General features: G+C 39.6%; 3 protein-coding genes across 4 annotated transcripts; 1 reads left to right on the top strand and 2 right to left on the bottom strand.

The window, feature by feature from the left end:
* Positions 1–370: 370 nt before the first annotated feature.
* On the bottom strand, positions 371–34,707 carry pvalb6 (parvalbumin 6). Of its 2 annotated transcripts, none has more exons than XM_079366188.1 (5): positions 34,437–34,707; positions 2,840–2,905; positions 1,793–1,925; positions 1,580–1,689; positions 371–672 (listed from the first exon to the last, which is right to left on the bottom strand). In XM_079366188.1, exons 2-5 carry the CDS (start codon positions 2,898–2,900, stop codon positions 647–649), a joined length of 330 nt encoding a protein of 109 aa, XP_079222314.1. In that variant the 5' UTR covers positions 2,901–2,905; positions 34,437–34,707; the 3' UTR covers positions 371–646. The 2 variants fall into 2 exon arrangements, with proteins under 2 accessions (XP_079222314.1, XP_079222313.1); XM_079366187.1 differs by lacking the exon at positions 34,437–34,707 and adding an exon at positions 7,525–7,611.
* Positions 34,708–42,807: 8,100 nt separating this feature from the next.
* Positions 42,808–53,825, top strand: csf2rb (colony stimulating factor 2 receptor subunit beta). Its single transcript, XM_079366141.1, has 15 exons — positions 42,808–42,887; positions 46,430–46,600; positions 47,473–47,590; positions 47,692–47,864; positions 47,975–48,129; positions 48,842–48,986; positions 49,250–49,376; positions 49,465–49,619; positions 49,998–50,131; positions 50,217–50,400; positions 50,516–50,612; positions 50,735–50,801; positions 50,867–50,946; positions 51,028–51,190; positions 51,958–53,825. Exons 2-15 carry the CDS (start codon positions 46,498–46,500, stop codon positions 52,369–52,371), a joined length of 2,115 nt encoding a protein of 704 aa, XP_079222267.1. The 5' UTR covers positions 42,808–42,887; positions 46,430–46,497; the 3' UTR covers positions 52,372–53,825.
* Positions 53,826–57,536: 3,711 nt separating this feature from the next.
* Positions 57,537–71,210, bottom strand: pdgfbb (platelet-derived growth factor beta polypeptide b). The gene is made up of 8 exons (XM_079366173.1): positions 70,345–71,210; positions 64,752–64,848; positions 63,603–63,659; positions 61,800–61,993; positions 61,468–61,650; positions 60,042–60,864; positions 59,754–59,892; positions 57,537–59,451 (listed from the first exon to the last, which is right to left on the bottom strand). Exons 1-7 carry the CDS (start codon positions 70,408–70,410, stop codon positions 59,759–59,761), a joined length of 1,554 nt encoding a protein of 517 aa, XP_079222299.1. The 5' UTR covers positions 70,411–71,210; the 3' UTR covers positions 57,537–59,451; positions 59,754–59,758.
* Positions 71,211–71,645: the final 435 nt, after the last annotated feature.

Raw genomic sequence — 71,645 nt, 5'->3', positions numbered from 1 at the left:
CAGTGAGTCACAGTTCTCAAGGCTTTTTTTTTTGGTTTTACTTTCATTTTATTTTTTCACAGCTTGACCTCTTTCTTCTTTTGGTATGTTTTACAACATCTCGTTACCAGAGGAGAAAGGGATGGAAGATAGTTCAATGGATACATGAGAAGGATGACGGGGGGGGGGGGGCAAATGCAAGAAGGGAACAGTGCCAGAGGTGAGATTGAAGCAGAAAAAAAAGGAGAAGGAAAGTGAGAAGAAGTGTTGGCTTAAATAAAGAGAGCAATAGTCGAAACACGGGGGAAAAATTGGGTCTTTCTCTTATAATCTGTTTCCTTAAAATATCTACTTCATGTCTTAAAATGTGAGGTTTATTTCTGCAGGCATGTTTATCTATACATGAAAGGAAAAATCACAGCTTGTATAAAAAGGGAAAAATAAATAGTATGAATATAGCTTCGGGGGTATTGTATTGCACCGCACTCAGTGAAAACAGCAGTGTGAGAGAAGGTGAGGAAGAAGAGTGCATGTGGCAGTCAGGGTGTCGGGGTGTTGACTGGTGAGGTGTGGGTGCTCGGGTGGAGAGGGGAACTAGCAGGTGTCGGGATGTAGCGGCGGTTAGGGGGTGAACTTGGTGTGCTAGTCAGTCACACCAGGTAGCTTTTCATTCTTTCACCAGGGTGGCAAATTCTGTGAGAAAAGGAACAGAAAGAAACATGTCTTTAGTTGGATTCAATGGTAAAAAAATATGTCACGACATAAGTATGAATAGGAAGCCTAAATGTTGCGCTTTGTAAAATGCTTCATATTAATTCATTGTGTGCAGAATTTGTAGTAAGGGACTGTATGACAATTCTAATGTTGGGTAAGAGAGAAAGTGCAGTCAAATCGACAAACACCATAACCCATAAACTGAATTTAGCATTCAACCACTTCTTAGCTTTCAATACAGTTGGTCCATAATATGAGACTGAAACCCTGTTTAATGGTTCTGTTAAGCAGGTTTTAAGTTTTTTTTATTATCAAAGCTCATCGTGTTCATGAGCTAATGCACTAACACTGCTGTAACTAACGTAATGTTAGCTAGTAAATGGTTTTCTTTTGTATTGAGGATAACTATCAAACATCCTTTTTAACAAATAAGTAGTTTATGCTAAAAGAGGTTATGTCACTCTGTCATTAATATTTATGGTCTATGGTTTCAACTAGAATAACGGCCTTCGACGTTCAATAATATTAAAATCTGTCGTCAGTTGATCACATTTGAATGAGTAAAACGAGAAGGATTTTATTATCTCCTAGCTTTTGATAGCTTAACACAACGGCAGACATTTAAACCGTATTTAAACCACCCACTTGGAGCATGATGACATCAAAGGAAAACAGCCGCCATGTGTATGTAAAATTATGACCAAGAGCAAAGGACTACATTTATTTATGTATTGACATGATAATTTCTTACTTCTTTTGTCCAATGTCCAACTACACAAAATGTGCGAAACACTAAAACCTGCTGTTCTTCTGTGTGACTTTCATCCGCATTTCTCCTTTTTTGTGTGAAAATGCAACACCCAAACTGATAGAATTTGACGTTTACCATCGACTCCAATCTTGCCGTCTCCATCCTTGTCGGCTGCTCTTAGAAATTCTTTGGTTTCTTTGTCTGTCAGGTCCCTGCCATCTTTGGCAAAACCCTTCAAGACGTATCTATTTGAGGGCAGAAAAGCAAAAGGGACGCCCGTCAAAGAACACTAATGTTTTCTGTGAAACAAGATCTATGCGTTCATGTGCGTGTGTATCTTTTGCTCACTTGAGTTCCTCCTCCTCTATGAAGCCACTGTTGTCAGCGTCCAGCACCGTGAAGACCTTTTTAACATCGTCAGAAGACTTGGCCTTCAGACCGACCATCTCGAAAAACTTCTTATGGTCGAAGGTTTCAGGAGCTGGAAACAAAAACACGTACCAACACACACACAATGAGTAAACAAACCCAACAATGCAATACGTAAGAAGTTTACAGTCACTTCTGAACTCCTCACACCCATTCCCATAAGCCATTTGTGGAAGGAAGTTATAAAACTTCCAAAAGTTACTTCCAATGACTCGTCCTATGTGGAGCCAATGATGACGCCCAAAGGCAAAGATCTATCTGTAATGAGGCAGCCTTCTAACTCTGTGGCAGTTGAATATTGAGAACATGTGTTTGCCAGAGGCCCCATCAGTTCTGGGTCACGGAGCTCTTATTATCTCTTCTGTCTGTCTTTGCAAAAAAAAAAAAAAAAAAAACTGCAAATACATTAGGTTAAGCCATGCATGTATGGAAAAAGAATTAATGACTGTCTCAGTCAACGTCTTCAAAAAACACTGAAAAAAAGTGTTGATGTTTGAGGTAATAACCTGGAGCCTTCTCTAGCAGTTATTTATAGTTAATTAATTTTAACCTCTTAATTTTAAGGTTCCTAGTCAAACAACAAAAGTGCACCAATCCTGCAGGGGGCGCCACATAGGTTGTTCTTTGGCCCTGAGATACCAGTAGCCAAACCCTAAAAAAATGCTCATTTAATGTCCCCAGATTAGCTCTGTCAGGGCTTATTTTATCTGTATAAAACAAGTTAAAGCAGAATGAAGTTCCACTTAGTGCCCCCTGCAGGCCTGGAGCACTTTTGTAATGAAGCAGCGAGATATTGTTTTCTTTGCTTTTTTGTTCTCTGTGTTTTCATTTTTAACTTTGCATGTATGTTTGACTGTCTGTTTTTGAAGTGGATGTGCCGTGTGTATGTGTTGTGGTTGTTCCAGCTTCCAGAAGCTTCTCTAAACCCCTCCCCCACTTTTTCTTGATCTAAGGTAAGTTCTGTACCTGCGAATGCCCCCAGAGCTTTCTTGATGTCATCAGCGTTGAGGATGCTGCTCATTGCCATCGTGGCTGTTGGAGAACAGAAAACAAAAAGAAAGGGGAGAGGGAGAAAGAGATGGTAGTGAAGGGCAGAGTGAAGGCAAGGTTAGCAACAAGGTCGCTAGAGAGCAAAGAAAGAACACAGAGACATTCTCGTATTACACTGGTGACACTCTGGAAATGGAGCAGGAAACCGGGACATGTGAGCAGGTGATGACTGACAGAATGTATTAGTGACAGACAGGGAGCAGTGCGAAAGAAAGGAAGGGGAACGAGATGTGACAGAGATGGAGAAAGATAAGGTAGCAGGAGGGTGTTAAGTGGTAGGAGGGAAGGGAAGTTTAGTTGTGGTGTTGGGACGTAGAACGAGACTCAACCAACTTCAAATAAATTAAAAATATTGCACAACAAAGCGGAAGGGAAGTAAAGAGGGACACGACAGCCAGCATAGTGTTTATACCAGTGTTTTCCATTTTATCTGAGTTATATCCTTGAGCTGTTATGGATGAAAGAAGGCGCAGGACAGGTCATATGAGTCTAAGCTGTGTCTGAAGAATTTAGTTTGTCAGCCGAGGCCAGATCAGAGCATCATCTTCTTCCTCACACTATGAAAGCTGAGCTCAGCACTTCACAGCGCTTTGGCTTTTTGTGTTCCTGAAACTGATAGCTGCTTCAAAAGTCAACCCCACTTTGACCTTGACAGCTTCCCTTTAAAAAATTTTTTTTTGCAAACACACGTCAGTATTTCCATGAATTTGCAGGGCTCTTGTGGATTGCTGCGACCTAAAAGGCATACGTTCTTGGCAGCAGATCATGTAAAAAAAATAAAATAAAATGCGATGCAATACAAGCTTACATTTTTAGAATAAAGTTCTCTAATGTCTTTGCAGCTACCAAAAATGCATGTCCTTAGGAGCCAAGACATGATATCGTTGAAGACATGGAAAGGTAATTGGATGTATTCACAAAATAAATATGAAGCATAAAGCTTTAAGAACAAAGTCTGGACACAGCCAGGGTGAAAAAATGGCTGTTTGCATTCACACATGCATATCACCCTGAAATTTCTGGAATTATTTTTGGACATTTGTACCTGTGTGAAAGCAACTTCAGTAGTCTTCTAAATAATGTTGATGCAATGCAGGAAAAAGAAAAATGTCTCGTAGAAGGTACAAACACTTAAATGTGTCCGTGTAGCAAACAGTCAGAGTGTACATTTAGCCCTGTTACAAACCACAACAACAATCTGTTGTGTTAAGCCTCAAGCAGTTGAATATTGCTAATTTAACAGTCCACCGTAACGTAGCTTTGAGACAGCATTAAAGGCCAATAAAAACTCACACATAAAAAAGTAATTATCTTGGTTCCATTTGAAATCAAAGTGAGATATTAAACACAGTGTAGGGAAATCATCTCTTAATGACTTGAGAGGGCTCTGTGCATAAACATGAACATCATTTCAGTGACTACAAACCCAATTAATAGAAATGAAGACATATCTCAGAAGACGTGAACACAATAATATCATTTATTTATCCTTGTCTATTTTTATTTTATTTTATTTGAATTACTTCCAGCAGCATCATCACACACTGTCTGTGATGTATGAGCTTTGTTTCTGGTATGGTGTTATCTACTTTAGGAACATAATGCTGCACACACACACACACACACACAGAGAGAGAGAGAGATCAATACTGAACACAGCTGAAGGTGTGTGGCCACACAGCCAATCTTTTATCATTATAAACACACAACCTCCCTCTCTGACCTTTATCTCAAAGGGGTCTGTGGGGAGAAGAAACAATTTAGGGTGAAATGAGGAGGATAAGATTGATTTACTGAGATATCTCTGTCCGTGTGCTGCCAGTAGTACTGTATTAAGAACACCACATTGATTTATTTAAAGGTGTAAAGACTAAGTGTTGTGTTTATTTTCTTCCCCTCCCTGCAGAACGATGATCTCAGTGGATTATTATCACTGTAAGAAAATGAAACCTGCACTTTTATAGTTGTGCAATTTATCATTGTTGATCTGTGCGTCCCCGTGAGTATGCTCCCTGTTGGGTTGTTTGCCTAAGTCACACAACAAGCACTGCAACAGCCAATCCTAAGGTACACAAACATTCACTCACTGAACTTTGTGTATATGTCACATGTTCAACATTGTCAAAATTCATGTTTTTTTGTGAAATGCAGCAAAGTAATGTTTAGGTTGTTAAATGTTGTTGTTTTTGATAATTTAATACAACGAAAAACAATCATTTGGTTGCCTCCTTCTACTTAAAATTGACAGGCTTATTTTAAACTGAGGACGACGTAATCCACACATTCAGAAGAGGAATTATTGGTATAGAAAAAGAGATGTACGGTTTCTGCAGGAGAACGGCTGCATCTCTGCCCCATGAGATCACCCAGCTCTTTGAAGTAATGTATGTGAGACCAGGGTATCCTTAGTGGGAAGTCCCCATCACCCTAATGTTCTCTTTATGTGTGGGGAAACCTAACCTAATGAATGCTGCAGGGCTGCCACTTCTCCAGTGTCCTGTAACAGCTGCACGAACGTGTGAATGTGTGTTCTTTTCTATGAGTTACAGAGACTGTGCCAAGCAGGCGAGGGTAAGAAGGTGGCGGGCTTAAAGAAGTATGTACTTTGATTTCAAGAAACACGAGCCTTCCCAGTTCCAACGCAATGTGTCTGTTTATAGAGGCGTCTGTGTTGTGATGTCGTAGCTATAGAGTGTGTGTGTGTGTGTGTGTGTGTGTGTGTGGGGGGGGGGGGGGGGGGGGGGGGGTGCTGCTGCAGAAAAATAGTCCTTTTGGGTGCCAGATCATGCAGTGTGTGTGTGAACTGGAGGTGAACTCTTATCCTCTGCAGAAACAGCATTTGAGGGTGTTGTGTATTGACTCTCCCCTTCATCCTGTTGGGTTACTGTATTATTTATTTCTATTTAACAATGTGCATTGTTTTTGTAAGACTCATACATACTTCAAGCTGTGAGGCTGTGTGTCTTTAACTGTTCTAAACTTTTTTAGGAGCTCTACCATGCATGTATGTGTCTTGATAACGATTATTCACATTTCTGTCCAGTTTCTTTAAAGAGTCAGTAATAGCCTCTGTATAAGCTCTTAATCTAAACTGCTGATCGGTAGAGTTGATCTTCAATTACTCTTGATGGGTAGAATGTAGCAATTTAGTGTGTTTTATAGTCTGTATTGATTTTACTGAGCTGCTTATAGAGAAGGTACAATTGAGTTTAATCAAAAAACATGCTAGCAGCCATGTTACACACACACACACACACACACACACACACACACACACACACACACACACACACACAAACACGCACACAAACACGCACACACACAGTAGTGGGGGAATGGATTTGATAAGAGTAGTGTAGAGGCCTAGGGATCAGCTCACTGTTATCACCAATGTCCACTGTCTAATCCTTTCAGGTACAGCACAGGCTTAACCACACAGTAATAGCTTGGCAACAACAAGACTTCTGAGTGTGTGTGTTTCATAACGGAACAGTTTTATAGGGAAAACTGCTTTCAGCTTTATTCTCCTTCCAGCATGCTGCTTTGTTCTAAATGACAAAAAACATGCATGGTCATTTAAATTTCATTTTTTTTTATTTGTTAAGATCCCCATTAGCTTCAGGTAGCTACTCTTCCTGAGGTTTCAATTTCTTCATTGACAATATTTTATTAAATGACATAAAGCACATCCATTACATTCATAGACAGTACAACACAACAACTGACACATTGGTTCAAGATTAGCATGTAGGCATGCTAACATGTCCTCATTGTTACAAGATACAAAAACTGCATCTAAATCAATGTCTAAAAAACAAAGACTGGTAATGCAATAAGATCATCAAGTGTAATGAAGGAACTCTTTAGACACGTGAGATGTCTTGAGCACGTAGACAAAAAAATATTACGAAACCAACTAAAAATGTCCTTTGAAAGGAACCGCATGAAGAGTGGTGGAAAGTAGCCCTTTTTTCATTTTGCCGCACTAACAAAATATCACGTCCTTTTCATGAATTAACTGAGACAGCCTCTCCCTCAATGATGCTCTGTCTATGAATATTCATTGCTATTATGCATTTACTTTACAAGCACGTGCAACATAAAAAAAAAAAAAAAAGAACTGTGATCAGCTATTGAATCAGAGGAAATTAATTCTCAAGAGGAACTTCACGCCTTTCACTGTATCAGCATTTTGACAAAGTTACGCTTCCCTGGAGCTCGTAGGGAGACTGTATTTTATCTCAGAGGTGTAATTAAAATATGACCTTGAACGATACCACAACTAAGCACTGCAATCAAATTACACCTGTGCCCTGTTTTTTGGCAGCAAACCATTGCTGTCAGAAGGTAATTGTCTTGTTGATATACAGTCTGCGTATCTTAATCCAATCAGAGGAGCCACTAAAATACGGTAAATTGCACTTCTTCAAGCGTTCCGTTATTTATAACTCCCTTCTATTGGTTTTATCAATCACGCATTGGATTACAAAGAAACATCAAGGAGTGGAGAAGAACGCATCGTCAGGTGTTTTCTGTAGCAAGCAATAACTGGGGGAAAAAGGCTTTTCAAATACATTTCATCGTGTTATATAATATCTTACCTGATTATTTGCTGATGGATGTTACAGTCTAAGAAGGGTCAGGTGAGTTCAAGAAGGAAGCCCAGTAAAAGAGCAGAACCTCTGCTCTTTGTGTTTTATACATGCTCCCCTCGACTATTTTTGGATCCAAAAAAAAGAGTGTCCAGTTCAGGATGGGGTCAGTGATGTTTCGCTGCTAAACTCATCTGTATCATTTTCCAGTCTGTGCTCATTTATTCATCTATTAATAATCATCTGTTCCCACCTCTCCAACCAGCTGGACTTCTTTTCTTATACTCGTCTTTTCTTTGCCCCCCCCCCCCCCCCCCCTTCCCTCTTTCAATCCCTCCTCTCTTTTTGTATCGTATTGATTTCACCTCTCTATTTCTCACACTTCAAACCCCAACTGGCCTCCTCAGTCCTTTAATGCCCATCTGATCCAAACTCTCTTCTTCACCTTCATATTGCCTCACACTGTCTCTCTTTTCCTTAACTCTTCATTTCATGTCAAGTCTTGTTTACTATCGTATAAACAAGTTGTACCTCGTAAAACAAGTCTTTCTCTAATCCCCTGAGGCAGTGGTTCCCAACCTTTTTCCCCACCCCGACTTGGACCCACAATAAGAAAGGGGCAGATTGCTCTAAATAATGAACACAATTTATTGATTTCATTACAACCTGAATAACAAACGTGGCTGATGAAGGGGCCTACTGTTTTTGAGGGGGGGGAAATGTATTTGTAACACAGTTTACCCTTCAGACCATTGGATAAACCGTTGTTATCATATTGATTTAGTACAACATTACGGTTACATTGAGGTGCCCTTTGGCAATAACTAGCTTACTATGACAGACATGCTTGCCCTTATGTTTTAAGGCGTAACACACTGATGTATTTTTCCAGTTTTTTTTTTTTTTGGTTTGTTTTTTGTTTGAGTATCACACTTTGATGACTAATAAGGGCGACTGAGATGATTGGACTGTTACTGTTCAGTTTTGTTTACTGACTTGTGTAATGAAGTCCACACTCTGGAAGCTTATGTTCGAGTTACACCAGGAAATAGACTTAAACAAAAGCTGGCCGTTGCCTCATGATATCAGAGTAATAGTTCGACTACGTTGTGCAGAGATCAAGAAAAAGAATCAGCAAGTTGCCCGATTACTCTTCATCGCTAACCCCAACAATAAAGTACTGTACATCAGACAGTGCAGCACTTCCTGAACAGGAGTCATCCCTCTGGGGAACGTGATTATATATCACAGCAAACATCAGCTGTTTCCAATACTGAAGGAGGTCTCGCATTGACCTTTAGGAAGAGTCGGATGGTAGAGGTCGATGAGTGTAAGTCAAAGTAAATGTGTGTGCTATTGACTTAAAAGACAGCAATAGCGTTCTGTGCTGTGGGACTGACAACAAAAGCTGGTATGATCTCGCTTACTGTCAAGGGACTGTGTTTACAAGACAGCTTTGAAACTGATGATCAATGCTTTATCGATGTTGAGTTTCTATCCAGCCACAACCATTTTGAAAGTGGCAGAGATTTATTAGGTTTCACTATACTGTAAAATACACATCATTTATGTTATGGTGAAATAAAAAACAAAAAGTCAGGTTAAGATGGTTACATTACATTACAACTTCTGCCATCATGAAAGCTCACACCTTGGTCCATCATGCTATCAACAATTAAGGGGCGAATCGTGGAAATATAGCATTCAAGGTACAAGCGGGGGATCAAAACCCCCGACCTTCTGTTAGAGAGACAACCATATCTACCACGGATCCACAGCCGCCCTGAACGATGCTCTGACTGATAGCCTTTAAGAAACCAAACTGCTTCTTCTCCAACAAAGGAGTTGCAGACCAGAAATGCTATTTTTACTTTTCTTGGGATGATATTGATCGTTTCATTGCAGTGACCCGTTTATCCACCCAGCATTATAAAATCTTACTTTTCGTCATCCGCTGTGGCCTCGGTTCTGTATTTCTTTCAAGAAAACTGTTTCCTCATCTTATCCAGACCAATTCACAAACCCGACACTCCAAAAGTCTAAATCTTTGGAACCTGTCCTACCGTTTTTCTCTTTCACCTTCCACTCCACCATCTTTATCTTATTTTGGTGTAACCTGGTGACAACTCATTTTCTCCCCTCTACAACCCACTTGCTGGTGCAATCCTCTACATTTATCAGCTTCCACCAACCCACCTTACAGATAGGCTTAGAGGTTTATGCCGTGATCCTGTGGTGTGCCATGTGCTTCTAACAGTTTTCCTTAGGCCGACAAAAGGCTCAGCAGAGGGACAGTGGAAAAGAGGGAAAGAGAGTAGAATGTGATCGAGTAGTGACAAGCTAAGCTGGGAGGGAGATAGAGGAGGATGATGAAAGAAGCTAAATTAAAAAGAGGAATGGCAGGAGAGGAATTCTGACAGAGCAGAAGAGAAAAGTTGAAAGGAAAGAGTGATGCTAGTGAGGCGATAGAGGGCTCGAGGTCAATGAATCCCAGGAGGGTTTGTGGAATTTCGATAGATGGACAGAGCGAAGGGTAGTGCTGAGAAAGCAAGGTAATGGAAATTAAGAAAAGGAAAAACTCAAACCGAGGGTAAAGTTTAACCAACCCAAGGCCAACGTTGAGCCATATCCATAACAAGAAAACCATCCGGGGTCGTGACAGAGCTTGCATGATTAAAATGTGCATTTATGAGGTCCTGTCTGAAGCGAAATCTTTGAATTATCCTTGTCAACCTTGAAGACGTTTGACTTTCCACATAGCTTCTGACACATTGTCAAATTTCTTTAAGGACTGACATCTTCGTTTTAAAAGCTGAAACAACACTTCACCAAATAAACCTACAAAACAGAGTCATCTGTTAACACAAGGTCAAGGTATGAATATCAACAGTTATTTGATGATATTACAAGAAACTCTTTTGTATGCAGGTGTTGTTCTGGAAAATATCACGCCTCATTGTTTTCACATTAGGGCTGGGTAGTGTAGTAATGTCGTTTTTAAGACAAACAGATCTATTTTAGAGCAGCACAATATTGATTTTGTCAATGTAGTTCTTGTTGGGCTCATATAACGTTCCATTTCTTTCATAGCGCTACCAGTTTGTCTTTGTCTGACACTGTCTGATTTGTACTTTTTATTTTTTTATTTTGTTTTATCTGTGACTATAAGTAAAATGAAAATAAATTTAACAAAAACAAACTGAGCCAGAGGATAGGAGAAAAGATGGATCTATAAATGAATAAAAACATGGATAAAGTTTGTGTGTGTGTGTGTGTGTGTGTGGGGGGGGGTGGGGGGGGGGGGGGTGGGGGGGTTCTTGACAGCAAAACAAATGAGAAGAAGACAGGAGGGAAGAGTCATGATTTACCTGTTAATTGGAAGTCCAGTGCAATCTCATCAGCAGTCTGTTTTTGTGTCCATGTGCTGTGTGTGTGTGTGTGTGTTTTGTTTTTTTTGCCTTGTGCCTGTGAAGCACACAAATGTAATAATTGTTCTGTGTAAACATGAAGGCATCTACAAAAATCTCTCCTCTTTTGACTACATAGTCAAGTCTTTTCGATGCAAGCGGGACACACCTCGCTGCAGGGGCTGCAGATATTGACAACTCACCCTCCATCAAAATTACACAGATACCGAGAGACTGAAAGAGTAATTGACCTGTCTATATACACAAAAAGGAAGCCTTGGCAATGTAGAGGAGAGGATGATGGAGAGCAAAAGGACCAGGCCAATGGCTGCGGAGAAAAAATTCATTTGTTGGATGTGATTTAGGGAGGAAGATGTATTACTCTTAAGACTGAAGATTGTCAGGGGGGTTTTTTTCTGCGTCTCCGTCCGTGGCCCAAGCAAGTCTGCTAAATTAGATTTCTCAGGGCAGTGTTGGGACTATCAAAAGCATTCAGTGTCAAGGTTATTGTCATCAACGTCTTAATCACCTTCGCCAATATCTCTCCACTCCTGTCATCAGTCAGCATCAATAAGGTTGTCATACTGCTCGCTCAGTAGACCTCTGCTGATTCTGAAAACACACTTGAGCACAAATATAATGAGATATATTCTAAAGCTGCTAATGCCACTACAGTAGCTTCACGTTCAAAGGAATTGTCTCTCAATCCATTATGTGTCTCCTTCTTTACAGCCATATGAATAAGACGGAGGGAGGTGGTTACATCGATGTGCACAATACAGCAGACTGAGCTGCACATTATAGCAATGAAACAACTTTTTGTCTTCATTTAAAAAATTCTTATTGTTGCCTATAACAAGCTCAAACTGACAAGTAGGATTCCTCTTCAAAGTTAATCTTAAAACCTCAGCATAAATATAGATTTAGTAAGATTAGTCCAATATAAGCATAATGGAAATATCAGCTTTTGAGACACAGAGCCCAAAATGAGTTCCCAAATTACTGAAAGTTTGCTTTGGTTTAAATTGGCTGCCAGAAAAGTGTGAACTCTGACAATAGCTGTCAAGGAGTAGTAGAAGATATATGAGTTCAAGCACTGTAATGTGAGAACAAGTTAATGTTCAGAGACAGCGAATCAGAGGGGAGGGAAAGAAAACTTTAAACTGAGAGAAGTTAGAATAGAGGGGTTAATAGGCGTAATGAAATACAGGATCAGAGTGGAGTTTTGGAGACCAAACGTCAAAGACATGTTTTGGGAAGACTTATTTAAAGAGGTTAAAAATGAGTGTGATATGTAACCTCTCATGTCTGAGTTACGACAGATACAGCTATATGATATTGTTACACACACGAGGCAGCCGACGGGGCTTTAGTGTTTCAAACACACCAACAACTGTCCAGTGAATTAATTCACATCAATTAAAGAATAACGACAGATGGGGGGGAACAAATTAATGAGGCAGTTACTTAACCTACATGCACAGTATATGTATTGACACACACACACACAAACACACACCCACACCCACCCTGTGGCATATATGCTATATGTTACTTCTACACTAATTTCCATATACTATACATGTAAATTGGGAGTATGTAAACAGGCACGTGTGCAGTGAATGTAAACACATGCTTCACATGCTGCAAGCCTTTGACCTTGAATTAATTGTGTGCAGAGAAATGTGTTTGCTATAGCATGTGGTGTGTGTGTGTGAGCTCTTGAGGATATCGAATTCTGACCAATCACAAGTGTCAAGCCATAAAAAAGAGAGAATCTCTGAAGATGATTCGACTCTTAAATCCTCTCAGGCTTAAATTACACAAGCAGCATATGGACACATCTGCACGCTATTAAAATAACCAACAACGACTGTCTATCACAGACGGCTTGATCCGGCCGTCTGGCATTCATGTGTTTCTTTTGTTAATCCAAGGGCAACTTGGTATTCTCACACAACTAAATGCTGCACTTTATGAAAAAAACATGAGAATAAAAAAGCTGGTATTCATGGACGAATCAGCGCCTCTTCTGCCCTCTCATCCTGCAGATGTCTAACTCTATTTTGTCTTTATGGACAGTAAAAGTTTAAGAGTCATCCTAAGTGGATGGTCCATTAACACACATTATTCCAAGTGGCTAGTAGTGTGCGGTGCACTGCAAGCCAGCCGCATTGCAGTTAAAATCTAATTTCAGTCAAGGACTAATGCGGATGAAGGAGTCTCTGGACATGACTCTGCAAGGAAGGAGGAACCTACATCACTTTAGCCATCAATCAATTAACGATTAAATCGGTGCTATTAGTAAAGCTCACATTAAATAAGAATAATTCATGATTGCAACTGTGTCTTAAAGGTAAGTATGCACAGGCAAGAGTAGAAAGTAGACAGGAAGGAGCCCACCAACCAGACAGATATTTTACAGCCTTACAGCAGCTACACAATAAGGAAAAAATATTTCCTTTTTTGTTAGAACATGGTATTAATTGTAACATGTTGTTGAGAATTTTATAACGAAAATCTATTGTAATAGTTTAACAGCCAGTTAGCCTTCACGGAGTTAGCCACAACAAACTGCTCCTGCAGCTTTAATAAGAAAAAAACACATCTCTTTTATTTAACTTAACAAGGCTACGTGCTTAGATACGACCAAATCGAAGCTAGCTAACTCTGTATTTTTATTTTTCTATTTCATTTCCCGGCTACCATGTTTATCCAGTTAGCCCTCTGTTTGTTAAAACCACAACTATAGTTATCAAGCTGTTACATCTGCTACCTAATCCGAGCTAGCCAACAAGTCAGGTATGAAGATTTTAAAAAAACTATAAAAAAAAACAGTCATTCTTTCTTCGGGGAAATTCACAACCCTTTGGTTTCTCTAGCTTGCTAACACTGCCATGTTCAACAAGTTAGCCCCCTGTTAGCATAAGCCACATCAGTTACAAATAACCCACAAGTTGCAAAAAAGAACTATATTAGAGTACCAAAAAAGAAGGGCATAAACTACTAAACTAAACTACTAAAAATAAATTACTTAAAAGCCTAGAGGTTGTTTTTAGCCTGTAGGCCTATAGGTCATTTTGCCAAGAGGACTAAAGATACAGTATATAGCTGCTTTTTTGTATTAGGCCACTAAATTTGCTTCAGTGAGACAAACCTGAGTGTTCAGTATGTTTCACATATGTCACGGAGAGAGGAAGTGTGGTTCGATATAGAGAGACCCACTATAATTAAGTCAAGATAATGCACTGATGTCACATGTGCATTGATCCAATGCCTGCTAACGTCCCACGGCGACATGACTTGTTAGACTTATTAAGTGCACACCTGCAACCATAGCATGAGCTGATTAGATAAGAGAGCATCCATTCAACATGCACACTGAGCTACTGCTGCTGTCATTGAACGCACCAGACAGTAAAAATGGTTTAATGAAGTCTGGAAGCTTCTTCTATTTTTTTTTTTTTTTTTTTTTTGCAGGAGTCCTCTTGTCGGATTAAAATGAGAAAATGTCAACCTGTGTTTCATTTTATGTCTTACAAAAAAAGAGAAATTAGTTTAATTTAAATTTTTTGATTGAAAAGCATTTGCCCTAAAGTAGCCTTACAGTGTTTTTTATTTTATTTGAGTAGATAATAGCAGAGTGCAGTTATAATCACAGTTATGGAAAGGCTGCACCAAGGTTTCATAGATTCCATTCAAAGACAAATCTGTAGAATTATATAAACCGTTAAAATACGATTACACTTCATAGGCCATGATTATCTCCTGTATTTAGCCGTTGGCCTTGTGCATTTGTGACCAAATTCCAGCTGTGCTGATATTTAGTAGAACTGCCTCTTCTATGATAATGCTTACATGACCACAAGTGTAGGTAGTAGTGCTGAGTGGTATTGCTGGGAATCTTTGGGTGTCTCATGTTTGGATTCAGTTTCGATTCTTGGGGGTCACGATTCGATTCAGAGTCTATTTCTGATTGAAAACCATTCTGGATTCATGAGTCAAAGTCTGTTTTTGAATGAGTACATAATTCAGGATGTACTCCAGTCATCTGTGAGACTGGCTGAATTTCTGGCTGCTCAATTTGGCATTCTACTGATTTGAAGAGCTAGCCTTAGCATTTACATTCAGATTATTTGGTATAGGTAGCCAAAATTTGTTGGGTTTCATTTCACTGGCATTTTTTTTAATCATTATTCAGAGAACAATTTGGCAAAAGAAAATGGTATAAAACAAGATGTGTTTTGATTGCACAAGTTATGTGATTGTATTTAATGAAAGAGAAGAGGAGTACAGAGGAAGGGGTTAAAACATGAAGAGAAGAGAGAAAAGGGAGGATAGTTGTAAAAGAAAACTGTTTTGTCAGAGCTCCTGTGTGGAAAAGAAAGAGCACTCAGCTGCCCCAGGAGTCAATTTCATCTTCAGTTTCTATTCTCACGCTTTCATGCAAAGCTAGCTTTGGATCAAACAGACTCTGACTCTGCAGCCCTTAGCTTACCCTTTAGCCTGTTCATCCTTCTTCACACACACACACACACAAAACACACACTCTTCACTCCCATCCTCTGACGCTTGTCACAAACAGTTCATGACTCAGTTATCATACCAGTCCTTAAACCACTCGGCTCTTTTTACCTGCCACTCGACACAACACGCAGATATAATGAGCACAAGCCGAGTGAGCATCCAGTGAGTGTTAGTTTTCATGAAATGTGGTTTCAGTTGGCGAAGCAGCACATACAAGTACATTACATAAGCAAAGTGTGGGTGCAAATAAATGTCCATGCATGTCAGTATGTGTCTATAAACATGTGAGTTTATGCATGTGTGTGGGATTCGTTGGTTCTTTCGTTCAACAACCATGTTCTGCCTGTGCGTGTGTTCAATCTTTTTGTATGTAGGCTGAAGATTGAACATAATCAGTGTCAGATTCCTCGACTGTATAGCCTGAAACAATGATGTAGGAGTGTGTGTAACTCAGAAGCCACATTGCAGTCCTTCCCCTGACCATCATCAGTGTATGTGTGTGTGTGTGTGTTTCTTTTTTTATGTAGGAGGAGGTTGACCATTATCAGTAAGGGATTCCTTGATTGTATAACCTCAAACGATAATGTAGGAGTGAGTGTTATTTGAACGCCACATTAAAGTCCTTCCCCTGACAACCTCACTCTGAAGGAGGAATGTGTGCGAGTGAGAAAACACACTGCGTTCACTAACTCACACAGCCGATGAGAGTAAATAGTGATCAATACTTTGACCTTTGTTGATGCCACTGGAAGGGCAGCCGGTACACCCAAGGGAGTCAGCGCTCACTAGTCAGCATCAGAATTTGAACAGTGTCCGTGTTTGTGTAAATGCTGGCTGCTTGGCAAACTCTGCAGTACTCCAAAGGTTTTTCTCTTCTGTAGACGTGCACAACAAAAAGAGCAGAAGGGAACGTAACCCAAAAACACGAGAGGGGGTGGGTGATAAATCCAATTGCTGAAAACCCATCTCATACTACAAGAGAAAACACCAGGCATCGTATGTTAAATAGAATTTCTTTCTTTGGTAAACAAGGACCCCATCTGACGTGTTTGCATGTTCCTCCTGGACCCTAAAGAACTATAAATCAGTTTTTATTGCCATTAAAGAGGAAACAATTAACCGGAGGGGAGCTGAAAACGAGCTGCTTCACTTCAATTCATCAACGGTGAAGGCGGGATGGTCATTATATCCAGTCCAACAGGTAAAATGTAAGAATGCTGAGGGAGTCGTATTTCTTTCTTCATGTAATTCTTTTTCTCTCACGCCATAAATTAAGACTTTTGTGATGTGTTCCCTGCCAATGCTCACGTTATTGTTTTTGCAGCCCTCGTTTGGAGATCATATTTTTCGACGGAGGAACAAACGGTAAGAATGAAGCCACTTTTTGTCTCTTTTTCAAGGTCAGAAATAGAAAAAAGCAGAACAAAAAACTGTTGCATAAAACTCAGAAACACTGACGTGATGTGTTTTTTTGTGTGTTTTTTTTTCAGTTATGACCCCTGATATAAAGTCTCTTAAAGCGGGTTCTTTATCTTTTCCTCGGGCTTGGGGTTAAGGAAAAACAAAAGGACTTATATCACAATACCTACTGTAAGACTTCATATTAAATCTACACCCAAGGATCGTGATGGTGTCAAATGTATCACGAGAGAGCAGCAAACACGAGTGAACTGCAAACAGAGGAGAAGCAGAGGGAGTGTTTAAGTAAGACTGATTCCCTCTGTAGTTTGTCATTCAGGAGTCGTTTCTGTCGTCTCTGCCTGCACTGATAGCGGTTTGCTTGAGTTTCGACAAACACTCATCAGGTCACACACGTTTTCACTTCTTGCTCAAATCACAAAACGCACAGAGACTGACACAAAGCCTGCACACACAAGGATTTTGGTTGTAGTAGCTATTGAACTTGGCCTGGCAATAAAACCTCCTGATGCAGAATCCGAGGTGACGGATGAAGCAGGTGAGGAGGGGACTGAGAGGAGGGGAGACAAGGAGACGGACTGGAGGAGTAATCAGGAGAGGCAAGTGATGCTGGAGAGGAGGGATAAGGGAAGGAGAAGGTAGAGGGTGGAAAGATGTGGTGAAAGAAAATACAGCAGGACTGATTAACCTTTGTGGTGATTCAACTGCTGTGATGACCCCCCCTTTTAAATTATTATTATTTATATTTGACATGTTTAATTCTATCTTATATATTGGTAATTGCTTCTTGTATTCTATTTTATTTAATTAAAGTACATGTTATTTTATAGCCTTATTTCCCATGTTAATTGTTTCTGCATCAATACATGAAGACAAATTCCTTGTATGTGTAAATGTACTTGGTAATAAAAACATGATTCTGATTCTGATGATGAGTTCATTTCAAAGAATCTGTTTTGTTTTTTTATATCTTCTTAAAGCCACTGTGGCAACTTGGCTCTGTGGCAGCACTGATGTTTTGGTCTGTCTCTTTCGTCCAGACTAAAATATCTCACAAACTATTGTTCAAAATAGAGGTGTTTATATGCATGATCAAATACAGGACTGGAGTGGATTTTTCGCAAGAAACTTCACAGACATGTTCAGGGGACCGTTGAGACTTATTTACTCTTTGGTTGAAAAAGAGTTCACAGTAATAAGTGACCTTTAACTGTAACTCTATCACACAGTCATTTGCTCCAGTAAAGGAAAAAGAATCAATCTAAAGACAAACTTTCTACTGAGACTGTTCATGGCCTCCAGATTACAAAGTGATTACACACTGCGTCAGTCTGTCTCTGCCAGCTACACAATTTGAAAGATGCTTTCTAGGCTGAGCGAGTTTGTGAAGAAGGGGGAGGTAGGTGTGTCCTTGGATATAACTTTCATCCATTTAATGCCACAATGATTTTAGAACACCTCCTAAGTAGAGTGCTTATATCATAGTTTAGGACTAGAGCCAGACTGGGCAACTCACAATGAGGCTTTCCTAGGTTTTATTTTTTTGTGTGTACAAATGTTTAGTTTTTTAATATAATTACAGCTTAGCCTCGTCCTCTTCTCGATTCTTAGCTTCTGATTAGCCTCTCTGTTTTCTTTTTTATTTAATTTAATTTCCCTCATTTGTCTCTGTGTATTCTCTTCATCCTCGAGAAGCTGCAGAGACAATGTGTCCCTGCAACCCAAATTAACATCCCCATCTATCTGGCTGCCTCTCCATCTATCCACTCCCTCTCATTTGGCTCTCTTTCCCAGAGCCTCTTTCCATTTTTTTTCTCCATTCTCCCTATCTTCCACACTAGCTTAATCAAATTTCACCCTTTTATTTTTGCATAGCAACACACACCCATGTGGTTCCACCGACCTACTCTCCTGGCACCTTTTTAAACCACCATTCTCTCATCCTCTCATCCCTTAATTCCCCCCCCCCCCCCCCCCCCCCAACACACACAACTTTTCTGTCCCTTCTTTCATTCATGAATCCTTCCCCCCCTCTGACAGGATCATTTGGCCTGAGCAGAGCTCTCATACATCATAGTGTGATGCATCAAGTTATGACCCCAAGTGGACCAAAATGTGGCTCACACACACAGACTGACACACACTCATTCACATTGCCAGCTCTTCGTCTCTTACAATGCCTGATTCCTTTCACAGTGTCTTCATACTGGGGCTCAAATAATTTGTGACAATACATTGGAAGAATGAATTTGATTAAAACACACAAATACAAACCCACAGTCTTTGTGAAGAGACATGACTAATGTGTATTTTATGCCATCTTTTCCCCCCCCCATCTTTCTCCTGCGTAGCCATTGTTGCCTCCTCCCCTCCCCTCCCCTCTTCTCTCTCCTCTTTCCAAACAGATTCATTCATCTATCCGATTAAATAGACAGCAGCATCAATAGTTTTCAAGCCTGTCCTATCATAATTTTGCTTCAAGGCTCAATGAGGTGTAAAAATGGCTATTATAACTTCTCTGGAAAGACAGATGAATCACTGCGTCTGACTGGGAGTTTCTAAATGGAAATCATCTTTTATGATAAAATCAGTGTGACCGCCGAGGAGAATTTCTGAATTCATTACTTTGTGTCCATGTTTATGTGAGTCGGACCTCAGATTTAGATTTAGGTTATTTCTGGTTTTATTGAGACATGAAATTGCTCCACTGTTAATCATTTTAATCACACACAGTAGATACGGGTTTTGTAATCCCAACACATTAATGATTAATCAAATGTGTACTTCATGCTGTTTTCACCTAAACAACTCTTTTTTTAAGTATTGAAGGTGTCCATAAATAATAAATAAAAAATGTTCTTCTGCCAAGATCACAAGTGTAAGAAACAACATTTGACTAAAAAGATGTTACACTTCACCAGGCAACAAACTGTATAAGGGAGTTATTATTGAAACTCATCAGGATACAGAAACAGGTATTATCATGGTAACGAATTACATGAATATATTCCTCTGACAACCTCTCAATGGAAATAACATGAAGTGTAAAGTATCTACTCTAAACAGATTAAATCTTGCACCGGATGTCTTCTTAGCATTCCATGTACATGTGTTCAAAGAAAGTCCTCAGTTGGCCTGCTAAGAATGTTTTTAAACCATTGGTTATCTTTCTTGCTTAGTTGATAGAAAAATAACAGAAATAATCAATAGAAAAAGTTGGAAGAATGTCTGGTTGATGATTGAAACTCATCGTAGGTCTTTCACAGTCTTCTTTGGGTTGGACGAAACTGTAGCGTTTTGATTTTCAAAACCGTGGTCGCCAGGGTCAAACTCTGGCATTATTTGACTAATCATTGCTCATCTACCTCAAACCCAAATGCACAACTCACTTTTTCAACAAGGCTTCTTCTTTGAGTGTCTTTCTCTGGCTGTATTACCCCTGAAGTCTGGTCTGTCTTGTGTCCGTACAGTGCTAAAGAAAATCTTGTGTGTCAGTATGAAAAGCACGAGGTGACACAATGGTGGTTTGATTCGGGGTGCAGGAAGACCCACAAGTGAAGAGTTGCAGGATTTGCATGCAAGCATTCCAGAAAGCTCTGACCGGTCAGCTAGGTTCCAGGCATACTTTGCTGAATCTTGATTTGTGGTTGCACAAATCTCCGTCTGGGATGACAAGCTGCTCACTCTTTGATAGACTGAGTTCAAGGTGGCATTCATTCATCCATTTGGCGATGTCAGCAGGGCATGAGGAAATTCTTCCTGAGACTTTAAGGATGTTAAGATCAGAATACATTACTCTGCATAATATGTATTTTACGACATCAGATACTAGTGATAGTTACTTGACTGTGTGAAGACTTTTTGAGGGTTGTGATCCGTGTCACCATGCCACAGGCTACATGACAAGCAGAGTGATCTTCTCTCCTGTTTCTTAACCACATTGCCTAATCCTGTTTACTGTCGTGTTCTCTCGTTTTATTGTGCAGCATTGCAAGACAGAGTGCCCGCAGGACGAGATGCCACCGAAACACAAACACTGGTGAGTGGGTTTTTGAGTGGAAACACATACACCAAAAAAGCTGCATGATCATAATGCAGGTTGGGAAAAATATACAGTAACAGCTGGATAAGGCTGTGAGCAGAGCTGCACAGCCCTGTCACATAAAACAAAGTTCATTACAAGAAGAAGCATGTCCTCTTGAAACAATGCCACACTTTGAAGCAGCTACAACAGTATACATAACCATTAACCCAATATCAATTATTGCAAATGTGTAATTCTTTGATCGAAATCTATTGCTACAGCGCTCCCTGGGCGGGTAGTGGTGGGAGGCTTTGCATCACATGGTCTGCTTGTTATAACGTCTTTTAACCCATGGAGGGTCAGATGGCTGTCCACCATTAAGAACAGTTGTGCTAAAAAAAGTTCCACCAATGCTTGTCCAGATGGCTGTCCACCAATGGGTCTAAGTCTGTCCAAAATTTCTGCCCGTCTAAACAGAGTTTAACCAATGGCTGGCCAGATGGCTGCTCATTAAGTTCAGCGTTGGAAGTCCAGCATTGAATTAAATTGTTCAGATGCATGACCGCCAATGAGCCTGGTTCTGCAAAGCTTTCCGATTTTCACCAAAGTATGTGACCAGATGGCTTTCCACCAATAAGTCTGGTTCTGTTGAGGTTTCTGCCTGACAAATCAAGTTCCACCAGTGGCCGGCAGGTGGCTACCCAGCAATTAATGGTTTCAGCACAAGCAAATTCAAAAATAGTTGTGAACCTATGAGTCTGGGTTTGCTCAAGGTTTCTGTTTTCAAAGGTAGTTTTTCACTGTCAATAGGTCCTAATTGGAAGTTTGATGTTGGGTCTCTGTAGAACATAATAAAAAGAGTACAGTCCAAAACTGTTCAATGTGTCAGGCGTGATAAAAAAAACAACAACACTTTGTTCATTTATTGCGCAATGCTTATATCAATCGATTGTTTGATGAGTTATAAATCCAATAGTGAACCTGTGACTGCGCTAGGAAAACATTCATGCTGTGTTACAAGCTCACAATGCAACTTTCTTGCTATACCAGTGCTGTATAGTGTCTTCAAAGAGCAATAGGGTCATTGTGTGTATGTGTGTGAATGAGGTTGTGTGTCCCAAGCAGAAAATACTGCAGTCTTCGTCACGCTCGGCTGGTTCACAGCAGTGTGATGTAAGGGGTTTGCCCTCGACTGCTTTTCAGAGTTCAGTTTGGCTGGGCATTGTTTAAGCAAAACACTTAATCACTGAGACAGACGTCGATCGAACACCTTATATGTGTGTGTGTGTATATCTGTGTGAGTTTGTGTGTGTGCATGGTAGCTGCTGTGGCACTTGGGGCAATGCAAAGCAGCAAACATTTTGAGCTGCAAGTAAAAGGGGTGAAAGAGAATCATTAGTTTTCTTTGCTCGTACAAACACCTCCTCGGCCCAGTGGTCTACACACATAAAAATAAAGTGTGAAAAGAAGGCCCTCCAACACAAACACCAATGGATTGTTGGTCCTCCCTCTTATTCTGTCCTCCTGCACTGCCTTGTTTCTTACAATCCTGACACTCTGTCCTGCCCTTTGACAGCCAACAATCGGACTTGACCCGTTTGAGTGTTGACAGAGTTTATCCTTCCATCCAGTGGACAAAGCGATGGATCCATTGGGGGTAATTGGCGGACAGGTCTGTTTGAGCTGATTGTAATAAGGGCTTATGGACTATGTGTTCTGACTCATTGTGTCCTGTCTGTAAGGGGAGCACAAGTTTGAGGGAAACTGCTTTCTTTGTCAGTGCCACATGTTAGTTACACCCTAAGGTCTACTTCTTATCAGGAACTCCTAATCAAGGGCAAAAACCACAACACTGTATGCTCTAAAAGCATCATTTGTCAGGTCAGTCAGTCAGTTTCAAGATCTGTTGCTGGAGTAAAAACTAGATTAAAGCCAGATAATCTGGCCTCGATGGATTCAATTCCAACAAATCAAATCAAAATGTGTGTTAGTGTAGTAACCCATAAGGAAAAGCTGAAACCAAAAGTTATTTAAATGTTGATTTAGCTACTTTTACAAGTGTTTTATAAAGCACAATACAGCCCAATCCCACACACAAAAAAAACTATAAACATGTTCATAACAGTTGGGTTCCTGGCGAACGCCTTGCATCAAATACACTGTAAATTTGACCTAACCAATGCACACTACATGACAAAGAGCAGTCACTGAGGTCTGGCAAATCAAGAACAGACGTTTTTTCATATCTCATCTGTTCCTTCCTTTCTAAAATCTACCAAAGGGAAAAGTTTAGTTTGGATTTCTCACCAAAGAATACTTCCTGTTACCCGTCCTGTCAAAGTAAAAAGAGGTTCAGATGTTCATCATGAAAGAGGATACAGCGAATTAGGCCGTGGGCTTGTTTGTTGTATTATCTTACAGGGAAAAGTCAAAGCTCCACTGATCAATAGTTTGGATCTGAACATGGAATCTAATGACTCAGGATAATCAGAAAGTGTCTCTCATGCTGTGGATCAACAATGACGCTTTTGGGCACTAATGAGACCTTCTTTATATCATGATCACTGGAAGCAAGAAATGAAGAATATCTTTGAAGACTTTTCAATAGACTTTCTTATTGAAATGTCTAAAGTACATCCTCTGTAATCACAGAAAAACCTTTTGTTTTCAGATCTTTTGTCCCTGTCTCTACCTATTCCATTATCTCCAATTCATCTCTGCATATTTCCACCTTATCACATTGTCTCCATTTCTCCCGCTCTTTGTCTACTTGACTGTAGAGCAGCCGTACACTCCATTGTTGCCTCCCTTTCCTTTTAGGAGGAACACATTCACTCCTGTTTCCCCATTCTCCTCCGGCCTGACGCATTATGGGCTACCCAAATAAAGGAGGGAAAACACAATTTGTATGCTGGACCACGTCTGTGATGTGAGAGAGAGAGAGAGAGGAAGAAGAGCGGCAGAAAGGAAGAGGGTGCTGTAAAGAGAAAAGAGGCAGTGAGCAGAGGAGGAAAGTCACAGATGGGCGACTTAGTAAATTCACCAGACATAAAGTCAGGTGTCCGGGGACATTTACCGACATTGTCCAAAGATTTGTTTCTTCCCAATGAAGGAGGTTTGACCTTGGGTCCACAAGGCAGAATGCATGTCAGAAAAAAAAAACACTGTCATCTCATAATAATGACATGATTCTCATTACTGTTCCTACTTGTATGCATTTGTCCTAGAGAGTATTACTCATGCATCTCATTTTGTGTACCACTAGGAGTGGTTTGCATTGACACATGACTTATCTGTGCTGCTCGTGCATCCTCTGGTGGATGAGGTTTTCTAATTATAGACTCTCAGTTGGATAATGATGCGTTTAGTGGAGTTGGGGTTTCATAGAGTGGCTAGTCACACATCACAGGCTCAAGCACTCATTGATCCATGTATGTCAGCGCTGGTGGCATGCATTTGACATGTTCACATCGGTGCACGCATGACCGTGCACACTGAAGCCAATTTTTTTTTCCTGGTTTGTGTGCATTGCCCTTTTATCCTTTATCCCTTAACCCCAGAAGTGATGCCTGGTAAGCAGCAGTAGCTCACACCCTCTTGTCACTGACAGCAACTCCTGCAGTTCTTACAGAGAGGGAAGAATGCTCTGTTGACCTTGCAGCATAAAACCCCCCAACAGTTACAGCACTATAAGCACGCTCCCAACATCTCGTACACAAAGACACCCACTCAGAGTGGGGCACGCACAACACAAACACTCTCCCACTCTCCCACTCAGCCACTGTTGATTCTCACACTATACACGCACACACGCTTGCTCCAGTGCTAAGATCTCGCCCCAGGCCTGTTTGTTGGGGCCAACCTTCACACAAAGCCAAAGAGAGAGAGAGAGAGAGAGAGAGAGAGAGAGAGAGCAGGATGGGAAATGGGTGAACAGGGCGGGGGGCAGAGGCTTGAGGATGGAATATGCACATTCATAAAGAAATGGGCAGTCATTCATAAAGCCAAACAGACAGAAACAGCGTAATGGAGTTATAGCTTCAAGGGGAGACAGTGAATGGAAACACACACACACACACACACACACACACACACACACATACACACACACACACACACACACACACACACACACACACACACACATACACACACACACACACACACACACACACACACACACACACACACACACAGCAAAGTCTGGAGATTGAAGCTTTATTTTATAACAACTTGTGGTTCTGTTGCATTATGGGTAAGTGCAGGACAGGCTTTGCCAAAAAAAAAGAATATCATTCATATCCAATTAGTTAATTAATCTGACGATGTGATAAAGTGCAATGTTAAATGTGTTTATTTCCCTGCGCACTGTTATACCTTTTTGTGCTCCCATGTTAATAAAATCAAAGCAAATGTATTTTATAAAGGCACAAATAATCTGCAGGATTCCCCGCACGAACACCCTTTGTTTGGTCGTCTGAATAACCTTTACACCCCTAAGTAATAATGTGAACAAGAGAGATGGCATGAAAACGGGGAAAGGGCAAGATGTTTTGCCGTTTGAAACATTGGCTTTGGGTTAAGGTCAGTTCTGGGTCAGATTGAGCACTTTTAAGGTCCTGTAAGGTTGAATGAATCCGAGTAGTTTTGTTTCTGCATAAAAACTTAGCAGCAAAGCAGGGAAGAAAGAGAGCATGGGTGATGGGATAAAGCTTGTGGATTAAATTAAATGTACATTCAGGGAATTGGAAATGAAGGTCAGACTAAAGGGGAGTACTATAAGAGGAAGCAGTGAGATGTAGAAAGAGAACTTCCCTGCAGCGGTCTTACTCTTTGTTCCAGAGGCGCAGGATGTGTATCAGGATATATTACAGTCAAGGATGATTGATGGATATTGTTCATAATGAATGCTGCTTTGCGAGGCCACACATTACATCCACCGCCTCATCTCTGCTATTGAAATGAGCTGTCGATTCCTTCATGGGTTGGTTATGCGATTCCCCCCCGACTATAGACAGTTTGTTGCTCGACAGTTGTATTTGTCTTGATGTGACTGTTCTGTGCATATAGGGGTCCAATGGCTTATATTTCTAAACTTGTTCTCTTCTGTTTGGCCAGGAGCTACACACATTTTATTATTCTGAATAATTCAACTTTGAAAATGGAATCCTTGCAAAGCGGATAGTGAAACGGCAAATAATTTAAAGTTGTTCTTTCTGGGAAATTTCTTTTGTGGATTTGAATTGTAAAGTATATGAATCAAGAGCATGAGTTTAAAATCTGGGAAAGGATGCAGGTGTCTTGTATCTGTATCAAAAGTAACACAATCCTTCTACAGATCCCCAAGTCAAAAGACACAATGACTAAAGAGTGCATTTATTATCAGCTAGTGCCTTTTTATCTGTTCGCTGCCTCGTCCTGTACTTGTGGAAGTACTTACTAAAAACAGAAAATGATCATTCTGCTCTCTTTTACTCGTTAAGAATCTTAAAAACAAGTTTCCTCTGACACATAACATGTGGCAGCAGATTCAGGCATTGAAATAGAAACGATTTGTATTTATGTTGATGTCCAATTGTGCTTTTGCAAGTCATTAGTTACAGATATTGATTTTTGTCTGTTTCATAATGATAACAGCAAAACTTGTCACAGGAGCTTTAAAGTTGCTGGTATGTGGATTTAGTTACCTTTTTGGAACGAGTCAACTCCATTTAGCTGCATCATTTTCCAGACTAGCTGTTTCCCCATGTTACCAGACTCTATGCTGGGCTAAGCTAACCGTAGCTGGCTCAAAGTTAGCAAACATAATGTACATGAGTGGTATCAATAGTCTTATCAAGCTCCTGTGAGAAATATCTGAATACTCTGTTTGTAATGTAAACCAGTGATCCTGTGCTACTGTTCCAGTGTGACTGGAAGTTGAAACATGGAGTTAATCTACAGTATTATTTATGATAAGAAAAAAAATGCTGTTTGCTATTCTTCAGTTAGGTTTTCTGTGAGAAATTGCTTGATTACTGTCAGTTATTAAAAAGGTTATGCTGAAATTAGTTTGACGGTTGTGGTTAAAAAGTTATTTTTGACTAACAAAACTGATTCATTTTTTTCCAACCACTTTGCCAACGTTAGCTGAAAGAGTTGGTTGATGAAAAAAAGAAGACGCTTTATCAAAAATGGTAAAAGTTGTCAGATATTGCACCATTCATCACAGAACGAAATGGCATTTATTGACATGTGATCATTAAACCTTGGTATTGATGCTATTATACCTAAGAAAACAATGTTAGCCTATATATAGGTCTTTTCCCTGGCCTTTGTTCCCCGAAGATGGGGGCTTTAAGTGGCTATGATAATTAGGTCACATCATCATCCACTTTAATTTTTCCTTTCTAAAAAAAAAAGACCAAGGACTAAAATAAGAAAAGTCTCAATCCGTTTTTGCTCGCTCTTCGTCCCTTCTGACCATGAGCTTGTTAATGATCTCATTAAAGAGGTCGTGAGTTTTCTAATTGGAAGTGGGCTGACTCCTGTTGCATTGCGTTGACCTCTGTGACAGCCTAAAGTTAGAGTGGACTTTTTTCCACCTGGATAAAAATATTCAAACGTTAACGTCAACGCTGCCCTCAGAAAACACGACCAACCTTTCAAATAGCTCCAACAACCTTTGGACCCAAGTTCTCTCTTAAGGAAAGACGTGCTACGCTGGAAGAACATTTGAGAAAAGTTAAGTTGCTAATTAGTGTGCTTGTAGGTGTGTGTGGAGAGAAAGTGTGGAAAGGCTGCAGCAAGAAAAAAACCTTGAAAGAGGTGGAGCAAAATGAGCTGCAACACCTCTGAACTAAATGCAGAGAAAGGCTGCCAACATTTGAGATACTTTTGAATATCCAACGAATTTCAAACGATACCATCTCAGATTCTTTAATGAGCAATTAATCTCAAATAGTAAAGCAGCTTATTAAAAATAACTACTGACTCATATTTTCACCCAAAGGTGCTGTGAGCGACAGATAAAGTGGTGGTGGTCCATTACAATTCACAGTTCAGTAAACAAAGAACATTTTCAAATCCTTTTGGCATCTCATAAAGATTCCAAAGTTACGTTGTTGTGTCGAACAAATAGAAAGAAAAGAGGAGGTGACACACTCTAAACTGCACATATACATTGGCAACGTTAGGTACCGAAGCGTTGGCAGATGTATTTGTGTAATTTAGACAGAGGTTGCTTGACATTTTTGGCAATTTAAAGCAACAAACTACCCAACATTGGGTAGGCCTACTGTACTTTGCGATCATGTATAACAACTTCACATCTTCTCACAAATTCAAGCTGACAGCATAATATCCCATCATATCTTATCAGATTACTATCTTTCAACATCAAATGTGTCAATAAATGTTTTTATAACTGCTCATTCGCAGGTGGCTCTATTGCAGCGCTATGACCACACATGCTAGCAATGTTGGCACACATACCCACACTTATGCAAACATTACTAAACCTCAAACAGGCAGCATCAGGCACGTTTTTCACTGATGGCTCTCCAGATGCTGCCTGCTTCACACAACATCTGTCCTTGACCTTGGCGATGAAGACTTGTCAGGGCTGCCTCCAAGGAGCCTGTCAGGCTATCCAAGCCTGCTGTTTACGCATATTAGGATATCGGGGGCATCTTAAACGTTTGTTGTAGAAATGTGATTGCCTGGCTGGTGGGGGGGGAGGGAAAGGGGAGAAATGGATTTTATCTGTGTGCTGTTTCAGTACAAGTGTACCTGGACTAGAACATTTCCATCAGCTAGTATCAGCATATCTTTAATATCTTTAGTTGCTTTGCGTGCAGCTGCATAAGCATAGAAAAGAAGTCTATTTGCATTTCAGGACGTACAAGCTGAATTCTTTGGATCTTTCCGATTGTCACTAAACCTGCCCTTTTTTTTTCTTAAACCTGTTCCCTCAGCAAAAAAAAAAAAGAAACTTCTCTTCCACGCTGCTCTTATCAAATTCTTTTTTAATTAGCTTCTTTTAACTAGGGCCCAGAACACTGGGTGCTGTTCGTGACAAAATCAGCGCAAATGCAAATGTCTCGAAGCAGGCTTTGTGACATGGATGGTAACAGTGTTTTAATTATCCAGACAACCTCATAAGTGGTGGAGAAACCGCAGTGACCATATGCTCAGCAGTCACAACTTATCTAACAGTTACAAATCAGTGCACAGGTGGTGGAGTCTGCGAAGAAAACAGGGAGAAAGATTAACGCTGACAGCAGATTTGGACAATGAAGGGAATCGAGAGTCAAAAGGAGGGAAAAAAGGATGATGTTGATGTTAAATATTGAAAAGATGAGGGTCAAGAAGAAAACGTGATTTCACTTTCAAAAGGTCCGACTTTCCTTTGATGTTTGTTCACACAAGGAGTGTGCTTCACTCTCACGACTTACAATTTACTGACCTCTTCCTCACAACTACGAAAACCAGCCCACGCAAAACTTTCGGCCTTCATCTATACCAGTAAAATGACATGTCCATATTCCAGTCCACCCACTGGCATACTTCCATCCTACTCACATCAACAATAATGTCTCCACTCCAACAAAAAAAACAACATCTCCACTCAACAATGATCAGAAGGGCAACTGTCCATACGGGACAAGGAACAGATTCCTCAACACTGTAGAAGAAAACACAACAAATCCAGGAATGCACAATGTAGCCAAAATAAGTGACAGATGAATTAACGACACATAAAAGAAGTCAGCACCAACTTTTGGTTTTCACACAGTGCTATTTTTGCTCATTAAACACCCTGCTTTTTCTATTTGTCATGATCACAATGGCCACAAGAGGTCACAATGTAAACACAAAAACTTTAATTTGAGTTGTAATAACCTGTTACAAAGCTGACCCATATGGGCATAATTTTGGTGTGGACAGTCACAACAAATATTGGATAAATTACCATCAATTATTTTAAGTGTAAAATGTTCTCTTTTTAAAAAATATTTACTGTCAATAACATTGGATTTCCATTAATACTTGACATAGCTAATTTAAGACCCAGCTTTAAACCCTTGTGTTTTACCGCGCATTAGAAAACGTGATTTAACATGACAAACAAATATGATGGACATGGTAAAAAAAATCTGCTTCCTAAAAAATTAACGGACTAGCCCGGTCATTTATTTTAGTATGTTAGGAGTTAGCTAAAAGCAGCATTTAGCTTCATGAGGATGCTGGCATAGCTTGACATTCTTACACTGAAGCTATTAGACAAAAAAATAAAATAAAAAATGAAGTTGATATTTGAAAATTGAAATGACCTACAGTAAACCTAATTAAATATTAATTGATTATAACATTTGAAATTAATTCTTAATTGAAAGTATCATTAAGGCAGCATGCCCCATTAACGCTAATCATTAAGTCATTAAGTGGACTATTTTGCTGTCTTTCAGATAAAACAATGATGCAAGCCTACTCTAGATCTTTCACTTCATAAAGAAGTGATAAACAGAAAAGATTATGTATTATCCCTACATTTTAGAGAAGAAGAAAACATTATTGAAAAGGCCCATTAAAGTAGACAGACCGTCACTGAGTATAAAAACATGAAATATGATTCCTGCTCTATCCCATTTACTGTTCTTCATGTGAATCTCTGCATCTCATCTTAAAAAACCCTAAGTGCCAACATTTTCCAGAAGATACATTTTAAAAGAGAAGAAAAAAGAAGAAGAAGAAGATATCAATTAAGTCCAGCAGATGTGTTGGCAGTAATGTTGGTCGTCTGCCTCTACACAGAAGCATCTTGGGTAAACAAAGCGGATCATGTGCCAATGTGGAAAGGAGTGTGTTTTTGCTCATGAATTGTGATGACAGTGTTGAACATGTAGAGATACACACATAACAAATCAAAGGCCACAAGAGACAATCCAGCGTTTAGAGATACTTGGCATTTCTCCTGCAATATGCTTGTGCTTACTAGGACACCCTAAACCATGAAAGGCCAAAACAAAGTAGTTTTGGGTCCTTTTGTTTTGGTGCTTTAAAATATTTTCCTTGTCCACATTTTGGCGTCCAAATGATTTGGATACATGTCTGGATTTCTCATGTACAGATGTCCAGAGCTCCTCTAAACACATCAGCATCATCACTGCAAAGCTCCACACACACGCATTCATTTCTTCCCTCTCTGCCTTCGTCCTTCTCACGTTCACTCGTCCGCATCTCCTCCTGTATGTCCTTTTTTCCTGTCTTCCAATCCAACAACTTAATACAAAGAAACATAAAACCTTTTCACACGCATAAGCGTGCCTTACCCTCACTGTGAGGTCTTGTCCTCGAGGAGCAGCCTATCACACTTGGGTATTTCACACTTCACAGACATCCTTGCTCATTAAATCTCAAATTCCCATGAAATCAGGTAAAGATATGCTACCATGCATCACGGCTGACTTTTATATGTAATGGGAAAGTGGTGATAACGTTTATGGGAGTGGATTATATAGGAGTTGGAGGGGTGAGAGAGAGTGCAAGGGGCAGCAGGAAATGTCCAATGAGGTGAGTAGATGGTTTTACAAAATCCGTAGTACTATAGGTTTATTTGAACCATTATATCAGCGCTCTTCTTTTGAATGAGACTGACTAAAATGCTTCTTCTCTCTCTCTCTCTCTCTCTCTCTCTCTCTCTCTCTCTCTCTCTCCTTCTCCTTCTTCAGTCTTTAAAGGTGCTTAAGCCTCTTTTTCAGAGTTATCTTTTCAGATCGATTCCTCAGACCCTACTCTTTCCTCGATTTTTGTGCTACTTACATGATAATGTTTCATGTGTATGCAGACGATATACAACTGTATCTTTCTTTTAACCACACTGTTTCCGACAGAGTTTCTAGCCTTGAGGATTATTTACCTCACGGTCCCTAACAGCTTAGAATTATGCCTCTCAGTGCCAAACAATACTCATCTAACATTTTAACACGTGAGTTTTGAGAAGATTTTAAATTCTTGCCTCATTTCTACTCGTTCTCTGCCTGGATGTATTGCTTTCAGGAGAATTTACACTTTTCTCCCTTACAATTTTCTGCATTAAAATGCTGCTCAGGGCTAGGTCATCTTTTCTGTTTCATTGTAAATGCAGATAATATACAATTATATCCTTTGTTTAACTTAGCCTTTGAGAACTGCTGATTTTTAGTGTTGGATCATGTCGTGTAAATTCTCCAGCTCAATGAGGACAAGAATGATATAATTTTATTTTCCTCACGTTGCCTGACAAGCTGTTGTCCAGTTATTCCCCCGACATGTGGGGCCACCCTGATTCAAAAAAGGGAAATGGACTTCTGTACAGTGCCTTTCAAAAACTGCCTTACAATACATGATATATTCAACCATTCAAACACAAAATTCCTGCACAGAGTTAACAGGCTGATATGAAATGTGCCAACTTTCCCATTCAGATCTAATCTCATTTGCACTCTCTTACAGGCAGTGATGCGCTCAAGAGTCTTTCGGGGGTCAGTTTTCTTACCTAAGAACACTTAAACTTGAAGACTGGCGGGGCCGAGGGGTTCAACATCCAATGTTCAGGCTACTTAACGACCCACTCTGCCTTTAAAGACTTGAGACATTAAGTCCTTACTGGATCAGTTCAGAAAAAAACCTTTATGTGTAACTATTTGCATCTTCTGTTAAACCTAAAATCATTCAACCATTGATCTTTTTAAATGTGCATTCAGTAACTGATTATACAGTAGTACAAACTTATATTATTTACTTTCAGCCCCCTTAATTAATAAAAAAAGGTGCTCTGACCTTGACCAACAAAACTCATTTATACAATTGTACAAAGTTTGGTCGGCGGTAAAAGCTTGTCTTGGTCTTTCCAAACACATTTAAAAATAAAAGGTGATCATGGATTGATCTTTTTATTCTTTTTTATGATGGCGCTGAAGATGTGGAATTCATTTCTTTTATTTTATTATTCAAAACAACAGCTAAGAGCACATCTCTTTAATCTGGCTTTGTTCTGTCATGTTTGGTGTTACATCTCCAGAATGATTTAAAAGTTTTTAATTTATTTCATCAGTCATTCAATTCACTTCTAAGGGTTTTCTACATAAGACGCATTGTTCTAGGGGTTAGAAATATTGACAATTTGAGCCACAATTTACAGATAGAATAAAATATCTAAAAAGCTAAAAGAAACGTTTTGAGTTCTATTTTGCACAAGGTTTCATGTCCAACCTTTTTTTTTTTTTTAAATGTTCCTCCTGCACCATCAGCAGTTTCTCTTTCAGGAAATAGCTGATAATAGCTCAAAATCTGCTTCCTCAAAGTCAAATCCTGGCATCATTTACTCACCGCTTTGTTTGTCTCTACATTTGAACCTGAGGAAAAATAAAATCGAACCATTTCTCCATCTCTCTTCCTCCCTTTCATACCTCTACCCCTCCCTTCCTTCCGATTCCAAAGCCCTAACTACCCCCCCTCCCCCACCCCCACCCCAAACAAATGTCCTTTTCTAATTGGACAGCACGGCGAGTCAGGGGAGCATCACAGTTTTGGACAGCTGTTAATCTCGGCGGTGGCAGCGGGATTGTGACAGTGGCAGTCTGGAATGAGCATTGAGAATGACGCAATGAAGGAGAAAGAGTTAAAGGGGGGAAAAAAAGAGTTTGAGTTTGGTGCGGCGTACGCACATCTGTCTGTCATACCATGGGTCATTTCAATGACAAAATGGATTTGCAAATTAAAATGCAACACCACTTTTCATCACCTACCTTCTTTAGATTCCTGTAGAGTACAGACCAGGTATTACAGATAATGTACAGACGGGTACCTTGCAGTTTCATTCACGCCTCAGCATCACCTGCACAGGAATATAATGGCTTTTCTCCCTCTCTCCCTCCCTCCCCCCTTTCGCTCCATCATTCTATCTTTTTCTTTCTTTCACACACAAAGTACTAGCACGCACACAGTGCTCGGGGAGCCAATCACCATCTCCTGTTTTCAGGTCCTGTTTGTGAATGGGATTTTTTACGGGAGAGGAGGAGGAGGAGGAGGCAGAGAAGGAAGGCACCGCTGCATTTGTAAGCATGCAAACTGCCACACCAGTGAAACATCACAATCCTTTTCCTGTTTTAAATATTTCTCTCTCTCTTTCCTCTGGCTGTTCTGATTCATTTTTAATGTTCTGGATTGTTTACTCTCAAGTACTTATTTCCATTTCAGCTTTCCTTTTCATCTCCCTGAACTCTCTGACTCTTTTTGGATACTGCAGAGGATTGTGACTGCTTCATCTCTTTCTTTCTTTTTTCTTTTCTTTTAACTTTCCGCTGACATACCACGATTGTTCATAGCATCCTTATCCTCATCCAGTACTGTTTGCCTCTTTCACATCTTTTTACTCTCCAGTCACGTCACTCTTCAAATACTGCAGAACAGCTGTTTCTTCTCTGCCACATCTTTTCTTCTCTTCCATTATTCTTTTCTTTTCGCCAGTCGTCTTATCTGCTTTTAAAACACACACACTCCATCACACTGTGGACACTCACCTCCAGTGACAGTCTTCGTCCCGAGTGCTTCTGGATCCTCAGTGGTCGAGGGAACTGCGCCGATGCTTGCAAGCTTCTGGCTGCCGGAGAAAAGTGGAGGACAGGAAAGAGGGAAAGAGACTGAAAGAGAGAGAAAGAGAGATAAAAGACAAGACAGCAGAGAGAGTGAGAGGTATAGATAAGAGAGGGAGAGAGAGAGAGAGAGAGAGAGAAAGTGGCAGAGCAGGCGGGCTGATTCGAAGAGGAGGAGGAGGAGGAGGGTTCTCTCGCTGGCTGGAGGTGAGATGAAGGGGAGAAAGAGAGAGGGAGGGTGAGATTAAGGAAGAGGGAGGGAGAGAGTGAGGGTGCACAGGATTGGGATAGGAGGGGATTGTGTGATGTTAAAGGGGAGGAGAAGCAGAGGAGGGATTGCAGGACATAGAGGGAGAGGAAAGTTGTAGAGGGGAGGGGGAAGGAAGGGTGAGACTGCAGAGGTGGAGAAGAAAGAGAAGAAGAAAGGAGGAGAAGCTAAATGATTAAAAGAAGGACAAAGGGTGAAGGGATACAGGCAGCTTTGATTTATTTATTTTTTTTGGGGGGGGGGTTTGTAAAAACAATCAGATTTTACAACCTTGTACAACTGTAACATTTTACAGACTCCAAAAAACACAATCAGAACTCATGTCAAGCCGTCGCATGCTGGACACAATCAATTTCAGAGTGGAGAGAATATCCTTCCATCCATTAAATCAGGCTGTAATCCATTCCTGTTCTGCTCTGTTACAGTAGAGATACTGCAATTAACTTTGGAGCAATAATTTACCATCAGATGAGGGGATGCAAAAGATGAAGCACGAGATGCAAGTGAAGAGGAGGGAAGAGTACCTGAAGTTTTAATGACAGATCTTGTCACACAGGATATGTGTGTAGAAAGCTGAGGAGGAGTGGATGCTCTCTGGTTGAATGCACTCAGTTGTTGTGGAAGAAAGATGGACAGTAAGAGAGGGAAGACAAAATAAGTTTGAATGGAGTATGACGATCTTGTAAAAAAAACCCTGGTATGAGATATGACCTAAATGAACATAAATGTAAGGTGCAACAATATGTCTGTTTGCAGCCCCCCCACAAAAATACATTCAAGTCATAGACGGATTATAAAACAACTTGCCCTCTGGGCAGAGACTAGAAACAGCCCACCTCACTGCGTAGGAGCAAAACACAACGAATAAAAGGAAGCAAAAATGGCATCTTCCATTATTGTTGTTATTTTGCATCTTTCTGCAGCTGCTTGCTTCTCTTTGCGGACAAATTGCAACTACGTCTCGTCATTTCTGTCTCTTTGAAGTTGTCTACTGTTACAAGCTTCTAATTATGACTCTTTGGTGATTTTTATCACGGAGTTTGTGTGTAATCTTTTTGCACCGTTTCTCGTTATTTGTTTTTTTCGTGTGTCTTTGAAGTTTTCGTATTTTATGTCCTCCTTTCATCTTGTTGACCTTTTTTGTTTGCTTTTTTAAAGTTAGTGTCTCTATCTGTGGCTGTATTTGAGCTTTTTAAGTTCTTCTGTTTGTTTTCTTTGTAGTTGTTTTTGTGCTCTTCGTGTTCTTTACGGTCGTTTTGCACATTTCTTTTTATCTTTGTTTGTTTTGTGGTCATTTTGCAACTCTTGAAGGTCATTTCAGCTCTCTTTGAGTTTGAGTCTTTTGTTTATTTTTTTAGAGCTGTTGTTAACACTGCTTTATCTTTCTGTCGTTATTTGTGTCCCTTTGTTTTCAGTGGATCTTCTGTTAATGTCAACATTTTGTGTCTTTTGAAGTCATTTGTTTTTCAGTATTTCTTTGTTGTCTCTTTTATTCATTAAATGTTCTTTCTTGTTGTTTTTTGTTGCCTTTTGTAATAATTTGGTCTAGATTTTGATTAATTGATTGATTTTGAGTCGTTTTTCGTTCTGTAGTGATAACGTTTTTTTTCCATGAATTGTGTGTTTGGATTATTTTTTTTATAACTTCTTTCATGGGCATTTTGTACAACTTTGCTTTTGTAGTTGACTTCCATCTCTCCTTGCATCTCTGTAGGCATGTTTTTTTTTTCTCTCCATGCCTTGGTAAACATTTGATTGGATTTAATGCAAGATGTTCATTTTTACAGTCACTTCTACCAGAGGCGTTGTCATTTTTAAGCCTTTGTGTTTTCTATTTTGTGCACGCATGCTGCCATGTCTGTGACTGTTTTACCTTTGCAGGCGAATGAATCCCTCGCTGAGTGCACTGATTAGGAGCAGCATGCTAAAATACCTTCCGGACATGGTTTTGGAATAAGGTTTCGGATTTCAAATTAAGGGTCAAGTCTTATTCATCATATTAGGACCCTGGGGGCCAAAAAAGGACCTGTGATAATACAGATGAGATGCATTTGAAAATCTCTTTTGTCCTCAGTGTTTCAGGTCTGGGTCAGCTCGGGTTCTCTGGAGCCGATGAGGGGAGGATTCATTATCTCAAGGACACTTCAATAGAGTGGACGCTTGCCAACACAAAGCTTAATCCTGTCTCCTTTTCCAAAGAAATGCCTTTACTTAGCTGTTTAGAAAAATAAACAGAGGCAGTCATCTTTTATAAACTTACACTAAAACAGACGATAAAGAGTTGGTTGGGTTTTTTTTTTCATCTAAAATGCCCCAAAGATTTCCTGTAATGTGTTTTCTTCACACTAATGGGCTGCACAATGAGATTCACCCATGTGAGACTCTCAGGCAAATAACCCATTGCATGTCTTGTTATCCTCCAACAGTGTGCATGGATTTGTGTTGGTGAAATGGATGGACAACAAGTAAGATAGATGGCCTTAGAGAGGGTGAGACGTTTGGGCGGGGTTCCAGCTTTGAGGGATTTTTGCCTTACAAGCTGTTACATTTCTGTCAGCTCCAGAGCTGCAGATCAGAGCGTGGCTGCCAGTAAACTTCACAAGCACCACGGGCAATCGAGCAGAAAGTGAGTGCACTTTTCCCTCTCTGAAGTAAAACATCAGAAATCATTTATTGAGATCATACTGGATTTGAAACTTTTCTTAATGCTATTTGGACGACATACTGAGAAAAGTAGGCGAAGAGGTTGTTACATGGATTGTTAGCTGAATGCCTTTGAGTGCTCGTGTCATTTCAATGGCTGCATGCACACTTGCTGACACAAGCGTACACTTTAATGTGATAACTCGTCTTGCTTTCACTTTCATTGTTTTTAAACGATGTTGGGAAACAGACAATGTCGAAATGCTACTGTGCTGTGACAGTGCTCTGTGGTTTCTGTGTGTGTGTGTGTGTGTGTGTGTGTGTGTGTGTGTGTCTGTGTGTTCTTGTGCCACAAAATTAATGAGACAGGAGAAACGAGAACAAGTTGTGCCTCCTCCAGCTGTTTATCAGCCCCGAGCACTCTGCTCAGATTAAACTACAACTACTTTATAATTACTATAATGTATTCTTATTGGACAAGTGTGCCTTTCCTAATAAAGAGTCCAATAATTGACTCCCTGCCTCTTTTTCTCCTGCTCGGCTTCCTCCACTCTTTTTCCCTCACACACTCACTATTGATCTTATTAATTTGCATTACTTTCTCATTAGCCTCAAAGAGTATTTAATTTAACACCAGCAGGATGATGGCAGTGTTTTTTTTTTTTAAAGCAGCGCTATAGGTTGACAAAATAGAAAACGACTGGACCAATCATTGTTATTAGCACTAATTTGTCAGTTTGTTAAATTTTAAATTAATTTTAGTCAAAGTTACTTAAAATATTCCTTTAATTTAACCATCTTTGGGGTTTCACCACATGTTTCATTTAAAGTGCTTGTATATGCTGCAAGAAGGTCTTAATTAAATTTAAGTCGTAAATGCATTTCTAACCCTAAGCTGAAATATAATTCTACCCAAAAACAGCATTTTACAGTTTACACAATGAGTCATAAATCAATATAAATCGTTTAAAGGACAATAACTTTGAGTAAAACAATGCCATAAGGAGAGATATTTCTTTGAACCAACATTGGACCTGTAATGAAACTGTAAATTTCTTCTCCTGTTCACTGTCAAAGCTACATAAGGCAGGATTTACAACATCACACTTGTCTTGTCAGTTTATAAATCACAAAATGGAACAGCAATTGTTAAAGCATCATGCACTGATTGTAAACTTGCAGCTCAAATATGACTTTTGAACCTTTTGTTTTGTCTATTAACCGGGCTGAACAGAACTGAGTTGCAGCTGTTTGTGGAGAAAATAAGCTCCCTGTTGGTTTTGACTCATATCTAAACCATGTTGATATGCTAAATCTGCCACCAGGGGGCTCTCAATCAAAGCAATAACAAAAGATGATGTTGAGGCTAGTGGGGAATCATGGGAGTTCTCTCTGAAACTGCCTTTAATGTGTGTGGTTTGTGTGTTTTTATTTTACTGAGCCTCAACAAAAGGTTATTTTCTGTCATTATGAGATAGACAATAAAGCTTTTTGTATCTTGAATCTTCTGCTCTCATATTGTATCATACAGTATTATGAAAAATTGTTTTGTTTCTTATCGTATCATATCAAGTTGTGTCGTATTGTATCATGTTGTTGCATTTAGTGTTGTATCGTTTGGTGTCATATCTCATCGTACCATATTGTATATTATATATCATATCATAATGTACACAGTGTTTCCCCTAGGCTAGAGTTGTAGTATCAGAGGTGAAGTAGGATAATATTTTATTTATGTGCAATTTTTACAAGATATTTTCTTTATATAATTATTAACATTTATTAGACAAAATAATTAATTTAACAACCACCCTTTATTGTCATAACCTGGCAAGAGATGAAAGGTGTCATAAATTTACCAAAGAAAATCAACAATTTCTTTCAAAACAATTCGAGTCCAGAGTGCAAATGAAAATAAGTTTCATGAAAAAAATCATGAAAAGTTATGAGATTAAATAAATGATAGAAGTGGACTTGCAGGTTTCTGTGTGTCGTTAATAAACTGATTGTTTGTTAAATTAAAGTGGAAACATTTCGAGGCTGTTAACATTTCATTTGACACTCTTCACACAAAATGATGCTCTCTATGAACGTGTGCAACAGAGAGATAAAACCCTTCCCAAAGTAAATGATTTATAAAGCCAGATGTGATCTAAACCTCTGCTCTGACGGAAGTTTCTGCTGCCAAGTCCCCCCCCCAAAAAAAATCAGGTTTATTTTTCTTTGTAACAAAACGGAATCAAACTCATTTGAATAATTGTCTTTTTCTTCCTTGTTATCATGTATCCATTCAGTCACCAGGTGGCAGGATTGAGGTTGAAATAGTTGTGTCATAGTTGTGATGAATAGTCTGATTGTTGCAATATCAGATCAATATGGAGAGAAATGGAAAAGTAGTCAGAAGAGAACAATTCAAATATATAAAGACAAGCTGTGTGCATTGACTGCAGACCTCTTTAAAGATAAAATGAGATGACTTTAATTGACCCATGTTTCCATCAGACCGGCCCTGAGAAGGGAAGTTAAAATCAAACCACTTATGGCCAGTATTGTCCCACTGCTCCCTGTTAGCCTTCTTTTTTTAGTTCATTATTTGTGAAAAGAAATAAAAATACTTCTAAAAGAACCAATTTAAGAGCACAGGTGGGTTACAAAAAAAATGAAATTAAAAGCATCTGTAGTTTTGGTGCTTGAAATCTGTCCTGGTCTCCAGATCTTTCTAGAGAACTCTTTTTGGTCTTGTCACATTTGTTTTGGTCCTTAGTTCATGTTTGCATCATGTTCTGTGAGAAAACACAAAAAGCTTACCGTGCTTTGACAAAACACCAAACACTTTTTTTGCATATTTAAGTTCTTGACACTTATAAGTTCCTCTTCTTTTCTGACAACTAGAGGAAGATGTTTTTATGTTTTTTGTTCCTCTCTCTCTTTTTATCAAGAGATAAACAGGGACTAAGATCACTCAGCGACAGCCTGTATTCGTTCTTTGAATACATTTCCTTTTCTAACATATTCTCTTATCTAGAATTATTCTTTCTGATTTTGTTTGGTTTGTTTGGAATAATCAACTGCAAAGAGGGCTTCGTGTGGGAGTTTATCAAGAGATAAAAAAAGAGAGGGGCCTTCCAAACTTCTCTGGTCATTGTCTACAGAGTGCAATATATATATATATATATATATATATATATATATATACACACACTTTTTTCAAACCTAAGACATTTTATTTGTATTGCTATGAAGAGCTGTTTAAACTCTCTTCATAGCAACACAGAGCTTTAAGTCAGCAACTAAGATAAGTCACAGCAGCTTTCCGCAGCTAAAATGAGGTATTGGTCACAGTCTGTGGTCACTCATCATCAACTTTGCTTGACTGAGGCGTTCAAAGCGTTTGTCAGGAGGAAGTCAGAGGGCAAAGAAGAAAGAAAAAAGGAACAACTCAGCTGAGCTTTTCAACAATAATAATGGGTGCAAACAATGAAGTTGACTTGACATGAGCTGCCTCTCTGATCTTAAACAAACTTTGAAGAAATCAGACGTCTGTAAGCTGTGTGTTTGTTATTTTAATCTTTCAAAATCAGATGCGCATCCATGTTCTCATACCATGGCCTTAAAATGTCCCGACCACTTCTCTCTTTGTGCCATTGACTGTTCTTGGTTTGTCTTCCTCATGACTCGAGCCTGCCATCAGACTGTGAGTCTGTCACACAACATCAAGGCTTCACACTGAAATCCCAGGTGTTACTGAAGCTAAAATGTAATGCAAAGAAAGTCTGATTTATAACAAAGTGCTTCACCAGAGTAAGACACGCTACAGTAAGCTTTAGGAAACGAGCTCAGTCTGAACAGTGTTTCTTCTAAAGATGATCTAAAGAGTGCGTATTGAGACATACTGAAAGTGCAGCACTGTCCGGTTTTCAGGAATTAATAGTCAAAGTGAAAGTTAAACAGGGACTAAGATCACTCAGCGACAGCCTGTATTCATTCTTTGAATACATTTCCTTTTCTAACATATTCTCTCATCTAGAATTATTCTTTCTGATTTTGTTTGGTTTGATTAAAAAAAACAAAAAAACATTCTGAATCAGCGAATAATCAGCTGCAAAGAGGGCTTCGTGTGGGAGTTTAGATTTAGCTACTTTATTTGGGATGCGCCTAGTTTAGCGGCCATGACACACACACCCCATGTACAGCAGCTTTAGACCTCCTCGCGGTGGTTGTGGGTTCAAATCCGACCATGGCCCCCTCTCTCATCCCAACGTTTCCTGTCTACTTTTAGCTGTTCTGTCCAGCAAAAGCAAAAATAAAAACACTTCCTTTAATGTTTTAAACTGCATGGTCTTCAGACAAATGTGGGTGCTTCCCACTTCGCTGTCCTTTTTTGACACATAAAATATGATTTCACTAAATTGGATAACTTTTTTAAAACATTTGCCTGTAACCTTAATCTAACCCATGACCTGATTGTGTTTAGTCACTTGTATTGCCAGTGAAAGTAAATTCTGAAATTAGAAACAAATGTGTTCATTTGAATAAAATGAAGTTGTGAAACTGGGCCCACTCAAAAGAGTGCAGCGCTGTATGACCTTAAAGCTCACAGAGTGAAACATTTACTACACCCACCTCTGATTTACTGTAAATGGGATGATTTTACCTAAAAAAATACCTTTCATAAACTACAATGGTGAACAAATGAATTAAAGGTACAGACACACGTTTGAGCTGCATGTGGCTCAGCTAACTATGCTGTCATCTCAAAGCATGCGGTCGATCAAACCCTGAAACTTTTATTTATCTGGAAAATCTTGACTGTAGTGAAGTATCAAACTAAATATGTCTGTGCAGGTTTTCAGTCATCCAGGTCACGATAAATTGGAGCTTGGTCGTGATGCGTCTGTGATGATGTTGAAGACAGGAAGCTAGAAAGAAAAGCCACAGACTAGAAATAAAAGCCACATGCTTTTATTTCCAGCTCGAACAAAAGAAGCCTTTCGGAGGAGAGGTGAAACGTCTTCAAGATCTTCAACCAAGTCCGGCCTGCTTATGCTCAAGCTTTGATTTATCGTTAATGTAAGGGAAAAAAATTACATTTCACTTCCTGTGTAACAGTAAACTGTGTTAAGCAGCCTTATTGATTATATTTGTATTAACTTTAACACCTTTCAATGAAAGGTTTAAGTGCTAAACATTGCCAAAACAGGATGATCATTTACTTTTATTTTTGTCTGAATGAAGACACAAAAAGCAACGACTTCCTGAATAATAAATGTTTCCACAAAAAACAAAAGAATTACGCTGATGTTGAAGAAATGTCATGAAGTGTCATCGTGGGCCAAAAGAGGAAACTAAAGTCATTTGAGAGGAAACTCCCACTGAGCTCTCCAGTGTGTTCGTGAGGAGCGTGCAGACAAGAAGGAAGAGAAGGTGACAGACGGATGAAGAAGAAAGCTAAGTGTTCAATATGTAAGGTAAGAGACTGGATTTGATGAATGCACTGTCAAAACATTGTCACCTCACAGCCTGAATGTTTTCGAATATGTTAAATAAATCTGTATTCATGGTCAGTTTTGTATGAGGTTAATGAGAAATATCTTAAAGGAGGGCGTGTTGGTCGTCCTTTTAATCACAGATTTTATGACGAAACAGCTGGCTGTGTGAAGACATCCTGTGAGGTAGATTTACAGAGAATTTTTCTAAATGACACAAGAGTTACACAATATTGTGCACGGTTTCCCCCTATAGGTTTATCTGTAAGCGCTGGTTCGGTTCCTGACAGATTAAAAGGAACAATAAAAATAATTGTTCCTTTGTCCTGTCCATCGTATAGATTCAGAGGCAACATGCTGTGAATCAAGGATGGAAAAAACTTCTTTTTAATTTCCATCCTTGATTCACAGCAGACTAGCTTGAGATAGTCTAACCACTTCAGACGTACATGTTCTTATCGGGTCTTTATTGCCAAATAGGCTACATTTATATATACAAGGAATTTGTCTTGGTGTATTGGTGCGAAAGAAAAAACAAGGCTAAAATAACTAAGAACTTAAATAAAATATGAGAAGCAATTACCAATATAATTTAAAAATGTCAAATATGAATAATAAAAACACAAAATGAGAGAAAATAAATGTAAAGTCCAGTGAGCGTTAATGTCACGCATAAAGAAACAGTTTCAGCCTTCACATTACTGATGATATCTACAATTCAACGTCTTGGTATTGCAGGTTTTGTTATAGCTCTAAACAACGGGGACTGATTGTTAAGTTTATAATATTAAGATGTGAAAACATCTTGGTTTTACTCAGAGTGTATGTTGTTGTTTTTTTAAAACTCAAGTAGGAGTCTGTGTTTGCTTACACCATCTATGAAATGCACAGTGCGAGTGAACAAGGGGGGGCGCCACTCCCAAAATGGTAGAGAAACACTATGGGACACTTGTGAGAGTGGCTCAGATAAAACATACTGAATGAAATCAGGAAATAATAAAACTTGTTATGCTAAAGCTCTTTGAATTGTCTAAAGACAACCAAGACAGGTAAGACAACAATTCAATCTTTTAAGAACTTGCTTTTGTCAGGCCTGCTGAGAAATTTTACCTGCATTTGCAACTATTTTTTGTTTTTAACGTCGGTCTACATATTAAAGTTCCTCTCCCTTTGAATTGTTTTTGTTTGGTTTCAGGATTTTTTTAAGTCAGTGCTGGCTTCCAACATGCTGCTCATGGGTGTTTCCCAAACCTGCTTCTGTAAACAGCAGCTACAAAAGGCACAAATGGAGTCTGTTATGCCTGAGAGACCCTGAAACCCCCCTCTATTTATTTACTAATTTGTCACACCCCAACTTCTCCTTTCTTTGGCGTCATATTTCCTCCGTACTTGAAGTTCCTGTGAAAAAGTTTCTGCACTCACTAAGGAAATGCACAAATGCTATAAGATCATTTTCAACTTTAAATACTATTCCTTTGCCAAATGAAATTAACAAATAAAATACAGCAAGGCCATTTTTTTACATTACTATTTGATATTATTTTAAACAGTAAAGGAATGGGAAAATATGATAATATGAATATTTTCCCATTCCTTTACTGTTTAAAATAATTTTAAAGCTGCCATAGCTGCCCATTTACTGAATTCAGTAAATGGGCAGCTATGGGCATCTGGATAAACTGGTGATTATAAAAGTTTCTTTTTACAGTCTATGGTTTGAACCAAGAGAAAATTAACAAATATTAGTACAAAAACAACTATTCTTTTGTTCAAGGTTTTTGAAGTCACCTTGTGCGTGTTGGTTTTCTTAGAGAAGGGAGAGAAGAGACTCAGGTTCAAATTGAACAAACCAGAAAGTTTAATGAAGCAAGGAAATACAATGCAGATACTGAGGGCGTTGTCTCAGTCTACCTCGCTGATTCGCATGTCAGCTACCAAAACCACAAGGAATGTAAGAAATCACAGGCTTATATACAGTAGTACGGTGCCTCCTCTAAAATGTTGGTGTGCTGTGTCAGCAGAAGTTTTAGCAGAGAGGTTTGTGTGTTAGTTTCTGATAAAGAAAGTGTCCTTGAGGTGTTGCACCTGGAGAAGACAATAGAGAGTCTATGCTGCAAGTTTAGAGCAAAAGGAAGAGGCACATTGGCCTAACATTACAGTTATTTGTTAAATGGTTATATAGTTTTTATCTTGGATTGGAGGTAGCCTTTCTAATGTATGGACCGCAGGTTTACTTCTGTGGTATATTTAACCACAGAAAATAGCAACCAGCAACAATCACGGTCCAAATGGCAAGTTAACTAACTTTGGATTTGCAAAACTTTTCAGCTGTGCGCAAAAATGACCAGACAACTTGCCCCAGAAAACTGAGTCATCGAACATTACTATGGAAATGGCACTTTCAAAAAGTCAGGCTAGCTAGTAGCCCGTTGCTAAATATTGTTCTGAGACACAGAACATAAAACAAACGGGCATACTTTTAACTCAGTAGGCTTACTTACTTTATGCTTTTCCTTTATGCTCTTTCTTTTCATGTAGATAAGAAAAGCTGCTCTACTACAAGCATCTTTTTTAACTCAAATGTATTGTATTTAACCCCTAATTCGTCAGTTGTTGTAACTAGGCTACTGGGAAAAGAAAAGTTGACTTGCAATCACAAGTAGGCTACAACATGCAGCAAGCTTAATGGTCATTATCATTCACATCACATGAACGTCATCACGTTAATTATTACATACCTATATGATAATATTATAAACCACATTATGTCAACAAATGTAGGCCTACAAATACTTTTGACTTTTTTTTTCTATAATTATTTAAGATGGCATTACATGTTTTGTGTTTAAAGGGTTTTATTCAAACTTATACCATTGGGTATTAATAAACTCATTTCAGTTCAAATTTTCAAATTCATAACTAAAAGGAAACATTATTATTATTATATACTACAAAATCTATCTCAGACAGAAGATTGTATTCAAATATTATGTCAGAGCTGTTAAAATTTGTGGAGGGGGATTCCCTTTGCTTCCTTTTGTCTCTCCCCGTGTCTAAATATTACTTGATGCCCTTTCTGAGAAATTCTGCACTTCTGGATGTGTAAGTCTTCTTTCAGATACTGGTGATGAGTGCCAGCCTATAAAGTTTAACAGTGTGGAGAAACTACTCTTCTGTATAGTAACAGTTTTTTTTCCCTTCATTATGTTACCGTATGTGTGTCTGAAGACTGCATTTTTTTCCTATCACACATATGTGAGACAGAGAGATAAGAGGCAGGCGGATGTGGATGACAACCCACAACAAGTGCACACTCAAAGAGGAACCGAGTGCGGTCGTGACAAATTTCTTATTTTCTTTTAAAACAACTAATATCTGTCCCTTTTTCCTTTTTCTTTTTCTGTCTCTCTCTCTCTCTCTCTCTCTCTCTCTCTCTGTCTCTCTCTCTCTCTCTCTCTCTCTCTCTCTCTCTCTCTCTCTCTCTCTCTCTGTCTCTCTCTCTCTCTCTCTTTGCACACCACAAGTCTTCTCTCATTTAAAAAAAGCAGTTTCCTGAGAGGTGTGCTCCGAGCCTCATCTTACCCAAGTAACGATGCCTCTCCTGTTGGTTGCACTTTGGTCAGTTCTCCCTCATGTGGTCGTGCTCTCTGGTCAAGACAGTTGTGGTATCCGAGACGGCATCAACTTTCAGCACGGTAAGTCACTGCCGTATCAACATGTAGTATCCGTGTAGTGTTGTAGATAAATCCATAGCAGCAGGCTGTCCTCGCCAACAATCCAGAGGAACCTACAGGAAAATATGTGGTTAGTAACTAAGATAGCAACATGCAGTAACATGATGTGAATGCACAGAGAGGGAGAGATAGGAGCGCAAGGTGCCAATACTAACTAAGCTTTATCAAAAATGAACGTTTAAGTTTATTCTTAAAGGTGCAGAGTGTTTCTGCTTCCTGGACCCTGATTGATAAATGGTTCTAAAGGACAGGGGCCTGATAACCAAACGTTCTACCTCCCATAGCACACAGACTGTAGGCACCACAAGCAGGCCTGCACTGGAAGCGTAATGTTCTCGAAGGCTAATACAGCCCTAAGCTCTTTAAGATAAGATGGTGCCTGGCCATTAAGAGCTTTGTAAACTATGTAGACATTTTAGGGCAGAATAAGCACTTCTTAAGATGAAGGTTTGTGAAGATTAGATTTGAAAAAAGCTAATGATGTGCATTTGTTTCATGATATCAAACTTGCTTGTTTTAGACTGCTTGAAGCGTATGTTGTACTCATATTTATAAACAGTCACTGAAAAACTTAAAATATCAAAATTAAAAAAACATAAAACTTTATAGATTTGACAATGGGAAACATTTCCGTGTTATCAGCATCAAATTAAATTAAATTAAAATCAAATATTTTAGGAATAATAAAAAAGGGAAACACGCTGTGCAACAATGATCAAAGCATTGTTACAGAAATGCAAGTGTTGCATATTTTTAGGACAAAAATTCCAAATTTGGGTTGTTTAGTTTATAAGCTTAGCAGGTTTTGAAAACGTGTCTTCTTCCTCACCCAGAATCTCCGTTGCTGAAATCCTTACGCTGCTATAACGACTACGAGACGTATGTCAACTGTGAGTGGGATGAACCCAGGAGGAGAGAACTGCAGCTCTGGTTCAAGACAGAAAAAAAAGAGTAAGAACACACACCTGTATTTTTACAATATCAGCTTGTTTGATGATGTCATTTTGGCACCTGAGTTTTCTGTCCTTTAAGACGTGTCCGTTTCCCCGCAGTGTGCAGTGTGAGCCGTACAAAGCTGCAGAAGATGCAAGTGAGCACATGATGGTCCAGTGCAGATTCAAAACTCGTGCTTTTTCCATCGGCATCAAACACACCGTCTTCTTCCTGGACAAAAAGGACCTCTACACGTCCGTCCCGTCCAGGACTCTGGATCTTTCTCAGCACTGTGAGTAGATCACAGCTATCCATCAAAGATGATTTGACAGTGGTGATGACTTTAAAAGACATTTCAGTTGAGTCGTCCCTTTAACTGCTGGTTATGTTTCTGTTAAACAGTGAGAGCACGCACACCTGAGAATCTGTCCACACATGATGAAGATGATGGAAGCTGGCGGCTGAGCTGGTCCAGCCCCTACCCCTCGTCCTCCTCACTGAATAAACACATCACATATCAGCTCAGCTACACGACTGACACACAGGACAACTGGACGGTAAGCAAAAAAAACAAACAATGATTTGAACAATTACTTAACAGACAAATAAATAGAAGCACTTTATGTCAATATGCATGTTTAGTTTTTAGACCTAACCTTTTCACCCTTGACTGTTTTGTTTTTAGTAATGAAAGCAAAGGCAGTTGGTGGCTGTCTATGACTCACATTTGGACATATTTAAACTTCCTCTGACAGGAAAAGTGGTGCAGGCTCAGGGCCCCGAGGACTAAGTCAAGTCTGAGATCTGGTGATGATACATTGAAGTCTACAAATAGCCATAACATATTGAACATTAAATATGTTCATTCATTCACACACAAAGGGACAATGACAACATCATACAGTATGGCATATTAGTGGGTGTTTATAATTCTTCATTCAACCTTTATAGTGTTTTTTTTTTTTAGTGCTCCTGTCCACCCAGGATAGTATAATGCCTCACTTCACAATAAAGGACACAAAATAATTAAATAAAGAACATGAAATCAGCAGTTCCCCATTATTTCTTTGTATTTAAACATGCAAAAAGCGAAATTTAAAATGAGAATCACAACCAGCTTCACGTGTATATACATGTGATTTGTTCAATTTTTTTCTGCAAAAATCATAGAAAAAGATAAGTCCTTTTTTTTTTTTTTTTTAAACCACTACTACCAGAATGTTTTTCTTTGCTACAAGTCACATACGTTTCTTTTCATTCTCTCTAAAGACACTGGATGTCACAAACACCAGCGTCATATTACCAAGGCAGATGCTGTTGGCTGGTCACAGGTACAAAGCAAGGGTAAGGGCCCGGGCCAACGTGGGTCAGTGGAGTGACTGGAGTCCTGTGGTGACTTGGAAGACTGAAGACGGTGAGTGAAAGAAAGCATTTATGATCATTTTAAACCTGATTGGCCCACAACATCAAAATGCCTTTTTTAGCATAAAGTTACTTTAACATTTCAGAAAAAAAAAAATTGTGTTTAAATTTATTTGATCATTTTTAAACCAGAAGGGTATTTTGTTCTGATACAGACCCTTTGGGGAATTTCAGAGCCTTGGGAATGTTGTTATTAGCTCTGTCTCTCTTTCCCTCCCTCCCTTTCTCACTCCCTCTCTCTTGCTCTACATGCAGAGCACTCCCCCAGTTTGCATTGTGTCCTGGAAGGAGAGAAGGAGGTGATGTGTAGTTGGAAAGTGAGCAGAGAGGTGGCCCTCACGGTTTCCTATCATCTGGCCTGGCGAGACAAGCAAACAGCACAGTGAGTCCAGTTTGATCCTATTAAATATCAGCTGGTCCTCTTGTATTTATACACTCATGTGTTCCCCCCACACCCTTTTGTTTTTCAGGTTTGGAAGGTGTTGTGAAAACCAAACAGTGACTGATGACCACAATCGGATGTTGCTGGAGTTCAGCTGCAGGCTGACTGTCACAGACCCTGAGCATCTGCTGCTGGAGCTTCAACCGACACGCAATGCCGAGCTTTTTAAATCCTACAAGCACAGTCAGTAGACACAAGACAGAGGGCACAATACTATCAGAAAGATTAAGGAGGAAGAGGGAGGGTTGGGAGCTTGATAGCATCCACTGCCAAATTAAAAACACACAATAAGGTGATAAAAGCTCCGTAGGCACACAACACAGCACTGTGACTGTGATTGAGTGGCCCCACCTAGTGTTTGAAAGTAGCTACTGCAACACTATCAGTGTATAACCAGGCTCATTGACAAGATGAGATGGGTTTATCCTGTGTTCAATCTGACATACATCACACTTTCAGACAGAAGCGTAAAGATATTTTCGCTGAGAGAAAAATGACATTTCAGCTACATTTACCAAATTTACAATCAGCTGTTCAGCCATGACTTACTGTGTTTTGCAGTTCGCCCCAACCCTCCACAGCAGGTAAAGGTGAGGGAAAACGGCAAAAATTGGAAGGTGGATTGGACTGCTCCAAGCACAGCCTCCAAACTAAAACTGAATTATCAGGTCTGCTATTACAGGATAGAGGAAAAGGTAAGAGAATTGAAACTAGCATCACATTCATGATTGAGTTCAGCTCACGCAGTAAAACCAAATGTTTCATTTATTTGTCTTTCAGGGATGTTCTGTCACTCTGAATGTTTCAGGGGGCTCCATGTCCCTTTCCATCCTGGAGTCATCTCTGGTCTCATTCCAGCGCTACAGGGTCATGGTCAGGTCCCTGGTTGACCCAGGTCAAGACTCAATATATGAGGGAATCCCGTCTGAATGGACCCATCCTGTGGACTGGACTTCTCATGAAGGTACTTCAGCATGCGCACAAAAACAGACAGCATCAAAACACAGTATTTTCTTATTACTGTATTATTTCATGAATTATTAAAATTAGCACCTTTTCTGTTTTCTGTTCGCCTTTAGCCAGCTGGTCCCCCGACATCCTGATCTATTGTTCAATTGTTGTGGTTGTAGTCATAGTGTTCCTCACACTCTACTTCACCATTCCAGCTTGTCAGAGGTGAAACTTTTTAAAACATGTTTAAAAAAAGGAAAGCATGAAAACAATAATCTAGAGCACCTGACATGCTTTCCTTCTATTTTATTTGTATATTTTGCTCTTTTTACATTTTGAACCAATAGGAGGGTCATCCTGTGGGTGGATTCAGTTCCGTCTCCAAGCAAAAGTAAAATCCTGTCAGAGATCAAGGTAAGAATTAATATTATATTATATGATATTTTTATATAGTTTTTAATACATTTTTTTGTGTCCAGTCTTCCCCCAGCTGGAGCCTCATGCAAAGTGAGAATACATCCTTTTGCAAAGTGCAGCATTCGGAGAGCATATCTACATGGTAATATGGCACTGACTCTGATCATTTGCTGACGATCCTCTGCTATACACCAGTAACAGATTCCAATTCTTCCCCCTGCAGCTCCTCTGTTTCTTCTCTGTGGCCAACCAAGGACACTGAAGGGAAGCTTTTGGAACAGGATGAGGGCTGCTGGAGCCACGAAAACCTGCCCATCTCTGCTGAGAAGGTTAAAGGCTCTGACTCATCCTCATTGAGCTTCAGTGGGCCATACATCTTCTGTCAGGTCAGTTAGTCACAGCCACATTAAGTTGCATTTGCCATAATGTCCCAAAGCACATTTACCTCAATAATTTAGTCAGTTAGAGCTGACATTTTAGGACAAGGCCCAGTTGTTAATTGTCATGTTCATGGACAACAAGTAGTTTAGCTTGTAAATGCCAAACATACAAAATTCTCAGTTTAAAACAAATAACAATGGATGAGAAAGAGAGTTTAAAGTCACAGGAAGAAACATGTAGGCCTTGTTGTTTCCCTTTGCTTCCAGTCTCTACGCTAAACTAAGCTAACCAGCTGCTAGCTGTAGTTTAATTTTCTACAGACATACAGTACATGGAATTGGTATCTTTCGTCGTTAATATTTGTGATAGCCATACCAAAATATATGGCTGTTAATTATCACATTACGATAAGATAAAATAAAATGCTAGAATAATAAGAAAATGCAGACTTGCTGTTTCCAGTCTTCATGCTAAATCAAGTTTAAGTTGTCTAAACTTGATATCAACTGTTTCATTTAAATCTTGGTAAAAACACAGGTTATTTTATCAAAATATTGCACTGCATTTGATAACAGCAGCTTTATATTTACCATACAGACATGCCATGAAATAACCATGAAATACTTTTTAATGGAAGCAAAAACAATTCAAATGTCATTAGCATAACCATTCAGCAGTTTACAAGTGGAAAAAAAGAGTAAAATGGTTATTAAAGTACTGTTATTACTTCATAATTATTAAATTATTTGTTTTTGTTTTTTTTATCAAACAGTCATCAAAGCTAAACAAGACTTCAGAGGATGGGAAGAAGTGTGAAGAGAAAAAAGAAGCAAAACAAACCTCTTCAGACTCTGTATCTCCTAAACCTATGAATTTCACCTTTATTGGGGAGGGTTATGTTGGTCTGTCTGGCCAAAACGTCTCAGGCTCAACACAGGATCTTGTCTCTCGAAGTGATGATGTGGTCTCAAACAGATACATTCTTGACAGTTCAGAGCAAGACCAACAGTGTCCAGATGCCTCTTCATGGCCGGACCAGACAGATGATCAGCCAGCCCTCAGCCAGCCCACCAAGACCCTCCAACCACCACCTTACGTCTCAGTGACCTCAGTCTCCTGGCCTCAGGGGGGCGCCATACAAGCCTCTGGGTACTGCCACATCCCACCATCCCAACAGCTCACATAAGACCAGCAGAGTAACCTGGAGCGTCGAATGGATTTATAAGAGATTCTCAGAAAATGCAATAGTTAATCTATCAGTTATATATATTTTTTTTACAATCTTTTCACTTGTATATATACACACACACACACACACACACACACACATATTTATATATATATATATATATTGTACCTCATTATATATATATGTGTAACCTTCTAAGTCTTGTGTCTCACTCAACAGAGGCATGGTTCATATTATGTCAAAAGCATTTTTTTAAGGAAGTCTGTTACTTGGCTAAATGCCATGTTTGCAGAAACCATGTATGCGTGTTTGCACATAGGTGTGTGAGTTTGGACCTTGTTGTCAATGTTATAGTGCATGTATTGCTGAATGTATAAATATATTATCTACATGTTGAATGCTTGATACTTTTACGATGTGTAAGCATTGCATGCTAAGTTCAGCAAAGGGTTAATGCCTACAAATACATTTGAAATATGTTTAAATATTATTTATGAAGAATGTAATAAGTCTTATTAGTTAGTAGCCTATATATGTGTTTCAAGATGTATACTGAAATTATCTGGAGTCAAAAGGACCAGGGGACAAACCTGCAACCACTGCAAGGATCATCGCCTCCTATATGGGTCAAAACGAGGACCTTAGCCTCTGTGATTGAGCTACCTCTCAGTTTTCAAAAGTCTTCAACTTATCCACTAGAAAACTACATTCTGTTGTTATTGCTCCACTCTCTCACTCCCACAAATGCACACACACAAACACAGTGTTATCTAATTTATTGCTCTGTTTTTCGGCACATCTGTTTACCTGGCAGGGTTTTGCTGAGTATTAATGGTCTGTCAGTGTCTGGAAGCAAGTGTGAGTGTCTGTGGCCTTCACTCATGTAGCTGTGATATTTCAATACTTGAAGTGACACATTTATACAACATTGTGAATCTGGCATCTGGGGGTCTTTTTTGTCTCAGTAGAAAGAACACAATGATGGAATTCCAGGCATGCTGATATCAACTTCCTTTGTTTCCAGCCATCGCTAGGTACAGCGTCCTGTCTGATGGTTTGGAGGAGCACTCTGGCACACACGGACAAACGTCAAAATGCCAGCAAAGATGTTTAACTTTGTTTTACTACACTGCGGTCGCAGGAGTGAGGAGAAGGTTATCTGATGTGTTTTCAGAGTATTTGTCCTTTTTCAGAAGTTCAGCCACAGAAAACAGACAATGTTTACAGTCACCCTCACGTAATTGTTCCCTGGAAGAGGAAGGTGCTTTGACTGAGTGAAGAAGCGATAGACTCCTAATAATCTTCGTCTGTGGAAAGAAAGAAGATAAATGACTTAAGTGTGTTGAGGAAAAGTGTGTGTAGCACTTGATGAGTTGTGTTGTTGCCTGTGTACAGTGTGTCCCTGTCCTTTGTCGTACATAAAAACAGGAAAATAAAAGCGCTGGAAGGTGTAGGGAGTGTGCGGCGCCGCACGGATGCTTGTGTAACCTCCTGTTCAAAGGCCTCCTGTTTCCTCACTACTGTGCATCAGGGGATCCAGGCCAAACTGAAACACAGACAGTTATTCCAGTTTTATGTCTTCTAAGGCAGTCTGGACAATAAGAGGCTATTTCAAGGCTCCATGATGTATTTTATTCCCAGAATGTTTTTGTTACCTATCAGGTAGAGAAGAATCTTTTTGATATTATTTTTGAAGTCTGACAACATTCCTTATACTTCGAAGCATGCTTTTGATATCACTGTAAGTTAATCACACACGCGTTCCTAAAGGCATGACAGGCTGAGTTACAGGGGCGTGTCCAAACTTTTGACTGAGGTGGACAAACTGGGGCACTGACTTATGCAGGGTTGGCCTGAAGAGTGATGAACACACACAAACACAAACACACACACACACACACACACACACACACACATAAATTAATATCAATTATTTACCCTTTCTAACTTCAAAAATTATTTCTGCTTTATAACACAAAATAATGGAAACACTGACATTGGTCAATGCACCTGCTGGCCCTCACAATGCACCTGTCTTATGACATAGATGTCCCAAGTACTTATTTACAATTTATAATATTAAAAAACAACTTCAAGCAGACTTTTGCAGAAAAGCTAAAGCTGTTGTTTTTCACTCAAGATCCACCGCTGAAAAGGCAAATATTTTTTGGGTGGCACCTGGGGTGGCCAATCAGGGCCACCCCACTGTACACGCCCCTGCTGATGGACAAGACCTAAAAACATTGGATGAGTGTTCTTTGAATTGCAGTAACTCTTTCCATTGTAATGAGGAAAAAAACCATGACAGTAAAAAAAAAAGTGTTTGGCAAGACGAGGTGAGAAAAGAATAGAACCTAATTGGCCTTTTGAGTTAGGTAACATTGAAGCTGCTCCTGTTCTGCATGGATGCACATTCCCAGAGGCCTGCCACATGTTTCAAAGCGTGATTTCACACACACAAACGTGTTTCTCCAATTACGAGGACATTTCTTTCAGTATTTCTGGAGAGATGATAATTACACATTCATCTGGCTTCCTTGTAATCTTGAATTCTACATTTGCAACATTTAAACAAGGTTGTCACTATTTTGAACAGTTTCTGTGCCTACAGTTGATGTGAAACCAGAGAATGTGACTGTTTTCATTTGTCCCCATGATGATCCAACTTTGTATTTATCCAAGCGTAAATTTCTGGCATTGGCAAGTGAATGAGCAAACCCACTTCACACAGCAACTAGGTATATGTGTTGCACTTTTGACAACTATTTGTGGACATTTGTGCAACAGAGTGCAACACTAAGTTTAATGTCTTCCTGGAAAGAGAAAGTGTGTGCCACCACTATTCGAGCCTAAAATGGCTTTTCGTGTTTGACACAGTTACAGTAGACATCACATCGTCATCATACCAACTTACTTGTGACAATATGTGTTTACAAGCTATACGAAATGAAAGAACAGAATCCAACTTTCTCAGGCAGGAGATTTTACCAGAATGCAATGCAAAAGATGCATGGCAAACCCAGAACAGACAAAACTGGTCGCTTTTAAGTTAAAGAGCAATTTGATTCCAATTCACATCATCTAATTGTTTTTGCATGCAAACAGGTGGGGGTCTGTTAAAAGTTTAATCCCAGGTCTTTGTAAAATGGTTCATCAAGCTGGTCAGGATGGCCCATTATTTTGTTCCAGTGGTTGTTTGCCGGTTAGGTAACAGTGTTTTGAGACCTAACAAGCCTTATCGTCCTTTAAGGTCAAGCAGTCAGCTATGAACCATTTCATGTCTTTAGTCACACTTTCTGGTTCCTCAGAGACCCTCCCACACTGTCATGGTGTTTGACCCCTCTGTGTGTGTGTGTTTGAATGAGCGTGAGCATGCCAGTGTTTGTCACAGTCAACAGGCCTCCACACACACACACACACACACACACACACACACACACACACACACACACACACACACACACACACACACACACACACACACACACACACACACACACACACACACACACACACACACACACACACACACTTCCCCGTTCTTTTTTGAAGTCCATGGGGGGTTGGGAGTTGCTTGGACTCAAGCAGAAAACCAGGGATGCCACCTGGATGCTGAATTTGGAGATGGTCTGCTGTTTAGAAGTAGAACATCTGTGTGAAATTGACAGTACTGACAACGCGAAGTAATGCCTGAATACTGGAATACACGTTGAATTTAAAAAAGTCACACAGGGGGGGAAATAGCAAGCTCCAGATGCTAGACAGTTTAAAGTCTCATTTTGTGCAGACATCAAAACTGCTAATTTTTGCAAACTATCATGACTGAAGACAACTGTGTGGCATTTGAATCCCAAAACGGGTCACGGTTACAATTACAACCACTTAGTAAGCTCCCTTTCCTTTAAGGGTGGCATAGAGAAGACATTAGAAATGATTGTACCTCATTCTTCGTATGATTTCATTTAAACAGGGGAGCAGATGACTCCTTGACTCAATAGTTAACAGACGTAGCTGTGCAGTTGAACGCTGAGTCAGCTGGTCGTAGCAGCCAAGAGTTAAGTGGGTAAATGTGAAAAACAAACCACACAGAGAGTGCGAGCCAGAGTTCACTTTTTTCTTTTCTCTGTCTTTCTTTTGTCACATTGAACAAACCTCATCGCGCAGCGTTGAACTCATGTGAATTTAAGGAGTCATTACGAAGTCTCTGGAAAGCAGATGCACTCCGTGTAGACACAACACAACGACACACAGGCTAGGTAAATAAATCCCTCCCCAGGTTCATGGGGTGGAAAGAAGAGTCAGAGAGTTCAACAGATCTATGAATTCCAACGTAATAAGACAATATAGGCCTAAATTGAGATTGGATTTTTTTCTATGTCAGTCATTTACGATGCTAATAGGATAAATGCTAATGACTTTGGTGAACAACTTTTCATCTAGTGCCCCAGTTACTACAATATTTTAAACATCATTGGAGGAATTGCCATTGAAAATGAAGGCAGATATTTTATCTCTCCTCTAGTAATAATTGTAAGGGCTTCGGTAATCCCTTAGCTTTTATTCAGCGGTTAGAAAGTACCTATCATCAAGATCAAATCGTGTTTCCCTACTTCCTGAACTTGAGACCAAATTCTGGCAAAAGACATTAATTTCCCTTAAGCCCCTGCGGTACTTCTGTTTATTACTAATTTGCAAATGTTACCATGCTGGAAGGATGAATCTAGATGTTAAACACAAGCGGCAACATCAAGTGTTGGAAAATGAAGCTGATGCAGAAGTGCAAACAAACTGCAGTTCCTCAAGTGTCCACTGGAGGCAGGTTCCAACAGCCACGGAAGTCCCATACACACCCCATTCAAAAAATCCTCCATTTACAGCAGACATGAACATGTTTACAGCCTGGTATAAAGAGCGATATAGGTCTGATTAGTTATAGTTGTCATAGGCACACACTGTATGGGGCGAGATGTTTTTCATTACAACACATCTGTTTTGATTGACTGACAGGAGGTTTAAAAGGTAGGCTGAGACAGGATATCCAGCGACTGCTGCCGATGAGCCTCCAGAGCCCCATAGCATTAGTGTTCTCGCTTCGTCTTTGTAGGCGTGTTAGCATGTTTATGAAACCACTTAGCCAAAAAGATAGTCAACTACAGAGAGAATCGTATTCTCTTCTCTTTAGTTTCAGATAAACGTTTCCCATTAATTTTCTCATCTTGAGACACAATTTAGACCAGCAACAGTATCTCTTGATTGCATTTAGCATATTTCAGACTCGAGATTTTAGCCTCCAATAAGCTAAACCCGATAGAAATGCACACACATGTAAATACATTTATAAGTAAAAACTGAAGAAGAGAATTATAAAAAAAAACAAACAAACAAATAAGTTTTAAGCCCATTAGCTTCTTATATCTTTGTGAAAATAGCATTAGGTGTCAAGGTTATCACAAACATTCAGTTTTTTCAACAAATCCTGTAGTTTAAAAAAAAACAGACAAAATCAATAACAGTTGTCAGTTTGCATAAAGAAACACATTGTTCAATAACTTAAGATGTTTGGGCTGATTATGAATTATTGGACACAGAGAGCAACACCAGTGTATCTACATGTTGTTACTATTGGAAACATAAAGGACATGAAAACAATATCTACATGAGAAAAGTTTGGCTTTTTGATGACCTTTCTTGTGACTGATTGACTTATTTTAGTCCCTTTTGTGTTTCTGTATATACATGTAAAAAAAACACATTTTGAAGATTAAAATAACAGAAAGAGTGGAGCAGTTAGAACAAATATGTCGAAGGTAAAAGTTTGATCCCCTTGTCACAGAGTTTAAAAGGATTGGTGGTTGTTCCTGTGAAAAGGCAGAGAGACGCACAGAGCCAGAGAGATTGCTCTTAATGAACGCTGAGATTCAGGACTGAAATGTTGGTGTGTCACGAGCCTGTACAGACAGTATTCTCTAGCTCTTAGGGTGTACAAAACAAACACACATGCACACGTTTTTTGGACATATAAGTAACTGGATGATCCTGGGAGGTCAAACTAGTTTTGTTCCTCTTTTAAAATGTATTCTGTGTTTTTTTTGGGGGGGGTTTTCTGTTAGGACCAGCCGGCCATTACGATTGAGTGTTATGTATCTCAATCCTGCTGTTTGCAGGATTGGTAAAAAATTAAAAATAATAATAAAAAAAAATCCACAAGAAAGACAGAGATGAATAAATAAGAAACATCAGGCAATAGGTGTATCACTTTGTTTTTAGATAGCACCTCTTTCTTCACATCTCTAATAAGAGGTCAAATCTCTTCAATGCAACATTTTCATCAGTTTGTTCTCTAATCGTGTAAGTGATTCCAGTGTTCGCAGTGACTTAAATAATATTAAATATGTTGTTGTTGGTTTTTTTTAAAAAACACTACCGCTGTTTTAGGGAGCTAGTAAAAATGATATCAGACCTCAATGGGACAGCACGTTCTCTTCCCAATACTGAGCCCTCTGTGTGTTAGTTCACTTGGAATTCCGTCCCCATTTTGAGTTGATGCAGCCAGTTGATGATTGTCTCAAAGATTATCCAAACACAATATGAGATTCTTCAATGTCACGAGAGTTACATCCATTTCTGTGTCCATTCTTCTGTCAAAAAAAAGCTCTTTGAAGTCCAGTCAGAAAGTCTTTCAGCTACAGACTCGTTTATAAAACCTCGTCAAGAATTGTTCCGTGTTCTTGTGCAGCTTCTCTCTGTTGACATGAAAACCATGTTTCAAGAAGAGTTAATAGATTGCACTGTGTTCCACAGTTCTACAGCGATGTAGTTTCATTCGTCAGCTCTTTTGTTCAACTTTTGTCTGCGTCATTGTAGAGGCAGGTTTTCTCTTTACAAGGTCCGCCTTTTAGTCATATCCATTTTCCTCTTACTCCACCAAGGCATGGTTATAGGTTCACCAGACAGTCATTAGTAGTGTTACGGAGGAGATCTCTCACAGGGCGGGCAGGTTACCAACTAGTGAATACATACTTATAGGAAGGGAGGCACTCTGCTACACATCTGGATCAATGAGTTCAATTTGTGGCCCTGAAGGGGAAACACAGGAAGACAGACCTTCATTTGTATTCAAACTGTCAAAGTCAATAAAACAGGTAAATACGTAAATATAAATATACTGTTCTTGATACTTCATCTCATTTAATCACTTCTTTCTTTTCATTTTATTGTGAATCAGAAAAAATTAAAAGAAAGCGATATTTTGTATTTTTGTACACAAGCTATAATAATCAGTCACAGAGCAAAGCACCGTCACAGCAGCATTAAATTAAATTAAAATAAATTTCAAAATAATATTTGAAGTAGATATACACATATTCATCTCAGCTCACCGTCGTTACATTAACATCGCCCTCATGGCTGCTTTGCTGATCCGTCTACGATTCTTCCTCATCCTTTTCTTTGGACGTGCTGGGGGTACGGGGCCTGCAGGCGCCGAAGGCTGCCGCGTGGTCGTGGTAGATGTTGTTGCTGTCACAATAGGATTTACAAATTAGAGAAAAAAACACTTGCTTTTTCTCTGGTTTTACTGTGAAAATACTGCTGAGATCAAAATGTACGAATGTTAACAGCAAAGAGAGAAAACAACAGACCCTATAGGGATTAAAAATGGCCCTCACCTGGTTTCTGCGTTGTTACTGTATGCAGATGATGGTGATGTTTACCATGCTGGTGATGTTGATTGTTTGATTCTTTTTCTTTCTGCCTTTCCTCCTCCTCTCGTATCATTTGCTGCTGTCTCAGTATTTCCTTCTCTCTGTCCAGCCTCTTATGGAGAAGTAGAAGCTCTTTTCTCTCCTGCTCCAGTCTTTCCTCCTCAAGCAGTAATGTCCTCGCCTCCTCGGGAGTCTCATTGCCTCTCCTACCGAGTTCTCGAGGCTCTGGATTTGGCTCTTTAGTAGGTCGGAATTGGGTCCCGATTCTCTCAAGGCCAGGTGACTCAGTTGGTCTGAATTTGGACTGAAGACTTTGGGTAACAGCGCTGGTGAAACCACCCTTTGAAATTCTGTGCTTGTCTTGAGACATGAATGGACTCTGGCTTTGCGTGTCCCTGCTCCCTTCAGTATCCTTACCTTCAGTATTGTTGAGCAACAACCTGCCTGTGTCTTCAACCAACTTGTTCTTTAGTCCAGCACCGACGTTATCCACTGAGGGAACAGTGGTGGTGCCGTTTGAGATATGGCCAATCCTCTTCTCCGTATTCTCCAGATTCTCTTTAGTCCCAGCGAGTCTGGTTGAATTTTGGGCCCAGTGTGGAGCCAGAAGAACAGCCTCTCCAGAGCGATGTGTTTCCTCTGCAGTCACACTGTACCCATGTCTGGGATGACTGAAGGAGTCTCCTCTGGGGCTCCAGCTCTGCTCCAGGAGATCCTCCAGGTGGGCCCTCTGGTTCTGCTTCAGCTCATCCCATTGATGGAGCTCATCCTTGGAGTGCACCTTGACCTTTGACAGTTAAAGTTCAACACATTTTAATTCAGCTTATTCCATTGACGTCAATCAAAATGTTAAACCTGATCTATTAGAGGATAGATAATATACCTCCAGTGATACAGACATCTGAATAAGAGTTCTGAAATTCATCATTAAGAATCCTTTAGTCTATGTTTAATGCATGCAAGAAGTGACTTCCTGTTTAGAGCATTTCCTGTTAAACGTACATTCTAAAAGGAAACAACAGCAGCCCATTGCAGAGAATAAAACGCTAGCAGGTCAGGGGGCTGCAAGCTGAGCAGCCAAGTGAGCCAACGATGTTTTAATCGAGCATTTCCCTATCATTCGTTGTTTCTGAGATTTGTATTGAAAGCCACGTTTAACACAGAGCTCATTCTAAGCAAGTTATTTAAATTAGTTTATCAACACTAGATAAAGTTTTTTTTTTTACAAAGGAACAAGTGTAGGTTTTAAAGAAAATCACTAACTAACGTGAACTACTGGCTACTATTTTGCACGCATAAACGTAATGTTCAGAACATATACACACATGAGACTGCTTAGGTTGGCTTAAAGATTCAACCAATGACATGCAGAAGTGAGTTCCTCCTGTACCTGTGCGTGTCCTTGACTGAGCGTCTGGTTTCGATACTGGTGGCTGTGCTGTCTGCGAGATGATTTTCTCTTTGGCACAGGGGGGCGTGGAGCGGGCTGGCATTGGCACTCCACATGATCGACTACCGACACGACTGCTTTGGCGTAGGTGGGTCTCTTGTTGATGTACTCTACCTTCATGACCTGGAGAGAGAGAGAGAGAGAGTTTGGAAGATGCACAACTCTGAGGGAAGCACCCATGTAGACACAGACTTTACAAGATCTTGGAAATGCATTGGTACATACATTTGTTTACTGTGTGTGTGTGTGTGTGTGTGTGTGTGTCAGATTACCTGCAAGTATCTGGTGTGTGTGAATACAGGGACACATCGCAGGCTCTTGGTGTTGCAGCAGCCGGAGCAGCGCTGCACCTCGACGCACGGTGGCCATAACAGGAAGTTAGCGTTGCTGCGGTCCAACATCGCCCGTGTGACCTCGACCACCTCAGTGCGCACTTTACAGAGAGCCTGCTGAGCCGGCTGAGCGTCTGAGGGAGGAGACATGACTCTGTGAGCACCGAGGGATTTTGGCACAATGGACCACTAAGCACTCAGGTGTTGAGGTAGTTTAGTTTGTTTCTCAAGTTGACATCTTTTCCAATCACTTTATACTTCTTAAGCATCTTTACTTACATCTCTCGTCTTTTTGTTTCTCTCTGTCCATATGATTATTTTTGCAATTTTTTACTTTTACTTTTTGCAGCAACCATTTGACTTCTTGTTTCATGTATTTGAAGAAGTTAAACTTTTTTTAAACGTATTAAACCACACAAAGTCTTTTTGTTCATCTCTGGCCCATTTGTGTCTCCTTCTAGTTTCCTTGTATTGCTTAAACTTATTTTCGCATTTCATGTAGCTTTGTATGTTAGTGGCCACTTTATTTCTTTTATTTATTTCTTTTTTACTTTAATTCAAATCTCTAGTCATTTTGATGTTGATGTTATCAAAGTATGTGCTTTTGGTTCAATTCACTATGTCTGTGGTCCTTTTGCATTTCTTGTTGTTCTTTACATCTCAAGTCATTTTGCTTCTTGCTGACATTCTGCAGGTCAGGCCCAGGGGACCCCGCTGACCTCCTCGGCCCCTGGGCCTGCGCCCAATTGGCCTGTTCAGTAATCAATCTTCATATGTGAGTATGAGTGGGTGTACATGTGTTCGTATGAGCACAAGTATTAAAAACTAATAGTTTCCTCGGAAGATCTTTTATTACATTTTACATTTTGACAACCAATCTGTGAATTAAGAATTCCCTTTTTTTTTATCCAATAAAAAAGGACCTAAATCAAATCGTACATGTGAGTCTTAACCCTTCAATGCTGCTTAAAGATGTATTTATGGCAAAGCTGAGATACCTTGTTGCACGTAATGCCATTAAGTTCCCTTGTTTATCCACAGAGACTCATCTAGCTAGTTTTCATCATGAGTATTGGTGAATGACGGATTCAACACTTAGTGTAAAACTTGCTCACATGTAACTATCCTGATCTCGTATGACAGCAGGAGTCCATATCGTTTGACGTCTTTCGATCAGACGGTGTTCTTTTTTATATCGCCTGAACTCCAAAATATTGAGGTAGACTGCTCTGCCTGAACGGTACAATGACACGTATAGGATACTGGGCACAGTTCACACGAGGATTAATGTGGGATCATTAGCATCTTCTCATGCAAGATGGAATCCAGCAAAGTCTGCCACACGGCTGCAGAGTGATGTGTAGTAATTCAGACATCTGCTTCATCATGAGAGCGAGAAAAAAAAAAAAGGTTAATGGGAAGGATTTGAGCGTGTCACTAAAGCCATACTTGTCACATCAATCAACTCGGCCACGGTCCTTCACTAATGAGGATCGAGAACTGTTACAATCAGGAGGTGAATCAGGAATCCTCCGCACAGTCACAACAACGCTCTGTTAACCCGGTTATAAGTCTGAGTCTTTTTTTTTTCCTCCTCGCGCATTGTGAAGGTCATTCTTTTCAAGTTGAAAAAAACAACAACACTGGAGTAACAGTAGTTGTGTGTTTGAAGTTCATGATACACAATTACAAACCAAACTCTGGAGGTATAACAAGAGGAAGGAAAGGGGGGGGGTCGCTTACCAAGGCTCCTTGGAAGTCTATGACCTCCATTGGTTGCAGAAATCTCGTCCTCCTCGTCTGAGACAAAACAAGAAACAAATTAAGCGTCTGACCCGTGAGAACGTGGCAGCTGGTTTACTTCTGCATCGAATGTTGTGTTCTTTGTGTATAGGGAGAAGTTTGTATGCATGCGCACTGATTCCATGCAATGCAGAAGTCACATCCAAAACTAACTTACCTAAATAATAACAAAAAACCCCACAATAACCAAACAAGAACAGAAAGCAAAAGATCATGCATGACTAAGAGCACTGTAAAAAAAAAAATCAGTTTGATATTCTGATATTGGCTTCTTTTTTTTAGAAAAACCAAAGTAAAAGTACTGATTACAGAAGCACGATCTATGATAATAAGCTGTGACATTTTGTTTAAACTGTAGAGACACAATAAACATCCTGTAAACATGACATTTTAATAAGCCTTAAAATGTTTCAAGAAGTCAGGCTCAAGTTTGAGAGCCACAGCTAAGATATTCCACATAATGATTCCCTTACTGAAAAAAAACCTTCCAGCCTCCTCTGTATGTGGGCGTGTAGATGTGAGAATGCACGAAAAAGATGGGAACAGAGAGAGAGAGAGAGAGAGAGAGAGAGAGAGAGAGAGAGAGAGAGAGAGAGAGAGATAGAGAGATTTTTTTTGGTAAAAGTTTGTGCTCCTCTAATTCGGATCATTTTGGTCGTTTTGGTTTGTGTGTTTCCACCAGCTGGTTTGAGTGTGTTTTTTATTACTGGTGATGTTTACAAGTCATGGTAAGGGTACATAACTGGACTGGGGTCAAGTTCTTTAAGCCTCCAATCTGAAAGACTTCTTCGTTTCTAAAGTGACTAAAAGCTTTGAAAAACTTCAAACATGTCCCACTCAGGTAGATTCATTCATAATTATTTCAACATCATATGTCCAAATGTTTCAAAAGCTTTCTTCATCCACACAAATCTATCCTTGTTCAAACTAAAGGAATAAAAAATGTAATTCTAAACGACTTTATACGTCATGAATAAGCTCCAGATTGAGGAAAGTTGGGATGCTGATACTGCGTTCGTATCCATGATAACGCCCCCATTACTGAGTCTGGCTTCATCATAAGTAATAGCAGAATGTGCTGGTCTTTACCTACGGAGTCAGAGAGCAGCAGCAGCTGGAGGTCCTCTATGGAGGAGATGGGGCTGTTTCTAACCAGCTCCACCAGGGCTGCAGGCAGAGGCTCCCCCTGAAACACACACACATACACACATATGAACATTAATATAACATGCAATACTCAGCCACATCTTAGTACATGATTATAGGGAACCGGGAAAAGTCTCGTCATCTTTCGGACAGTTCTTCTCACGTCTACGAGAGCGGTTCCCACCATGTGTTCCTCCTGCTTTTAAAATGAAACGTTTCCAAACAGTTCCTCTGAGGAAATGGAATATGACTGCAGAAAGTCTGCAACAACCATTTCACACGTGTTTAAGTGTGTAAAGATCGGAAACTTGAACTTGTTTTCGCTCTCAAATGGACAGGACTTCTAATAGTAAGACTTAGAAGTCATAGTGCAGTAACAACATCTGTGTTTGCAATACTATTGCGGAGTCTTTTCATCAGGTAAATACAACCGTGTGTTTAAATTCTATAAAAATAGAAAAAGAAGAAGCAGTTGTGTAAAGGCATCAACAATCAGGATGTGGATCCAAAGGAAACACTTGTTGCAAAAGGAAATACTTGTTTAGAACCAGCTTTGTTTTTCTTCTGGGATTTGACTTCAACACAACCTAAGATTTGACCACATGTATTCATAGCAGCAGACCAACCCACGGCAGCATCTCTACTTTGTGATTCTATGGACTGAGTGTGGGTTTAACCCCCTCCCACCCCCCCTTGTCATTAATGGGTAAGACAGCCAGAGAGAGGGGAGAAAGAGAGGGGGAAGGAGTGGAGGGGGGGGGGAGTATTAACCAAAGCAGACACACAATGGTCACTAAGAGCAGGGTGAATGACTATTGGCGTTGTGTCTTCTCATCTGCTAACATTTAGGGGTCAGAGGAGTCAGGAAGGAGTCAGGAAGTGGGGGAAGGAGTGATACAAGGAGAAGGAGAGGAGGGAGGTATCTGGTAAAAAAAAGGATAATGGATGAATAAAAGACGAGTTTAAAACGGACGAGGATCAGACGTGGGTCGAGCCACTTCCTATAAGCTGCTCGCTGCTCTTTCACCACAGATTTTCTGTCCTTGTTTCAACTTGACTGACACATTGTTGCTGCTGTGACACTGCATGTGTTTGTGATGTACTGCTGTGTCATTGTTTTGAAATTAATCCGTTTAAGAAGAATAAGAAGACTACTAGAAAGCCTGCACAACGTTTCTAAAAAAAGAAACATCTTTCAATGTTGCTGTAACGATATGAAGTCTGATGTATGAACGAAATATTAAAGAGTGCCTATTAGCTTTAGCTCGCTCGTTTTTTCAGTCAACTGTTTATCTTCAATCAATCTCAAAAATATGTTTTCTCCACCACTTTATTGGCTCCATTTCATTTGCTGGTTGCTTTTAGCTAGTGCTTAAGCTTCATGTGACTCCATCTCGAAGCATGGTCAGAATACTCAGGCCTCCAGCCAGTGGATACAGTTAACACATGAGAAGGTAGTAATCAAAACCATTTTTTCTCCATTGATTGGCATTAATTCAAACTTTTGCAATGTGGTTTCTGTCGATGCTTTCACCGCAGTAACGACGGAGTTGTCGTTCATTGAGCAGCCCGATCATCGAAACGGTGACCCAAGAGGAAGACCCAAGACCTCAATCCAGAGGGAAGTAGTACGCATAATGGCGATAAAACAAGACTTTGACGACGTGTCTACAGTGTCATTACGATAAAAGAGCTAAATGTTGTTCAGCCATGTTGTTCAGGCTGACCTGTGCAAAAGTTTAGCTCTAGGCTGGAGGTGGAGTCCATGGTTGGAGATACCAGGGGAGGGGAGGGTATTTTCTTCCAACTAGTGATGTCACAAACTGAGAAAATTTGAAATGGAGCCGTTTTTCTCTGTGTGGTCAGACTTAAGCAGATCACAAACAAAGGACTGGATGGATTTATTTTAAATTTTATGGGTCCATAGACACTCAGGTTACCCAAATAAATGTTCAAAAACACTGTAAAAGTGGATTTTTCCTTTAAGAATGTTCAGTGTGACGAGCATTTGGGAACATACAGTTTTGCACACCTTCATTTTTTTTTGTCCATATGTGAATTCATTCAGGTTGTGGAGAGTTTAATGAATCCCTACGGGGAAGCTGGATGGAGCCAAAGGAAGCAGCCATCCATGCATGAACATGTATTCTCATCCTGCCGGTACGACATGCCATTGACTTTCCTCCATTGTTGTTCAGTTATTCAGAGAGTCAAACTGTACAGCGGGGAAATGCCTGCTGTATTACACTAACATCTCTGTTTCAGAGCTGCCCGTGCCCCCCAGGAGTCATCATGACGATTTCTTCCCCTTCGCCAACTGGAGCAAATCTGCCCAGCGTGGCTAATTGTGACTGATGTTAATTGTAGGATGTGTGCCTTTGTTCGCAGTGGTGCCTGCCGTCATGGTGATTTGTGTCTGAGCAGGAAACACTAAATAAACACTTGGAGTCGGATAAACAAAACAAATGTAAACAAATTCAATAGTTGAAGACGGAACGTGTAAATCCCCATGGATATTATATTTAACTCACAGCCAAATATGGTAATACGTTTAGCCCTGCTTTTCCACCATTTAGAATTCCAAATACTGATTCTGATAGCGTTTAAACATTGGCCGATATTAACACCAGTTTGCAAAAAATGTTCTTAATATAGGTGGAAATTATGGACGCTCACTGTAGCTTTGATTAACGTTACACTCTCTGCTCACATCACATTGTAGTTGTTGGTTGACGTACCATACATTTCCTGAAACCAGATACATTTTGGGCCTAATTAAATCAGCACAGTGCATTATTACCCAAGACCACATTCATGGTAGTACTTTCCTTTGCAGTGTCCATAAAACTCTATTTACATATAATCTATGGACTTGTTTTTGAGCTGCAGTGGCTTTCCTCTTTCTAATTAAGGGAGTTCAAATCATCATAATGTAAAAAAAAAAAAACTAATTTTGAAACAATCGAGCATCTGAAGCATGCAACCCATCTCCTGGAGGTCTGTTGGGCTTCTTGAGGAATGCCAGGTACAGGCAGAGGCTGCAGGGGAGCAGGAGGAGGGGCAGGAACATCTAATCGGACATAATTAAGGGGCTTGAGTTTGCTGTCGGCGCGCCAGCAGCACGTGTGAGGTTTCACATGTAGCATTGAAAACTGCCTCCACGTGCACAATGCTGCAGAATTAATGGGACTTGAATGAATTTATTTGCCATATTTTATCACATATTTGAAAAAAGAAACTTAGCTTAAAGGTAAACAAATTCTTCTTTGGTGGTCCATAATTAAATGTATATACTAATTATGTTGCACTTTTTTGTTAGCATGCTATTACATGAAGGCTGAATCCCAAAACTGGATGTATATTATAGACTTCAACTTGTGTATTTTTTAAAGGGATCTTTTTACACACAGAAATGTAACTTGGGGGAATTCCTAGTTGTATACCTCAAAGTCTTTGTAAAACACTGCCTGACAAACTTTGCATTTTCTTTAACATGTGTTGTCTACAGAAGCCATAAAATGAAAAGACAGGCTGATGATAGGAATTTAAAGTCATCCATCATAAGTGTGTTTAACTCTTTTGGCCTTTATGTGAAGTAGATTATGCAGATACCTAAAAGTCTTTGTACATTGAATTAAAGAGGAATGAAACCACTTGTGACGCCCGTTATTCAGCATATTCTGGGAGGTCATATAGTATATCATGAAGACGTTTTATGTATTTATGACATCTGATGATTTCAAACATATGCATTGGGTTTTTCAGCTCTGGAAGATAACCAAACAGCTCCATATGACTGGAGGGAAACTACTACGGCAAACTCAAGGCTTGTGCTCACTGTGCAAATGTCTATTTCCTTTGACTGACATGCTTACATTGTCTTTAACCTTATTTTATTCTAATCAACACCAGCAATACCCAGAATACCCAGAGTTAGAACAACAGATGAAAAATGCATAGAAGGCAGATCACATCCAGATCAATGGGCATCAGAACCTATATATGCTGTATATTTAAACAGAAGGGACCACTTTTTCTATAAACAACATTGCATTGCTGTCAATCCACAACAGACCCTTTGTTTAGTTAGGCCTAATGTTTTGCTTTTTGACCTCAGCAGGCGGTCAGATTTTGCCCATCTATCCGACATGCTTACTTCCTGTATTTTTTTTTGGCAAGAATTGAAAATCCAAATATGGAAGATTTGGATTTAATTTTTCCATTTCCCCATACTAAATCAGATTGCCTACCTAAACTTGAATATTGGCCAATACAGAGATCTTCTCTGATACTAGTGTTATAAAAAATATATATTTTATCATTCTTTTTAAACAGCTGTATGTAACTAAGCTGTAATGGTAAATTGTTTGGTCTCGCAGAGCTATATAAATTAGCTAACGGTAAGCTAAGATCAGTAGCTTAGCACAGTAGCTTGCCAAACTGCCCCTCTGACGTCAACTGTTGTTTTAAGATGAAAATACATTATTTTTTGTCTTTATATATTTCATTATCTTAATTTTACAGATTAAAAACATATGATTGTTAACGTGTTGGTGACAATGAGCTTGCTTTGGCTAATGCGCCAATCTCTACGAGTTTTCCATTTAGGCATTCAGCCTAAAAGGTAGCATTACTGTTGGCTTCAGTTTTGGAGGATAAGAATCATGTCAAGTTTCTGGGGGGGAAATATGCCAACATTAGTTACAGTATTGGATGAGTCCATTGACTGGCGAACTCGGTGCTACCCAAATCTGAATATTAGACAGTAGGAATAGTATATTGTGTGGGATATTACACAGAATAGCTAATACTTATATTTGATCTATTACTAATCATAAAGTACAATTCAATATTCCAGTCACAAACTTCAAAAGCAAAAATTCACAGACAAAAATTAGGTATGGAAATATTGTACTAAAGTTAAAAGAATACTGTCACTGCAACTTTGAACTCTAAACCATGAAATTAAAGTTTAATTATGGTGAGCACTGACATTAATTACAGCCTTGTTCAACATCTGGAACAGCATCCATAAACATCACTTCACCACGTGGAGCAGCCAGCTGTGAAAGAGCCTATCATGGCAGCCTCTGCCTGCCTCCTCATCGTCAGACACAAAGCAAGTCCTCTGCATGTTTCTGCCCCAGGGCATCCATTCATAAAGCCAGCTAATGAGAGGAATAACAGTTATCTATTGCGAGGATACCAACAATTTCAGTAGCAGTAAAACGGAATTAGATGATTTTGTTAAAATGGCCCACTGAAGCAGGTGCACTCTATGCCAATGTATAAAAAAATCACCTGGATTAGATCATGTATTGGGTTTGGAAAGAATGGCACACATCCTCTTGATAAATAATACAATAAAAAAAAATAATAATAATTTTAAAAAAAAGTTATACTCTGTCAGTGCTGGGGTAAAGTGTTCAGGAAAACTTGAGATTTTTACATGTTTCATTTAAGAGTTTAATATTTGACTCAGGGTGAAACATCTCTAAAAGTTATGACGTTGTTCCTGTGATTGATGTAAACTCACCTCGGCGACGCCAAACCGCAGACACGCCACCAGCAGCGCGAGCAGCAGCTGGACCCACGAGCTCATCTTGCTGCCCAGCCTCGAGCCTCTTCGACGGACCGGGCATTTATGGAAGCGCGAGAGTGCCTCACTCCTCAGCACTGCGCGCGTGGGGACAGCGGCTCGTCCTTTAAAACTGCGCGCGCGTGGACGGTTTGTCTCTCTCTCTCGTTGTGTTCTCTCTCCAGCAGAAGAGATATCCGTAAAAAAAAAAAAAAGAAAAAAGAAAATTTGAAGAGAAGAAGGAGAAAACGCTCGTGCTTGGAAAGCGGCCACAAAGTTAAATGTGTTTATCTCCAGTAAAATGATCAAAAATCCAGCGTTTCTTCAACGTTATGTTCAGTCTCGTGTTTCTCCCTTTGAAAGAATTATCAAGGATAATTCATTTCCAAACATCAGCGGTCCATACTTGACAAGATGAAACTCTCCAGTACTCTTACAAAGGAGGAAAACTTTGAATTGTTCCGATTCTGTCCTCTTTCTTTTGCGATAATCAATTTCAAATCCACTTGAGTTCTCTTTTTTTCCAGTTATGAATGGCCTCTTTTAACGTGGTGTCTCCAAAAGTCTGAAATATATGTTCAGCTCTGTAGTTTGCCTTCCTCTTCTTCCAAGGAGTCTTATCAATAAGCAACGCTCTGTGTGGCTCGGTGCGCCTCAGCCCTGGACCTGCCTGATTACGCAGTGCCGATGTTGATGATGATGTTGGTGGTGGTGGTGGTGAGGGTGAGAGCGGATTTCCAAGAGTGCTCTCCTGTCGGTCTGTTCCACAGTATCTCTCTCCCGCCCCCTGCCTGAAGAATGGTAATGATAATCTGCATACAAAATGGTCCACAAACGCCTCACACCAGCTCTGCGCAATATTTCCTCTGTTGTGAACCATTTATGCAGATATTTCTGAAGGCTTGGCCAACATGGGGGTTTGTCTGACAGTAGACCTGAATTGTATTTTCTGACCACATGGTCTGAAGGTATTATCAGTTCTAATCTTATAATGTCAAAGTAAAAGAGCAATGGTCATACAGTAACCTGCATTTCAGAGTAAGTTAATATTATGATACAGAATGATAACTTTCTTAAGTTATTTTTCAGATCAAGATCTTACACCAAAGCAATTGAACAGGTAACTATTTTATTAATTTAAGAATATTGAGTAAATTAACTCAAATAAAATGCAATAGTCAAATGCTACTCACACTGTGTAATTTTAAACACAGTATATAGATAGAGCATAATTTTACTTCTGAGAAATGTATTGCACA

Source organism: Symphodus melops (genome assembly GCF_947650265.1).
Source record: "Symphodus melops genome assembly, chromosome: 17".
NCBI lineage: Eukaryota > Metazoa > Chordata > Actinopteri > Labriformes > Labridae > Symphodus > Symphodus melops.
This window is presented reverse-complemented; position numbering and strand designations above follow the sequence as displayed.

What these genes read in the sequence shown, in the direction of transcription:
- pvalb6 (XM_079366188.1), bottom strand. Translation starts at nt 2,900, where the DNA reads ATGGCAATGAGCAGCATCCTCAACGCTGATGACATCAAGAAAGCTCTG. An exon ending in ATAGAGGAGGAGGAACTCAA is followed by an intron (nt 1,690 to 1,792) that starts GTGAGCAAAAGA and finishes GCCCTCAAATAG; the next exon opens with ATACGTCTTGAAGGGTTTTG. An exon ending in CGGCAAGATTGGAGTCGATG is followed by an intron (nt 673 to 1,579) that starts GTAAACGTCAAA and finishes CTTTTCTCACAG; the next exon opens with AATTTGCCACCCTGGTGAAA.
- csf2rb (XM_079366141.1), top strand. Translation starts at nt 46,498, where the DNA reads ATGCCTCTCCTGTTGGTTGCACTTTGGTCAGTTCTCCCTCATGTGGTC. An exon ending in TTTTAAATCCTACAAGCACA is followed by an intron (nt 49,620 to 49,997) that starts GTCAGTAGACAC and finishes TGTGTTTTGCAG; the next exon opens with TTCGCCCCAACCCTCCACAG. An exon ending in GGACTGGACTTCTCATGAAG is followed by an intron (nt 50,401 to 50,515) that starts GTACTTCAGCAT and finishes GTTCGCCTTTAG; the next exon opens with CCAGCTGGTCCCCCGACATC.
- pdgfbb (XM_079366173.1), bottom strand. Translation starts at nt 70,410, where the DNA reads ATGAGCTCGTGGGTCCAGCTGCTGCTCGCGCTGCTGGTGGCGTGTCTG. An exon ending in GCTGCTCTCTGACTCCGTAG is followed by an intron (nt 63,660 to 64,751) that starts GTAAAGACCAGC and finishes GTTTTGTCTCAG; the next exon opens with ACGAGGAGGACGAGATTTCT. An exon ending in CACACACCAGATACTTGCAG is followed by an intron (nt 61,651 to 61,799) that starts GTAATCTGACAC and finishes CTCTCTCTCCAG; the next exon opens with GTCATGAAGGTAGAGTACAT.